Below are 71,042 nucleotides of genomic sequence, written 5' to 3' on the forward strand. Positions count from 1 at the left end.
CAAGTCTCATTTTTGCTATTTCAAATATCTGCTTGGCTCAGCTGGTAGCTCTTTTTCCTTTGCATCAAAACATTGTGGGTTCAAATGACCGTGGAGCACACCATTTTCCACTTGCAGTTTGTGCAAGGAAAATTCTATGTTATCTAAAGTTCCACCCTTTGGATGTATTTCAAATACATTTGCTTCTTGAGGTGGGATTAAAGATCAGCCACCATCATTTTCTTAAGCAATGTCATTAAAAAAGTATGAAGTAAATTTACTCACTTGGTTTGACAAAAATATTTTTTATTTTTAGCAGAACTAACAACTGTTATGTGAGAGCAGATAGGAGCTGGGATGTGTGCATCTATGAAAATAATCACTTAATTATTCTGTGTTTTCAACAACCAAATAATGAGCTAATGATTGTTTCTTTATCTCTAGAAGAATAGATAATCAAAATGTTTTGGCTCTGAACTCAGAATCACTTGTGAGGAGATAATTTGAAATCACATGAAGCCAACCAATTAGTACCAATCATTTTAAAATCCCTAAAAAGAAATACAAATAGTAACCTTTATCCTAATACTTAGGAGAGGTAATTCAGGAATCCTCCATTTCCCAGACTTCTGGTCTCACCCCCCACCCTGAACCAAAGAGAACAGAAATAGTTACTCTAGTCCTCACCTTTCACCCTCTGCATCCAGTACATCATCCTTCGTCACTTCATTTCTGCCAGATGTAACTGGATCCCATCGCTAGTCACATCTTCCCCTCCACACCCCTTTCCACAGGGACCACTCTCTCCATGAGTCCCTCGTCACCATCCCCACCCACCCCTCCCTGACCCCTGGCACTTTCCCCTGCAACCGTAGGAGGTAGATGCAACACTTGTTCCTAGGCCGTCTCCCTCACCACCTTCCAGGAACCTAAACAATCCTTCCAGACGAGGGAAAGATTCAAATGCACCTCCTCAACCTCATCTACTGCATTTGGTGCCCGTGATGTGGCCTCCTCTGGATTGGCAAGACCAGTGCAGACTAGGCAACCGATGTGGAGACCACCTGCACCCTGTCTGCATTGACCATCCCGAGCTCCCGGTTGCTACCCATTTCAATTCCTCTTCCCATTCCCACACCAACACCAACTTTTCCGTCCTCAGCCTTCTCTACTGTCAGGATGGGGCAAAAACAAACTAGAAAAACAACACCCCATATCACACCCCTCCCTTCTCTCCTTTTTATACCAGCTATCTTTCCTCTCCACTCTCAGTACTGATGCAGGGACTTGATAAGAGACCTCGACTATTCTACCCCCCACTCCCTCCCCAACAGATGCTGCTCGATCTGCTGAGTTCCTCTAGCAGTTTCATCATTACCATATAATGCAAAATATGAGCAAGTTACATGAAGAACAAATTAAATCACAACAAAGGACAACATATGAACATAAGAACCAGAGGCAGCAGCATTCTCTTGCGTCTTCTCCACCTTTCAAACAAGGTCATAACTAACCCCCTGTCCTCAGGCCACATTCCTATCTGATCCCAAATCCTTTTCCTTAGTATCCTAAAAATTATTGATCTCAATTTTGAATATACAGAATAACTTTTCATCTCAGTCCTAAATAGTTGACCCTTTATCCTGAAAATATTTCAAGACTCTCTGGACAGACAAATAAACAATTTAGCAACTACCCTCTCATTCCCTTCAATGTGATGTCTTCTCTTACTATTCTAAACTCCAGTGAGTACTGGCCAGACATGCATGTTCTCATCTCAATCACAGAAATCAGTCTAGCGAACCTACTCTGCATCACCAAGGCAAGGAAATCACTTTTCAGATTATGGATATCCAAAACTGCATACAGTGCTCCAAGAGAGGACTCACAATGACAGGTACAATTACAGCAAGGTTTTGTTTTTCTTGTACACTGATGAAGGTCTGTGTACCATACACCTTCCTGATTGCTTGCTCTAGGTACATTAACTTTCTTGATCAAAATTCCAGTGCACTCTACACAGTGCAAGAGAGTGGCATTAATGCAGTGCAACACTGATAATTTTGGCCATATAATGGAAAAATTCAATTGCAAATTGATGCTGAAATACCCGACACTCTTCTCCAGAGGCCAGATTTGGGAGGTTAGCCACTGGCCTGGTTGCGGATGGTAAGACAGGATAGGGGCACTGGGGCCACGCTGTTGTTTGGTTATTTAGGGATCAGGCAGGCCATGGAGACCAGGAGATTAGAGGTCAGCCATGGGGAGTGTGTGCGTGTGCTTGGATAGAGCCAGTCACAGCGATTGTGGGGGGGGGGGGGGGGGGAAGGGGGCGTGGAGGATGGAGCAAGAAAAACTGACCATGAGAAAGGAGACCGGCCATGGCGATGGGGAAGGGGATCATGAGGTTTCTGAGGAACTTCACTAATAACCTGGAATGTGCATTAAACTTTGTTTGGAGTATTTGGATGCTCAATAGTCACTCTGCCTATGTTTGCAAACATTTCTGTCCTTTCCTGGGAATCAACACACCAGTGCCAATTTTAAATTGGGGCTGGATCCACGCTTGCAGTAGTTGATGTGGAAAGGGAACTTCCCCAATATTGCCCAATAGATCTGAACTTCTGGACCAGGTATAATATAATGAAGGATACTGAGTGAGCACATAGAAAGCAACTGAGCCCATTCATGGAGAGGCCAAGAATTAGGGGACACTGAATGAGGTGATTGTGAAAGTGCCATGAGGAAATATTTGTCTTGCATTGCAAGTGCTTAGAGTCTGGAATGCACTGCCCAGGTAGTTATGGAGGAAGAATCAACTTTGGCATTCATATAGGAACTGGATAAATTGGGCAATGGGGAGACAACAGAGGATTTACCAGACTGCTGTTGCACAAGGCCAGCACAGACTTAATGGACTGAATAGCCTGATTTTGTGATCTCCTGCCTGAATCTTCTCAGCAAGCATTGGATACTGGGGATGGGACAAGGTGACAAAGGCTGGCATTGTCCAACTTCAGAAGTCTTCTCATGGGGAGACTGCAGTGCCTCACTGTTTTGAGAGACACCTGAGACTGGAGAGAAGTAGGGTTTCATTACCACACAAAGAAACCAATAAAAAGAAATTGCTTAAGATTTTTGGCGCCTCTTATCGCACGATGGCCTGGAAAAGAAGCCACGACCAGTTTTCTGCAAAGGGTTTCAGTTAAAATAGTCACTAGCTCCTGCACACAATTTAATCCTAATCTGCATATTCAAAGAAGGCCATCGAATAATTAGACAATGACAAAAAGATAATGACAAAAAAGGCAACATGGTAAGCAGAACCTGCGTGAGCACCACGTAGCTGAAGAGAGTCAGTTACCTTTAACTTTATTTGCTAGTTGACTTTGTACTTGTCTTCAGATTTATATGGTGCCTTTCACAATCTCCAAATATTCCAGTGTTCATTACAGACAATATTTCTGAAGTGTAGTCATTGTTATAATGTACAGTGATGCTCTCCCACTTTCCTCATTATCTAATTTATTTCATAGAATAGTACAATTTATTCACTCTGTGATGTAACAAGGAGAGAGTTCAATGAGATGACTAAAAGTCGCCTCCCAGTCTGAAAAGAATGAAAGGTGACGGTGTCAGTAAATGACAATCATTTGAAACATTCATTTTGAATGTTCCTTAAATATGAAACTGAGTTTGGTATTTTTGATTTGGTAACCTGCCACATGCATTAGTAGTGATGTGGCATGTTACCTGTAGTCAGTTTCAAGCCTCGTTACTTCTAACTGCTAAGCTACAAGTATCCACATGGGCGCATTACAACGAATGCTCCCACATTCCATAAGACTAAAAGAAGCCAACCAAATTGCAGGAAGTGGGAATGTAACCAGGAAGAGAGAGGAAGCATTACTAGATGGGGTCTACTGTAGGTCAGATGTTTGTATGACTTTCTAAATCTTTTTAAAAAGCAATATTCTCACCGTTTGACACCAGTTTACCTTTCAGTGGGGGATTAAAGTTTGGGAAACAGTGTTATGTTTCACTTACATCTTGAAATTTGCAATTGGGGTTCAACAAGAGGCCTTGGACTCTGTTCTGCATACCTAAATAGCCTGCTATTAGTGTCCATTTAAAGACCTGCTTTCTCAGGTGATCAACTAAGGTGGTCACCAAGCTTTCAACTGTTGATTGCCTGTTTTTCAAGCAAGAGTTCAATGTCACTCTAGTCTTTTTAAAATTATATATTATTCCTGCATTTTGTTGGGATTTTCTCCTGCATAAACATACCTCATCAGGCAAGGTAGCACAAAGAGAAAGGGATATTCAAATATTTTGGTCATTACAGTGAATATTTTATTATCACACATTAACGAAGCACCTTGTACCGGAAACTTAATTGTGTTGACTGACAAATGGAATTTTTAAAAAACTGGAGGTTACAGATTAAAAAATATAATCCACAAGTGGTTTGAATAATGGACAATTAATGTAATTTAGAAGCATTCCTTCAACACCAGCTCATACTATATTAAAGTTAAATAAAAATGAGAATCAAGTCTGTAGGATGCAGTACACACAAGCGAATGAAAATTCTTGTATACATTTGCAAACCTTAATAAGTATATCTCTCTCAGTAGACATGCAGTTATATGAAACCTGCAACAGGTTCAAGCTCACCTCAGTGCAATTGCCATTTGTATGAGACTCTTGGTTAAATTAATAATGAACTTTGTAAAATTGAGACTCAGTAATAAATTGTTCACATGAAAAATTCAAAACTTAAATACAAGAAAAAAACAAAATAACAGTTTATTTTTTATGTATCTAATCATCTGTAAGTAACTTATTATTCTCTTATTCCAGTGACTTTAAGCGTTCGGTATTTCAGTTTTTCTAGCTTGGATGACAGACATAAAAAATTAACATTACTTTCACAAAATAATTCAGTAACTTCTCCCTCTCCTGTATTACTTAAATTACCAATGGGGCAGGTGCCAAGGTTTGATTGGGCATCCTTCAGCTTCAGGTATGCTTTTGATATTGAATCTTAAGCCCTTGAATGCTCTCATACAAAGGTCATCAACCTCACAAAGCCGCGAACGAAAAACCACAAGTGACCATCAAGAGCCAAGTGCACTAAAGACATTGGGTGAAGCAGGTGAACTCATTCATTATATAGTTGCACTTCACTGTTGCTTTCACTGTACGTTTTGAATCACAGGATAGCTTCTCTTCAAAACTTCCACAATGCTTAATGCAAATACTCTGAAAGTCGCAGTCCGTGTAAGGCCCTTCAATCAGGTAAGATCATCCCTTTCAGTTTTAATTGCTAGTTTCCTACTGTGAAAATGGTCCGTGGGATACTTTTTTTTGCAGGATTAAAATAAACGATTTCACAGACGTTAAAAAGTAATGTTATTTTAAAAGATTTGGCAGCCACATGGCATTTTGAGTAAATAATACCCATGATTTTACCCACACCTCGCCTCACAACCCGGGTAACGATGGAGCTCTGGAGTACTCACCTGCCGCGGTAGTTGGTGCACTTCAGGCAGCGGGTGGACCCCTCTCCCCGGCGGGCAACACGTGAGGAGCCCCCCTCTCCCCGGCGGGCAGCAGGTGACCACCCCCCGGGCGGGCAGCACGTGAGGAGCACTCCTCTCGGTGGGCAACACGTGACCCCCCTCCCCCCGGCGGGCAGCAGGTGACACCCCCCTCCTCTCTTCCCCCCCCCCCCCCCCCCCCCCCCCCCCCCTGGCGGCAGCAGGTGACACCCTCCCCCCAGACAAACAGATTCAAAATCAGCATCCGGGCGTAGCCTCACACGGAAAATCGGGCGCTGAGCAGAGCTGGCCTGGAAAGTTGGTTGTTTTCATTTTAGAATGTCTCCTTGGGTCCCATTAGATGGAGAAAGGGGTTTCGTCTAATCTTGCAGCTTGGTAGGGAGAAAAACTCATCGAGTTTCAGAACAGGATAGAGCTGAACTTTTGCCCTGATGTGTACAGGAGATCAATTGCCAACTATTGCCATTAAAGATGAAGTGATGTCTGGTTTAAATGCAATGTTTAAAGCAAATGTCTTTTGGTAAATTTAATTGGTAAATGACCTCCTTCAACATGCTACATATTTAGAATTGGCATGAAAGATAAGTACTTTACATTTGCACAATACCTAATCAGGTCTTTCAGAAATATCTCCAGGAGCTTCGTGTTACTACGAATGATTTTGAAGTTCAGTAAGTCTTATTACGGAAACAAATGTAGCTGTGTTTTTGCACGTAGCAAGGTCCCATAGACTGAAATGAGGTGAATAGCCAGTCATTTCTTTTTTGATTGAGATTGTTGATCCAACCTGATACTTGCAACGACAGGGGTCATTTTCCAATTTTATGCCTCCTGCAGGGAGCCCTGTCTGGAGGAAATTCCAGAGCATTCCATATCAGGGCTAATGGTTAAAAATTGTGTGTAATGCACTGAATTATTTGACAAGAGTTGCCAATTGCTGAGGTTCCCCACTGACAACACTAAGGTAGAAATTGATTCCTAATGTCTGTGGACTCAGTGAGAGTCTGAAAAGAGAAATCATACAACCATGCATACAAATACATCATAAACAACTTGGTGAAGATGGTACCTCTGTTCAAAATGTAAAATATTACCTCAATATTATCCGCAACCAGGATCTAAAGAGTATATAATGAGAGGCGTGCAGAGTTCAGATGTTTTATTTTTAATGTTCCATTTGAAATTTTAAACCAGAATGGAACATTGAGCTTCATGAGCATAAACAATTGTACATGAAAATGTTTGCTCTTTAAGTGTTTGTCACTGTATTTGTTTGTATTAACAAATGATAATTATTTTAACACCCCAAAGAACCATAAGGAGGTGGCCCTCTACACCTTCTGGAGCTTTTCAGTTTTTGTTGGGAGTGGATTCTCCTCATAACTCTTTAAAGAAAAATGTCAAGGATAGAATACTATTGTAAGGAATTGGGGGATAGAGTGGATTGATTCCCTGGAACTAGATTTGGTGTTAAAATGGCATTGCTTCCTGTGTCCTGGAGTTGGGAGGCTGGAGCGGAATTGGTTCTCTCATTGCACAACACGATCACCTCCACCTCATTTGGGATTGGAGACTGATCAGCTAAGTAATCTGAGTTGTGTTGGCATCAAGGTGGATGGTTCTCACAGACTTGTTAGGGGGGTTGATGCAAGATTGGATGAGGTTGGGAGCAGGTGGAGGGAATTTGGAAACTTTCACAAAAATCAAGTGTTAGAACACCCTGGATAATATAGAATATATAGAAAGTAGAGGCTATACTTTTTTTTAATTCATAGTCTGCTCTGTGTTTAAGATGGCTGCCGATCTTAAGATGACCGCTGGGCCTCCTCCTTCTTCAGCTCGAGTGTGGGAAACTCTTAGTGCGGGAAACATATAGCTAATTAAAGAAATAGCCCATTCCTAGGGAGACACTTTTGATTTACTGTAGCTCATTAAACAGATAGTTATCCCATTCCTAGGAAGACACTGTTGATCTACTGTGTAACTAATGGTTGTTGTGGCTATTGCGACTAATGATTTTGTAGCAGTTCTGTAGCTGATAGTTTTCATAACTGATAAGCCAGGTGCTAGCGAGTCTTAGAACTCATAAGTAATAGAGACACATTGTAATGTTTTATAACTGTTAGCCTTGTAGCGAATAAGCCTAGTATTGTTTTATAACTGATAGTTCTGTAGACTGGTACCAGTACTCCCAATGCCCATAAATAATTGGGGCACCCTGTGATTGAGTCAGGAAATGACTGTGGCAAAAGACAAATGGTTGTGAGCCAGGAGACAACTGTGAAAGGAGGCAAATAGTGAAGGATGAAACTGTGAAGAGAGAACACGATGGATTGTAACAATGTAATTGAGCTATGAAGAAAGGTATAAAAAAAGGCCCGCGAGCTCTGCTCGGGGGCAGTCAGAGAGGTCAGTAGTCAGAGGGTGACTAGTAACTGACTGTCTGACTGTCACAACTTTTCTTTGCAAATAAAAGTTTAACTTCTTGAGGAATCTTCTGCTTCTCCTGGTCATCTATTTATTGCGGGTAACCACGACAATAAGCATGGGTAGTAGCAGTTGGACCCACTGACTCTGCAAACTCTGGTTGAATCAGCATTGCTTAGGGCAGCAGTGATTTTACTCCTGATGTGATCCTGTACATCCTGATCCTGTTCATCCTGATCCTGTTCAGAGTCAATGTCTTTAAATGAATGAATGGCTGTTCTTTCCCCATGTATGATTTTGTAAGAGAGAAAAGTCAATGAGAAGAAAATGCATCGTCTCTATGGTTGGCAACAGTACCACCATTGTCAATCCCAAAGATCTCAGCAACAAAAGAACATTTAACTTTGATTATTGTTATTGGTCGATGGATGGATACATTGAGGACGACCAGGGAGTCTTTCTGCCTGATGGGCCCCACAGCAGATACATCGATCAGGTCAGTTAGATAAACATCTGTTAAAACTAAGAAACTGGACTGCAAACATTTGTTGGCTTTTGAATGTAGCTGATAAAATACAATACAAATCCTGAAGTATACTGGTTAAGTTAATGGACTAGCAGCCAGAGTCCTGGATATCCCTCACCACAGCAGATGGGAATTGAAATGAAATTAATCTGGAATTTAAACATAAAAGATAGTCTCAGGAATACTAGTGTATTGTTGTAAAATAAAATCTAGTTCACTAATGTCCTTCAAGGGAAGGCAATCTGTCATCCTAACCCATTTAGACCATTGAGTAACTCCCGAACCCACCAAGATGTTTGGATCTTACTGGGGCAATTAGGGATACATAATAAATGCTGGATTGATACATAATTGCCAGTAATACCCACAAATAAATAATTAAAAAATGATGACCAAACACTAACAAATGTCATTTTAAAGTATGAATAGTTTATCTTGATCTGCAGAATAACTTAGAATATCATGATTTTAAATTACTGGAAATTCATTTTCTGTCAATTATTGAAAGGAAAGAATCTTTAATGACCTTGGGAGAGCTGTGCTGGAGAATGCCTGGAAGGGGTACAATACAACGCTCTTTTCCTATGGACAGACAGGATCAGGGAAGAGCCACTCAATGACGGGATTTGGAAGAAACAAGGGTCTCGTTCCCATGATTTGTGAAGAACTCTTCAAGGAAATTAAATTGCAGCAAAACAAGGACATAGAGTTTTATGTAAGGAGCACCAGCATTTTCATAGTAATTCTAAGTTTGTTCTAAAAATGGTTTAACATCTTAATCTGCCACTTTATTGGATATCAATTGTCTTTTGTAGGTTTATTTTAGCATGTTTGAGATCTACAATGAACAGGTATGTATTAATATTGCATTACTTAGTATCAAAATGGTAGTTGCACACCTAGACGTAATGACGTTTTCTATCTTTTGTGGAAAAAATAAACACAACGCTAAAGAAAAGAATACCACTTTAGACATGCATCCACCTTTTGAAGTTGGAGGAAAACATAAGCCATAGATTCTAACTGAATAAGTGTAAATTTAAGATGGAGATACAAGAGACTGCAAATGCTGGAATCTGGAGCAAAAACAAACTGCTGGAAGAACTCAGCAGGTCAAGCAACATCTGTGGAGGCAAGGGGATAGTTGGTAGTTTGGGTCGATACCTTACATCAGGTGTAACTCGAAGTATGGTTCATGTTATTATGTAACAATTGGATATAATGGTGATGCAGCAGTTAAATTACCACACTAGTAACCCAGACTAATAATCCTGAACTAACAGTCTATCTTAAATTCCTGGCAGCTGTGGAATTTAAATTCAGTTCTTTAAATTCTGGAATTTTAAAAAGTGCCATTGTATAACCAATCTGGTTCACTTATTCCCTTTAAGGGAGGAAATCTGCCTTCCTTAGTGGCCCAACTGTGGTTCCAGATTCTCACTCATGGTTGACTCTGATATCAAAAATTCTATCGATCTCCATTTTGAATGCAGTCAATGATTGGGCCTCCACTCCTCTGGGGTACAGAATTCCATAGATTCACCATCCTCCGGGTGCAGAAACTTCCTGTCATTTCTGTCATGAATGTCCTATTCCTTATTTTTCCCCCAAGTTCCACCCTCCTTGGACAAAGAAAACATCCTCTCCTCATCTTCCCTGTTAAGTCCTTCAAGAATTTTGTATGTTTCCTTGAGGTCGCCTTTCATACTTCTAAACTCTAAATAATAGTCTTGCCTACACAATCTCTCCTCACATGACAGATCTGCCATCCTAGGAATTATTTAGGGGAATCTTCAGTGCATTCTCTCTTTAGCATATTTATCTTTTTTGCAGTAGTGTGGTGAAGAAGTTGATTGAGCTTGCTGTTCCTGCCAGAAGTCTTTGCGGAAATCCAGTGAGTTTATGCTCTGCTATTGGATTCCAACAATGCAGCCAGGAAATTGCTAGTGTAACTCGGCCAGCAAGTTCAGTGCTTCTACGTTTGCTTAGGAGACCCATACTTGCAGGATTTACAGGAGACGGGGCAAATGCCAGCAGCTGAGCGATGATCTGGCAGCATTTCCCAGCAAATTCTGGCCACTTATTTTCTTAATTAACATATGAAGCTTTAGTCAAGATGTTAATAAGTTATTAGAAATATATTGTTACAATATGAGAATACATCTTTTGGCTCAAACTATTTCCCCTCAGATTGGTTGAGATTGGAACTAGAGGTTATAGGTTTAGGGTGAAAGGTGAAATATTTGAGGGGTACCTGAGGGTGGTGTGAGTGTGGAACAAGCTGCCAGTGGAAGTGGTAGATTTGGGTTCAATTGTAACATTTAAGAGAAGTTTGGACAGGTGTAGTGGGAGGGGTTTAGAGGGATATGGTCTGGGTGCAGGTAGATGGGACTAGGCAGAAGATCAGGTCGGCATGGACTGGATGGGCTGAAGGGCCTGTTTCTGTGCTGTAGTACTCTATGACTCTATTCAGTTGGGATCTCACAGATAATGGGCTTGCCTTCTTTATGGGCCAGTGCTCGCAGTAAGTTGCACATTTTGCTCTTGCATCCTGTCAACCATTCCCCTCAACAATTTAGTCACTGATCAAAAATGTTAGCATAGTTTCTGTCTCGATCACTAACCCTGGAAAATTCCTCCATGTAGTAGTGCATCTGCATTTTATGTTTCATTAATTTAATCTTGCACCCATAGCATCTTGCTCCTAACTACTCAGCCATAGGAAATTATCCATCCTGTGTCATTGTTTTATATTTTTGAGCACTTCTAATCCATTGTCAAGTAACATGCTTAGGAAACAAAGAATCCAGAACAGAAGTATTGCCTCAACTAACTGGAACATCAGTAACAGCAGATCCCACATGGTGATCATAAATATAAACAAAAAATGATGGAAATGCTGATCCAGTCTTGATGAAGGGTCGCGACTCGAAACGTCGACTATTTATTTCCCTCCATAGATGCTGCCTGACCTGCTGACTTCCTCCAGCATTTTGTGTGTATTGCTCCAGATTCCAGCATCTGCAGAATCTCTTGTGTCATTGGTTGGAAATGCTCAGCAAATTAGGCCGCATCTGTGGGAAGAGAAACAGGCCTGGCCTGCTGAGTATTGCCATCATTTTCTGTTTTTATTTCAGATTTCCAGTATCTGCAGGTTTTTTGATTTTCACTTACTGGGGGATAAGAATCCACTTTTGACAGGTACTAGGTGTAAGACCACTAAGGGAGCTCACAAGGAATGTTGAAGTTTCCCAACATCAAGTTTGTTGGAACCAATGAACATAATGTGATATCTGATAGAGCAAAAACAATAATATTGGAACAATTATATGAAGCAGTGGACAAAATACATTTTTTGTAGTATTTTAAAATAACATGTCTAATATTCATAATTTTATTTTGCCTATACCAATAACTCTAGTGAATTTGCAGTAGATTAATTAAAATGATCTGACACTGGTTGCCAGCTATTGTTCAGAGACTTGTATTATCTGTTGTGGTTACTTATTTTGGTTTTGAAGGCTAAGGACCTCCTCTCAAAGATTCGAAACCCTAATGGTCTGCGGATCCGGGAAGGCAAAAATGGATTTTATGTTGAGTGCCTTAAGTCAGTACTGTGTAGCAGTTTTGGTCAGCTTGAGGCTTTCCTGAAGCAAGGAATCCGGAACAGAAGCGTTGCTTCAACTAATTGGAACACCAATAGCAGCAGATCCCACATGGTCATCAGAATCCACTTTCAGCAGGTATTGGATATAAGACCACTAAGGAAGCTCATGAGGAATGTGGAATCTTTCCAACATCCAGGCTGTTGGAAATGCTCCCAATAAAAAGACAACATCATTTGATAAAACAAAAAACATGAAGCAGTGAGCAAAATAAATTTTCAATAGCATTGCTAATTCATATATAAATGTGATTCCATTGTAATTAAGCATTATAAGAGGTGGTTTAACAAGCTAATTATTTGATCCTGCTTCTTAATTAAGGTTGAACGGGAGAACCTTGTATGGTTAAATAATACTTCAGACAAAATTTTTATTCCTGCGATAATTAAAGAGTTAATTATATTCTACTGAGTGCAAATGAGAAAGGAATAAAAGCAAAATTGGAAATAAAAATGAGAAACAATCAATTCAGAGAAGGTATGACTATGAAAAGTTACAAAAATATTGAAAACTAGAGCCCACCTAATTTGAAAATAGTTTCCTACATTACTCTTTAGTGAAATTTATTTGCTGACATTTTTGCATTATTTTTGCTCTACGAAAAGGGTAGTAGTGTTACTTCAAGAGCCTTGCTTTTACTGTACAATTGCAAGTTTGGTCACAAACTTTAGAACCTGGAATTTGAACTCTGCTGAAAAGAATGGTTAAAAAAAATAAAGGAGGTGCATAACTTAAAGCTATAAATCACAATGGGTGCATGAATAGGCCCTTCAGTAAAAGAAAATCACTATACATTGTGCTTTCATTTTTCGTACAGTTGCTGATTAACATTATAGACAGAAAGTCATGGGTAAAATTCCATCACCATTTTGAACTTTGTTTTACTTTTTTTGTTACCTCTATTATTTAATGTGCTCAAAGATGAAAATTTCTAAAATGAATTTCAGAACAAACAGTGAGAAGAGAATTGTCAGTTCCCATACCACATGACATATGTGGCTCAAAACTCCAGTATTTTGATGCTTCCTATAGTTATTACATGTTATTACACTTTAAACCTGTTTAACTAAAAGATAATGCACGTCATTAAAGGCTGATGTTATTTTGGGAACATGAGAAATTCAATCTGCAGTGCTGTCAATCAGCCAAATGTTTGATGAGCTTAGTTTCAAATCCTTCAACCCAAAAGTAATATTTTTCATCAAAAGGATGACTGAACTTGTACAGTTATATTTTTAAATTCCCGGCCCCTATACCTGTGAAGGAATACCCACTACATCTTCACTCCATTTCCCGAAGGCATAATCCCATCTAGGAGACAATTGACCCTCTAGTTCTTCGCCCAAGTCATTATTTTTGTTTTTATTTGTAGACTATTAAACTGTTGAATGCATCAAAGTTGAATATAGAAATTCATCTTTGGTTGGTAGCACTAAACATGCCCTAAGGTAGCAGTTATGTGTTTTTCTTGGTTCCAAAAGTTTTTAAGTAGAGTGAAAGATGCTACTATATAGTCCATTTAGCACTTTCACCTGACGATAAACTTCTAGGCATACACACTCTGAGAATAAATTTCTACTCAGAAGTGTTTTATATTCATTTGACAATAGTTAAAAATCTTTATTGGATATTCTATCATTATTTATTGGATTTTCTATTAAACAGCATCTCCCGAGTAAGTTTATGTGAGCCTTTAATTTAAACATAATCAATTTCTATTAATTCAGCAAATAACACATTATTTTATCTGGGCTGGTAAGGACTACGCAATGAAATATGGGGAAACAGTTTTTATTACAGAACTCTTGGTAACTGTTAATTATAATGGAAAAAAAGGCTGTGAATGTTTTCCAACTGTTTTTAATCATTGGACTGCTAAAATTCCAAGTGTTAATATCTGTGAAAAGCCTTTTCTTATCATTTTACACCTCTCACTAAATCCACTCTCGTCACATGGCATTAAAGCTGCTCAACTGCTGAGAATAAATTCTATAACATTAATCCCACACAGTCTTGGGCCTCCTTTGCTTTAGGATTCCTAATCTCACTTTCTATTAGACAGATCTTCGTAGAACTCCAATACACTAGTCAAACATGAGTTTCCTTTCCTTTCAAAAATACATGCTGACTCAGCTCAATACAATTTCTTTTCATAATGTTCTGTTACCACATGCTTCATTATAAATTCCAACATTTCCCTACCACTGACAATAGGCTAACAGATCAGTAGTTCGTTGTTTACTGTCTCCTCTTTTAAATAGTGGTGTAATATTTGCTACCCTCTAATTCAAAGGAAGGGTTCCAGAATCTATAAAAATTTGGAAGATGATAACCAAAATAATCACTATCTTTTTCAAAGCTCTGGGATGCAGATCTTTGGAATTCATCAGGTTTTAGCATCCCCTACTTTTCTAGTTTTTTTAACTAATTTCCTTCAGTTCCATCTCATTTGGACTTCTGTTTTCCGGTATTTCTGGCAGGTTTTTATGTTTTCTATGAAGACAGATATATGAAGTAATTGTTTAATTCCTCTGCCATTTCCCTGTTCCTCATTTAGCCCAGCGCATCACAGACACCATCCTCCCCTCCTTGGACTCTGTCTTTACCTCTCATTGTCTTGGTGTAGCAGCCAGCATAATCAAAGACCCCACCCACCTGGGACATTCTCTCTTCTCTCCTCTTCCATTGGGTAGAAGATACAGGTGCCTGAGGGCACGTACCACCAGACTTAAGGACAGCTTCTATCCCACTGTGATAAGACTATTGAACGGTTCCTTTATATAATGAGATGGACTATGACCTCACGATCAACCTTGTTGTGACCTTGCACCTTATTGCACTGCACTTTCTCTGTAGCTGTGACACTTTACTCTGTACTGTTACAGTTTTTACCTGTATTACGTCAATGCACTCTGTACTAACTTGAAGTAACTGCACTGTGTAATGAATTGACCTGTACAATCAGTTTGTAAGAGAAGCTTTTCATTGTACCTCAGTACAAGTGACAATAATAAACCAATACCAATACCAATTATAAATTCTCCCATCTCTGTAAAGGATCTGCATTTGTTCTCATTAATTTTTTTCCTTTTGAGGTACTTATAAAAGCTCTTATTGTCCATTTTTATGTTGCTTGCTAGTTTACTCCTTTCTTATTCTTTATCAATTTTCTGGTCCCTTCTTGCTGAATTCTATAATATTCCCAATCCTCAGGGCTACTGCTATTTTGGACAACTTTACAAGTCCCTTGTTATAATTTAATACCAACTTTAATTTCTCCTGGTAGCCATGAGAAATTGTGACCTGCAGGTAAAGGTGCTAGACCTTTCCATTGTCATTGCTGCTTCAGAGAAGCCAGTCACTCCCCAAGCTGAGTAACAACACAAGAGTGCAAATCGAGCTTGTGGATCACATTTGCTTCATTTTCATATCTGTTACAAGGATTGCATATATATATTTTTTCATTTCAAATGTCCTTTGCAATTATCCCTTGGGTTCCAGGGAGTCACAGGAGAGGAATAGTCAATGGTGTGATAAAAAGGCAGCCAATAGAATGAGGGACGGTCCAGGAAACATTAAGATCAAACCCAGAAAAAGTCAGTGGGGAACAGCTGAGAAAAAGTTTGTGTCAATAGATTAAGCGAGAGTGTTTTGTGGCATCACTTGTTTTATTGATGCCATAAATTACCAACTCAGCGAGATCCTTTTAAGATGCCAATGATGTGGTGCTATGCTTTCTGCTTATAGAAGGATTGTCTAAATTGGTAATTGGTTTATTACTGTCACATGTACCAAGATACACGTAAGTATATCAAGATAATAGAAAAGGAAAAAAAAATGCAGAATATGGTGTTACAGTTACAGAGAAAGTGTAGTGCAGGCAGACAAATAATGTGTAAGTGTTATGACAAGGTAGATTGATAAATTTTAATATCAATTAAAAAGAAATAGTATTACAAGGATGAGTAATGTTTGTATTTAGTAAGAGTATTTTCCAAAGACTGTTACCAATATAGTTCAAGGTTAATATTGAATTGGATCATGCTTATTTTTTTTACCAGCCTTTTCTTAGGGAACTGTCGGCTATCTCCTGTTGGAGTGAGCACTGAAGTGCTGAGTTGAGGGGCCAGATGCATTTCACATCTGGTCCTTCAGTTTATATGGCAGTGTAAGATGGCACAGGAACCATGATCCCATTCATTTGAATGGGATTGTGCCTGTTTGAAGATCGGGTTAAATGAGGGAAAAGAGATTATTTATTTTACATATTTTTTTTTAAAAATTGCTATTATTTCAAGTTATTTTTAATTAAATAATTTTACGAGACTTTTTGAAATTATTTACACCTTTTTGAATATCTCTGAATATCAGAGATATTTTGAAACAGTTCTGGTTGTAATCTTTGTGATTGAACAGCAATGAGCCATGATAGGGTATCCAGGGTATTCTGGCAGGTGGCTTTCAGGATATGACATCTGAAGCCTGTTTGAAGTATGGAGTATTCTTTGCCTCGTGAAACGCCTCTCAGACATGGTCAGCTCGTGGGTGGGCACTGCAGGTGGTGTGTTCAGATACCATGATGATCCAATTCACTTTGAATGCATTTATGGTGATCCTGCAGCTCACATAATTTATCCAACAGAAATGCAATAAGTCTTAACCATGGAAGTTGATTGCATCTCTTGTTCTATGGGAGGAAATCTAAATATATTCACCTCAACACTGTCCTCCGTGTATTCCAATTGAAAGTTGTCCCTCAAATATGGGGCGTGAGCAGTGGTATTGCCAAAGCACATCAATAGTTAATAGCATTGATTTATACCTCTGTCTTGGTTGTCCATCAGATTAGTGGCCTTACCTGTCTAGAGCTAAGACATTATTGTCCTGTGCCACAAAGCAAATGAATTATCCACTATTGACTCCATTATTTATACCTAGTGGTATTGACTGTCAACTGCAAGGATTTTTCCTGTTCATAATTTATTCCACATGTGCATTCAATTAGAACCATGTCATTCAATGCTGGGGTATTATTGAAAAGTAATATATTTTTCAGGATCAATGAATAACGGAGGCACAGTACCATTAACACAGCTCTGATGTTGCAGGTGAATGCACTGCTTGTTGCTTGTTCTAATTCCTTCAGTTTTTCAAAATTCTTCAAAATAATCTACATGAATGAAATTGAATTGGTGGTTAGTTTCATAACACCTCACTTGTTGAGGGATTGCTTGGTCATAGAGTCCATCAGTATGGAAACAGGCTCCTCATCCCACCAAGTCCATGCTGACCATCAAAATATTTGTCTAAACTTTTTTTAACTAAAGGAGCCAAATGTACTCTACTTTCAAGGACACGCTAAATATTGCAACTAGTTGCTCACCACCATGTCCATGTTTTCATGTTTTATATCAAGCATTTCATTTTTCATCACTTCTTATGTCCTCATTTCTTAACATGACCATTACATTTCACTCAGTTCAGTAGGTACTCTGATCATAGTTTGATAGGCAATTAAATAACTACTTCATATTCATAGCAGGTGTTCGCAGACCAACATAGTGTGAAGCATTCGGAGATTGACCTGGTGGATTTGGCTGGCAGTGAAAGGCAGCGAAGTGCAGGAGTCACTTCTGACAGATTCAATGAAGCACGAGCAATCAATCTCAGTCTAACAACTCTTGGAAATGTTATTAGGTGAGCTTAACCCAACCTGACCTTTCTTCAAAAAGTAAATGAAACCGATATTGCATCTGGAGTCCAGCTTGCAGTTTTAATATTTATGTCTAATCCCTGCACTGGCAATTCTTTATACTGTGCACAGTAAACAAAATCAGTGTGACCAAGCCTTGATGTCTTTATATACCTGTTGTTAAAATGAGAAACTGCAAACTATTCATTGTACATTGTACAGTTCCCTATCGGACAAGGCTGTGGGCAAGAGAGTTCAGTACATTCCTTATCGGAACTCTGTGCTTACCAGATTACTCAGCTCGGCCCTGGGAGGGAACAGCAAGACGTTTATGGTGAGTTTTTCATGATATTTAGAAATATCCATTAATTTTTCTCTTTCAAGGATGTTTTTCAAAATTATCTGTAACTACACCAGTAGGAATGTAATTGGCTCAAACAGGTAAATTTTCACCCTCTCTGCAGGTCAGTGATAAATGCATCTCGGCAACCTAACTGCTGCTATCTGTCCATTAAAGGAAAATTCTATCAATTTCTCACCTAATCATAAATGTTATAGATTAAAATATCTATCCATTTATGAACATATCTCATTTACAACCTGTTCTAGTGCTTTATGTCCATATATTTTGTCCATTCAGAATCTATTTGAGGAGCAATAAGCTAGCAAGTGAAGAAGACCTCATGCCCAAACTTAAGTGCTTAGGAAAGTAAAACCCATTGGTCATCACATCGTGTCTGGATTCTGCAAGTTCACAAATCTGAAAACAATGCGATGCAGGCCACCGAAACAGGAATAAAGCTACTGAAAGCTCACCAATGACTGACTGACTGACTGATTTTTAATGCACTGGGCTCCAACCTCGTGTAGCAGGTCTGTGTCGCAGCAGTATTGACAAGTGCTCGATTTCTACAGTGTCCCCTAGATTAGGGATTGGGAAACAACTTGAGTTCCCAGTTCTGATTGCTATATAAAGTTAGTGTCTAATTAAAGCTAGCATGTATGGCTTTGGGATTGGCAAGAACGATCACCCATAGATGCTGGCTGTCGGTCTCCAACAACCTTCCAACAACCTGGTCCTGAAATTGTGCAGGATTGCCCCAAACCCCTGCTATGGGAAATCATTTGAGAATGTGCAAGAAGACATAATTAACATTTATTTGAACTTTACAGAGTTTGCCAGTCTCCCACCTCCCAAAGTTACCAGGGGAGACCAGGAAAACTCCAGGGTTTTCTGGTCTGGTTCTTTAGATTTGCTTATTAAGAATGCTACATGTGGTAATACCGGAGGACTAGTAGCATCTGGAAAACTGTACCACAGGGTGAGTCACTAAGCACAGGAAAGATGGAGAACATCTAAAAGTACAGGATAGTTGCAAATGATATGCTTCCAGCATATTTCTGCAAATGTTTAAATAAGTGAAATGTCTCATAATTCATTATAGGGTGGAAGGAGGGCCGTCATTCTACATATAAATGACAATGGACTGAGATTTTAATTTCAAAAACTTATGGCCCTGAAATTGGAACATAGATTAATAGGTATGAACATTTAATGCTTTCATTTCAAATTTATTTTATAGGAATTTTGGCATCATAAAATAAATCGATTAACAATAGGAGGAAAGGAATTTCAACTTCATATTATATACACTGTAATTTCAAGGACTATGATTTTAAATGGGATACAGTTTCACATAGCTGATCTTATTGGTTCTTATTCCTATTTGTAGTCATGCAATTGGTTTCCATTTTAATATCCTTTAAATATTTACTTTTTTCATGAAAAGTGACTGACAAGCCTTTCAAAACATGCTGGGCCAAATCCTGCCTGCTGAAGCCCGTAGTCCTGAGGGGAGCCATTGGTCTTCAGCTGCTCCCAGACAAGTGAGGCCTGGTCTTATGCAAGCCAGGCATACGTCTGGGACATACTGAGTGCCATCTGCTGGCTGTCTGGTCCCATGCCTGTCAGACCTGGTGTCGGATTGGAAAACCTATTCATTTCAGTAAGGATTCCTGGTGTAGAGATTGGGAGGAAAAGATAGAAGTGATTTTTTTTTAACTTTAATACTTCTAATTCTTTCTTGGAATTTTGTTATCATTTTATTAAAATGTAATATTTGTTTTTTTTTATTTGCTATGTTGTTAATAGTTTTTAAATGTCTCTGAATATCAGAGGCCTCCTAAAAACTTTTCATTTACAGGCCTGGCTTTAATAGCAGGCAAAGCTTCACCCTCAGCTTTGCTTCCTATCAAAGGCTGTCAGGGTGTTCTGGGAGCAGGGTCCATGGACAATAATGCCTACTCATCACTGAAGCTGCTCCATGTCGTAGAACATAGAACATAGAACAATTACAGCACAATTCAGGCCTTTTGGCCCACAAAGCTGTGCCGAACATGTCCCTACCCTAGAAATTACTAGGCTTACCCATAGCCCTCTATTTTACTCAGGTCCATATACCTATCTAACAGTCTCTTGGAAGACCCTATCATATCAGCCTCCACCACTATTTCCGGCAGCCCATTCCACGCACTCACCACCGACAGATGCTTCCAGAAATAGTCCAGGCAAGTTCAAGTGGGTGGGAATCCAGGTAGGGGGCTGGGTCCAGCCAGAGCCAGTACATACTGCAGAGATGTAATTCTCGTAGAGGCCATGATGCATGCATGAGCATACTTTATTCCATTTCAAACCAGCAAAATTCTTGGTACCATCTCAAGCCCCATCTTGAATTTTTCTCTTTTGCCTTTTTAATTCTATCTGTTAAAGACAGAGCTCAAGGTTTTCTACTGTGCACTCACCAGCCTGGGATTTTCTTGAAAAATAATACCAGGCTGGTGAGGGACCCCAACAACCAATCTTTATTCACAATCTTTTTTCTATAGTATCAATGTTTATTTATTTCCAACTTCTTGAAGTACAAAATACTTCAGTCCACTTCAACTGAACCTCAGCAAACCGTGCAGGAAAAATTAGGAAAACGTATTCAGGCTTTATCAGTTTGCCAGTCCTGAAATAACTGAGATTATGGAGATTTCCATTAATTTTGCTCTTGGGTTTGATTACTACTTGGAGGTTCTGGAGAGAGTGTCTTGGGACAAGACAAAATGACCAATCTTCATTCTTAATGACACCTCACTTTTTGCTTTTAGAATATGCATATTATGGCTGATGCTTGAACTAAATGGGGCTCTTTAACATTTTAAAGTGTAAACAAGATATTTGCCAAGTACTTCTTGTTTATATTTCAAAATATGCAATAAAAGATGATTGTTTAATTGTAACTCCTTGCCTTGCTATACTGATCATTTGCTATAAAAAAAATTACTTCCAGGTTGCAACGATAAGCCCTGCAGACATCTGTTATGATGAGACGATGTCAACATTGCGATTTGCAGAAAGGTAAAGATGGATGCTTTTTGTGACTAAATTAGTGATGAAATCCAAATGGAATGGTGTCTGTGTCATGTTACCTTCCCAATCCAAGCTTCATTATCGACATTGGTTAAAGATTCTGCTGGGACCTAATCATAACTGGAGTCAGCATGAGTTAGTGTGAGGGGATTTTCTCTTCACCATCTTTACCAATCCACTGGATAAAGTAAGTGGGAGAAATGTACACATCTGCAAATCAAATAGAGCAATTTATGGAGTTGAAGATTATATGGAAAAAAAAAGACTTTGAACAAATTTGAAACATATAAGACCCTGAGGGGTCTTGACAGTGTAGATGTAGACTGGATTTTTCTCAGGTTCACTGCTTAACCTTAAGCGAGTGACTATCTAAAACTGAGGTGAGGTGGTGTTTTTTCTCTAGTATGATTGTGTGCCTTTGGAGCTCTTAAGTGCAGAGCAGAAAAGTCTTTTGAAGTTTTTAAGGCAGAAGTTGATAGATACTTAACAAGGGTTTGAAACGTAGCTGTGGGTGGACAGGAATGTGGAATTCAGTTATAATCAAATCACTTATGATCTTATTCAAAGGTGAGCAGGCTTAAGGGGCAAAATATTCTCCTCCTTCTCCTAATTTATATGTTCGTATGTACTGGAAAGATGCAACGGGAAAATTGGCTAAAGTCTGGTTTATTCTCAAATGGAGCCTGATGCATTTGGGGAAAAGCAAATCCAAGCATCTGTGCAACAAGCAGAGCTGTGTACTCAAGGTTACTGAGTAGAAGTACATGATGAACTGAAGTTCCACAGCCAGTTAGAAAATAATTGTGGGAGTTAACAGAGACAATAAAACATGAAAGCAGAAGTAGTGTCCTTTCTTTGTGTGAAATATTTCTGACCTGCAATATAACATCCAATTTTGGTCTTTTTGCACAGTGGACTATTTCAAAGGTCTGGAAAAGTTTTGGAGGAGGGCACTTGATTGAGATTTAAGATCAAAAGTTGCAGCATAGTTGAAACATTGTTGTCAGCTTCTTGGAGCAAGTTGTTGGGCTTGCACAGTGACAACTGATTTGTTTGTCTACATATGCCCCATTTTGTATACAGCTATGTTCTTGTGTATAATTGTGTCACAAAAGTCTTTAGCAGGTAGATTGGTGCCTTCATTATGGGAATTATTACATTGTTCGTCCTGTTATTTTAGGATCCATTGGCTCTTTTTGTTCTGCTATATAGTAAGGCAAGTATGAAGGAAAGGGCTACTAAACAAATATGATTTATTGATGGTAGTTCCTAGTGCAACAGTGTATCAAAGGTCATACCACATGTTGTTCTTAAAGATATTCTTACATTAATGTATACTATTATCTGTGTACAGGCGACCCCTCATATTACAAGGAGGTTACGTTCCCAGAAAACTGTCCATATCATGTTTTTCCATAACGTGAAGCTGCATCATCTGCACATAAGTCAAGAACTGCGAGTTGAAAAAAAATTATATTTATTTACTCTTTTCGCATAAGATCCGTGAAAGCGAATTTTATTCCATATTTCATATTTTTGGGTAGTGATTTGTGAATTCTGTAAGGGTGAATTTCTGTAACCCAAACGGCCATAACAGAGGGGTCACCTGTAGTTGTACTTCATAGCCAGGGCAAAAGTGACGTAGTGTTCTATTATGGCAATTAATGCACAGCTGTTCTCCGTTTTCTCCTTCCTGCTCTTTTGTTCATTTCTGTAGAACAAATTGTTAGCTCCCAGCTTTCAGTTCTAATTTAAGATCTGCATTAGAAACAAAGCTATTTTTAAAATCTTTTTTTAATACCAGCACTTTAATTGCAGCACTGGGGCTGAGTAGTTAAAACTCAAGTACCTCAGAGGATAACCACTTTAATCTGGTGACCACAACTGTTCTTCAGTGCTGCGGTGGGATGTTGAAAAAGTCATGTTCATGTTAATGTGGAGGCTGTTTCCCACTAGCTCGCACATTAACCCATTAGACAAAACCAGGGAGAATAGTGTGAAGGCAACCAATTACAAAAGTTGATGAAGAGATCTATGTAAGGAAAAGCTAAAATATATTTGACTCAAAGTTAATAACAAGTTATTACTTACTAAAAGGACAAGGATTATCAACCCACAAATGTCATCCTCCATATTGAGTTTCCAAAGAGATTAGTACATGCAATGCCACGGAATCATTTTCTGATACCCACCTTCAATATGACAATATTACTTGCTAAATAAGGACACTGAAAAAACCTGATGTGTTGATAAGTTTTAAAGTTGTGCATTAAAACGATACATGAAAATGTAAAACAGCTTATGCGGCGGCCGGTAGCGTAGCGGTTAGCGCGACACTATTACAGCGCCAGCGATCGGGGTTCGATTCCCGTCACTGTCTGTAAGGAGTTTGTACGTTCTCCCGTGTCTGCGTGGGTTTCCTCCGGGTGCTCCGGTTTCCTCCCACATTGCAAGGACGTACAGATAGGTTAATTTGGGTTTAAAATGGGTGGCGCGGACTCGTTGGGCTGTAAGGGCCTGTTACCACGCTGTAAATAAAATTAAATTAAAATTAGCTTACTCATTTGCATATTTCTTGTCTTTAAAGAGCTAAGAGTATCCAGAACAGAGCAATGATTAATGAAAGTATAACTGAACAATTTTTCATGGATCTGAAAGCAGATAATACTAGATTGCAAGCAAGAATTGTTGATTTGGAGAAGGCTGGTGATATCCACATTGATGAGCGAGGTTGGTTTATTCCTTTGGCACTGACCTTGGAAACATTTTAGTTTGTTAACAATGGGATCAGTAGTGCCAGGTATGTGGGTGAAATAGTAAGTGGAGGAATTTAAGTAATTGCCTTTACATCTTTGATATCAAGAAAGATTTTACATATTTTATTCATTTGTTGCACTAAATTGCTGCATTTTTTCTCATTACGTTTAATGTTCACATTTTGCCAAGAATTCAAATCTAAACTTATCTGCATTCAGGACTTCAGTTGGGAATATTTTACCACTTCTGAGTAATGCTTACATGTTATTATTAACAAGCTGAATTATTTCAATGCTTTCGAACAAGCTGAATTATTTCAATGCATCCATACTTCTAGGTCTATTTATTTCTTGGGCGTTGGTTGATGTTGGCAAGGTCAGCATTTAATGCCCATCTCTAATATCCCTTGACAAGGTTGCAGTGAGTCATTGTCTTGAATGATTGCATTCATTATGACGAAGGAATTTCCAAAATGCTATTTGGTAGTGAGTTCTAGGATTTTGACGCAGCTATGGTTAAAGACTGTCAACACCCTCTTTCCCACCCAACCCCACCGCCCCACCCCCACTTAGTAATGGTAAACAGGTAGTGGAAAGAGTGTGGTTGGACTGCAGGGCTTTGATCAGATCTGTTGCTTGTAGGATTGCATGGTTCTGTCCATTGCATTCTGATTCTTAATGTGTCGTAAGTTGTATGTGATATGTGAATGGGGTAGCACAGTGGCATAGCTAAAAGCGGCCTGGCTTCAATCCTGACCTCCAGCACTGTTTGTATGGTTCTTGCATGTTCTGCATCATTTTTTGTTCTACATCCTAAAGACATGCAAGATGGTAAATTGCCCTTAGTGTGATAGAATCTGGAGGAATTGATGGCAATCTGGGGAGAATAAAAACAGGATAAGTGTAGGTACTCGGTGGATGAAGGACCTATTTCCTTGCTGTATGACTTCATAACTTCAGTTCCTAGTTATACTGCTTGGCATAAGATGCATATATTATTTTGGGGCATTGAATGAGAATGTTTGTTATTTTTTCAACAATCCAGAGATGCTTAAACAACGAATTTTAGAAAATGAAAGACAAGTGAAAGAAATACAGAAATCATGGCAACAGAAACTAGAAGAGGCAAGGAAAGAATGGGAACAACAATGTAGCATTATTACAAAGGTAATGATTTAAATATTTAATAACCTATCTGTCTTACAGAAGCAATCAAATATAGTGGACAATTTACTACAGCATTGTTACAACTAGATTCCAAAACTAAGACTAATATCATTCCATCCAGCTGCACTGTTCCATCATTGCCAACTTCATATTCAATCCTTCATTTCTGTATTATCTTCAAAAGAACATATCTGTAAGGATTCCTGAACTGCAAAATGATATTGAATTGGTTTATTTAAAGATCCTTTAGGTTCAAAGTAGCTTTGAAGCAAACTAAACCAAATATTTTCATAGAGTGAATCAAAACATAAACAATTATTATGCTTTTTGTGGAAAGGCCATTAAGCTAAGCATTAAACTGTTTTGCATCTCTGAATATTCATTTCAAATAGACCTCTATTTAAACAACAATTAAATTTGCTTTTTAATACAGAACAATTTAAAGCATAGAACTGTAAACAACCATTTTTATTTTCAGGAAGAGATGATGATGGCAGTGTTTCCCTATTTGTTGAACGTTAATGAAGATCCCCAATTGTCCGGGGTGATTCGGCACTTTATTCATAATGGTAGGTGAAGCTTTGAGAAAGACTCCATTATGTAAAACTAATGGTGCAAGAGTAACACTAATCAGTTTTCAAGGCTTTTAATCTTATGCATTTATATTGTATTGTTGCTGTGGCAGTAAAACAAGCTTGTTACAGTTTGGAAAAAACCCAGTCTGTTTCATTTGACTACTGAAGTATTTAAACATTTTCAAACACTTGCAATTGTTTCATGCTTCAAAGTGTTAAAGCAAAGAGAACAGAACTGCATCCATTTTAACCTGACATGGTACTTAATATTCATAAGGAATTCTGCCTGTATTCCCTAAGGCCGACTTCACAGGATGAAACCCAAACTCTTATTTGCAAATGAATAAGCTGATTTCTTACTGTGTACTAAGCAGAAACCCAGAATGAGTTAGTGTTCTATAATTACAACTACAGAATGGTGAAGCCAGAAATTTCTTTTTATGCTTTAGGCACCTCTGCAATAGGACGCACTGTTGGTTTGGAGCATGACATTGTTTTGAAAGGACCTGGGTAAGTGAAGAGTACATATTGAATTATCTTCCACTGTTTGATTCTCATTGTAACAGGTAAGGTTTAGAACAGTTCAGAAGATTACAGAAAGAATCAGATGGTTAGATTTTAACTTGCAGAGTGTAGACTGGCTGCCTGTTTTACAGTGAAGAGGTGGCCAACAGTTTGAAGCTTGGGTCTAATTTGACAGACAAACTGTGAATGCCAAATGGAAGCTCCAAAGTAGCTTGCATGTTTATGAACATACAACATGTATTCCAGCATACAGTAATGTTAACCAGCTGGGCTACCAGTGACAACTGCAGGTGGGTTACTGGAGGATGAGTCAAGCAGGTCGATCTGGGCCAGATGTAACCTGCAGAATTTTTTTTAGAGCCAGGAGAAGTGTAAAATGTGTGGCCATTTTCTGCATGTCCAACAGCAGTCCCTTTAAGGTCCACCCAATGTCATATTGCATGGGCAGAGCAGATTTCTCACACAAGACTGCAGCCAGGGTCCTAATTACATCATAGAATATTTCATTTGTATGGATCAGGAGTCACCTGCCTGGTTCATGCAGGCCCTTCTTGATCACCATAGTAGATGGATAGAAAGACAGACACAGGTAGATAAGTGGAAAGCTTGGTTTATAATGGATCATTTTCTTCACGATTTGCTTATTAAACCTGCTCCCCAGTATGAGCACAAGTCTCCAAAATACACCCATTTTCATTGCAAAGATTCCTGGCCACACAGGCTTGCTTCAGAGCATGACCAATAACATTCTGTTCCAATATGTATGGAAATGTGTAAGTGCGGCAAAGGGTGACTTATCACCACGTAGAAGGGGGGAAGTATTTGGAGGTAAGGCTAAAGTATAAGCCTTTGAAGGTACCAGGCATGTGATTGAATGGAAAACTGGGAACTAATCTACCAATATGGTAAATTGCATTAAAATTGGACATTAAAAGTGTGCTGAACTCAGAGTGTGTTTGCCTTCTTAGGATTCTAGACAAGCATGCAGTGATAACCGTTTTTGAGCACAAAGTGATAATTGAGCCTGTAAACCAAGCCAGGGTTAGAGTCAATGGAGGAACCCTTTTCACTAAACATCAGCTGAAACATCTGGTAAGCATACAAACATATGTCTGCTTCTGTGGGGTGCATCATATATGTCTCCATTTGTAATATGTTTGCATATATAAACATATGAATTAACAGCAGGAAAAGGCTGCTCTGTTATTCAATAAAAATCATTGTTGATCTGACTGTAAACTCAACTCCGCATTCCCAGTCTTCTCTGGTAACCTTCACCCTCCTTCTTATCGAGAACGTATCTACCTCTGCATGAAGAACATACAAATACTTTATTTTTGGAGAGAGTTCCAAAGACTCTTAGTCCTCTGCAAGAAAATATTTCAGCTCAGCTCTATCTCAAATTGGCCATTATTTTAAAACAGTGACCCTGTAGTACTAGATTCTCCCACAAAACAAAACATCCTTCCACATTCACACTATCAAGACACCTTCACAACTTCACTATAGAATGAAGTTGAGATGAAGTGTTTCTGGGATGGAATCTGAGCTCAAGGACTTCTGACTTGAAGACAAGAGTGATGGCCACTAAGCCACAGCTAACCAGGTGGCTTGGATACATAGCATGTATAAACTTGGACAATTCAACACCAGGCTAGAAAATTTCACTGATGACTGTGATTGAAAGAATTCTAACTGTTAACTGTAACTTGGTCAATTCAAAGCTCAAGATAAATGGAACTATTATTCATCAACAAACGTCACTATTAATTTTAGTTTAAATCTTCATTGATATTACTTTATGATGTGCCAGATCTTAGAGTTATTGTAAAAAAAAGGTTAAACATGCCCAAGGGTTTAACAGCTAGCAAAGCTGCAGATGGAGTTTTTAATGGATCTTTGAGTTTTCAAATACATTAAATTATGTATCATGTTTGCATTTAAAATCATATTACACAATAAATTGAATGCTTTTTCATTCATATCACAAAAATCTCCACTTTGTTTCTCCTTTGGCAGGACAGAATTATAATTGGATCCAGTTCGTTCTTCCTATATGTGGGCTTTCCACATGAACAAAGTGATAGAGATAAAATACACAAATACAATTATGATTTTTTTACTTCCGAACTGGCGTCTGTTGAAGGATTTGGACAGGTGAAACTAGGTATGATCTATTTTAAGTCTAACAATGAATTAATATCTTCTTTTTCCGTAGAAATGTTTTGCCAGATCTTTGGGTCAGAAGTCAAAATTGTGGTTACGTCTTTACTCTTCGACATTTTGGTGGAAAACATAGAAACAAATAATAACTAGTTATTTACAATCTGCCTGTGTATATTTTTCAATAATCTTGGTTCCTTCTCATTTTCATTATTTTGTGACATAAGATCTCTCAAAATCAATTAGCATCCACTTATCCATGGACTGGGTCTCTGACAGCTGCAGATAAGAGACTGAAATTATGGTCTCTGAGAGAAAGCAGGTGCTGAGGTGCAGATGCCACTCTGAATTCCTGAAAGAGAACAAGTGTCCACATCACAGCTCTGTGGCTACAGGTGATAACACTAGTGATGACTGACACTTGAATCTTCCGACCAGGGAAAATTGCTCTCACACCACTGCTTGGCCCTTTTTCTCAGCAGCTTACTTTTGTCAGATGAATCACGGAACAGACTGGTATCAGCTGTCTGGAAAATTCCGTGGCACATACACTTGACTTCTCAGCTGTAACATATATTCACAGAGGTGAGCAGCTTGTCAGAGCTAGATTAAGAAAAGGAAAAGAAGGTGGGGGGGGGGGGTGTGGGGAGGGGGAGCTATGACTGGGTACAAGGCAACTTCCCAATGATCTTTCCTTTCCCTTGGAGTCTGCCATTAATGAGCAATCATGGAGAGAATGTCACTGCTTTCATTTAGACCTTAGGCAACTTGTGGAAATACTGAGAATGTTGAGAACCTTGTGCAAAAAATGTCATTGTGTGGGAGCCCTACCCATAAATTAGCTGGAATCAACTAAGCCATGCCCCAGGCTTAAATTATTGTCAACTCTCAAGAACTTTGAGCACTGCTAAATGTTCCAAAGATTCAGGAACATTCAAAAGCAATTTAAAATTGTGCATGAAAAATCATTAAAACAATTTTTAAAACTATTAATTCATTTGAGAAAAGGAAATAAAACAGTAAAATTCTTTTAAACAAACACATTTAAATAAATTCAATAAATTAAAAGTAAGTAAAAATCAAACTTACCCTTGTCCTTTCTACCGTTTCCGTTGAAATGAATGGGCTAAGTCTAATTTGATGGAGATTCAATTGCAACATGTTTGAACTCCAGACCTATGAAGAACGGCTGACTTTTGCATTCATGTAAGAGTCCTGATCCTCCTGAAACTTGCAGGGGGAAATTGCTGCAATTTAGTGCAGAGCTGCCATCATTTTCATGGCAAATTGAGGCCTTTCATTTGCAAAGATATATATTTGGTGGTCTGTTGTTAAGTTAACTCAGTATGGGTGGTATAGGGAAAATTGAGTTAAATAAAGAAAAAATGAATGAATGATTTGTTCATAAATGCTTTGTTATTAACACTTGGTTACAAGAATTAGTATAATCTCACCAGGACCCTATTTTCTGCCTTTTTATATTTCATTTAGATACTGAACAATTGCTTTTACCATTGACATTTAATTTGTGTCTTATATTTGTTTTAGGACCAGATGGAAAACAAGAAGAAAATATGGATCCTAACTTGACTCGAATTTTCCATGACTTCATAGCTATCATGCCTATGGTAGCTCAAGTGAACCAAATCAGTGAAGAACTTAACAGGGTATATTTGCTCTTTTCCTTTGAGAAGTCAAAAAAAAGCACCCCTGTGACCACAGTACTGACTTGCTTTTTTTAATTTTGCCTCAACAATGACACCTGCTGTGGAGCCCCATGGAGCTGAAACAAATAATTTTTTTTACTGTATAAAATGGTACAGTACAACTTGTGTATAATGTTATTAAGCATACAACTGTTACTTGTATCAGCATTTATTTTTCTGATCAAGTATCCAAATGCTTTGGTAAAAGTACTTTCAGACATTAAAATGTAATATTGCTGTCTGAGTTAGTGTAATCTATACTATAAAATAGAGACAAGGATATTTGTTCCTCTACAGGTGGTGGTCTGTCTGTGCAATTTAGCTGATAGACTTGCTTCAGTGCTAATAGTCCTGCCTCCTGGGTCAGAAACTTGAGAACTTAAGTTGCACTTCAGACATCTGAGCACATACTCAGGCAGAAATAGTGAGCATTGTACGGCCATTGATGCCATCTTTCAGATTTGTACCTGGAAATTAATTCCTGGTCATTAACATTTGAATGTGGTATTTAAACCTGTCAGTGTGTTGTATGCTGCCTCTAGACTGCATTCCACTAGTTTCAATGAAATGAATATTGGAGGCAGAATATAATGCTAGTATGAAAGCAAAAACTCTGGAAACACGCAGAAGTTCTGGCAGCACTTGTGAAAAGAGAAATGTATCATTTCAGGTTGAAGACCTTCATCAGAACTTCGAAGGAGAGTAAAACCTCTCCTTTCCAGTTCCGATGAGGGGTCTTTGAACTCTAATGTTTTCACAAATGCTGCCTGGCCTGCTGAGGATTTACAGCATTTTCTGGTTTTATCTAATATTTCCAACAGTGCAGTTTTATTTGGTTTTCATACAATGTGAATATATATAATACTTCAGGAAATTCTGACTGGAGATGAATCTCTAGACAAATATTTTGCACTTCATGGGGCAAAATGAGTTTAATATATCTTAAAGCACTACTTGAAGAGCAGGGGGGATTTCCTAGTGACCTGCCCATTAGTATTCTCAAATAAAATAAAACAAAGCCTGGCTCTACTAATGTGTATAGGACCCAACATGGGCAAATTGGCTACTGTATTATGCATTACAACATCACCCACATAACATTGGGAGGCTCTGAGGTTGCAGTAGCTACTAAATAAATGAAGAGATTTCCCATCAGGGGAAAACCAGTTGCCAGAAGGAAGTAAGGTAAGATCATTAGGAAATTCAATCAATGCCACCTTGCTTGGCTGTCGGTTAATTACAGTGAAATTTTATAGAGACATAGAAGCTTCCCAGTTTGCATTCTTGGGACAACAAACGAACAATCTTTGGGATGCTGCGTTGCACCCAGTACATGAAATGTTCAGAGAAATACCAGTTTTTTTTAATGCAGTAGCAAATTAATGGCACATATTTTTCTGTCCATAGGCTGTTATCTTTGAGCTTCAGGTGAAGAATTTGGCATCAACAGATGCCAAGGGAGAAGAGTTAGAAAAAGAAATTTCAATAAAGGTAACAAACAAGATAGACAAACAGGTAAGTCATGTCAGTAGCAATATTGTTATATTCTGTTCATATGGGATTTCCTTTCCATTTACTTACTTGTCACAACCCAGAAGGAGGTTGTGTGGCCCATTAAGTCCTAGCAGCTCCCAGTAGAACAAACACATCAGACCTGTGCCGCCCTCTGCATGTTTCCCTCTTGCCCTGCAACTTATCCTTTCTCACATGCCCGTCAACCATTACAGGGTTAATGGCAGGATTCTTAGCAGTGTGGAGTAACAGAGGGATCCCTCAAAGTTGCTGTGCAAGTTGATAGGGTGGTTAAGGAGGCATATAGTGTGCTGGCCTTCATTAGTCGGGGGATTGAGTTCAAGAGCTGCGAGGTAATGTTAGACCACACTTGGAGTATTGTGTTCAGTTCTGGTCACCTCATTATAGGAAGGATGTGGAAGCTTTAGAGAGGGTGCAGAGGAGATTTACCAGGATGCTGCCTGGATTAGAGAACATGTCTTATGAGGAAAGGTTGAGTGACCTTGGGCTTTTCTCTTTGGAGTGGGATGAGAGGTGACTTAATAGAGCTGTATAAGATTGAAGGGCATAGTGAGAGTGGACAGTCAGCACCTTCTCACCAGGGCGGCAATGGCTAGTACCAGAGGACATCAGTTGAAGGTCAGAGGAGGAAAGTTTAGGGGAAATGTCAGAGGTTGGTTTTTTACACAGAGTGGTGGGTGCCTGGAACGCACTGCCAGGGGTGGTGGTAGAGGCTGATACTACAGGGGAATTTAAAAGACTCTTAGATAGGCAAATGGATCTAAGAAAAATGCAGGGTATGGGATATGTAGGAGGGAAGGGTTAGATTGATCATGGAGTAGGTGTTTATATAGGTCGGCACAACATCGTGGGCCGAAGGACCCGTAGTGTGCTGTAGTGTTCTATGTTCTAACTCCCCTTCGATTCTTTTGCCCATTACCTCTACCAAGAGAGACTTTACAGTCACCGATTAACCTGCCAGCATGTCTTTGGGATGTGGGAATAAACTGGAGCACCCAGTAATGGGGAAAACATGCTAACTCCACACAGACAGCACCCAAGTTGAGGATTGTACTAACTGCTGCACTTATCATGCAGCCCTCAGTTAAGCTAATACAAATTTATTCTCTATTCTACTAATATATTTTCCAGCTGAATGACTTCAGCATTACCAAATAAAGACACTTCTTTTCTAAAAAAGTATCCTTCATGAAATATTGTGTAATAGACTACCTTAAATAATTGGGTATGTTGGTAGAGGATACGGTCTGTGTTTCACACACTTCTAGCCACATACAATATGCAGCAGCTTGAATGGCTAATACCTAATTTTCAGATAAATTAAAGATGGGTAATATTTGCAGTCCTTCCTGCGCTGTGATTAAGTAATTTTTTTAAAAACAGATTTTTGAAAGGACATGATTTTAATAAAAACATTGAATTAATGTTAACTTAAATCATTTAAATTAAAAAAGGACCTCAAAGTCATGGATCATTGACCCTGGGTCGTCTTCTAATTCTAACAAGGGACACTGGTAGGAAAACCTGTCTGTAATCCGTAATATGTAATCTTATGGGATGTGGCACTATCAAGCAAGCTGCTGCACTGCTCAGGAGTGGCTGGCCTGAGTAATGAGGAAAAGTGATTTTGCCAAAATCATCCATATTGTGTATATTTTACATCTCCTTGCTCCTGCTTTCAATAATACTGGTGAATAATTAACTGTGTTGTATTCACCACAGGGATCAATAGGGATTCCATCTATTTAAGACGTGTTGTTTTTTATTTCTCTGGACTGAATTAAATTCATTATCTGGTAGATGAGAACTCTGTCTATTCCATCTGTAAGTAGATAACACATAAGATATAATGACTGAACAGAGAACATAGAAAATAACAGCACAGTACAGGCCCTTCCACCCATAATGTTGTGCCAACCTTTTAGCCTACTCTAAGATTAATCTAACTATTCCCTCCCACATGCCCTTCCATTTTTCTATCATCCATGTGCCTATCTAAGAGGCTCTTAGATGTCCTGAATGTATCTGCCTCTGCCAGCATTCCTGGCAACGTGTTCCACGCACCCACCACTCTCTGTGCAAAAAAACATTTACCTCTGACATCCCCCCGTACCTTCCTCCAATCACCTTAAAATTATGCCCTTTCGTGTTAGCTATTTACACCCTAGGAAAATGTCTCTGGCTGTCCACTCGATCTATGCCTCTTATCATCTTGTACTCCTCTATCAGGTCACTTCTCGTCCTCCTTCGCTCCAAAGAGAAAAGCCCCAGCTCGCTCAACCTATCCTCATAAAACATGCTCTCCAATCCAGGTAGCATCCTGGTAAATCTCCTCTGCATCCTTTCTAAAGATTCCACATCCTTCCTATAATGAGGCAACCAGAACTGAACACAATGTGGTCAGTGTGGTCTCACCAGGGTTTTATAGAGCCGCAACATTACTTCGCGGCTCTTGAACTCAGTCCTCCGACTAATGAAGGCCAACACGCCATACACCTTCTTAACAACCCTATCAACTTGCACAGCAACCTTGAGGGATCTATGGACTTAGACCCCAAGATCCCTCTGTTCCTCCACACTGCTAAGAATCCTGCCATTAACCCTGTATTCTGCCTTCAAATTTGACCTTCCATAGTGAATCACTTCACACTTTGCTGGGTTGAACTCCATCTGCCACTTCTTAGCCCAGCTTTGCATCCTTATCATTGTAACCCTGACAAACTTCTACGCTATCCACAACACCACAAACTTCATGTCATCTGCAAACTTACTAACCCACCCTTCCACTGCCTCATCCAAGTCATTTATAAAAATCACAAAGAGCCGGGATCCCAGAGCAGATCCCTGTGGAACACCACTGGACACTGACCTCTAGGCAGAATACGTTCCATCTACAACCATCCTCTGCCTTCTATGAGCAAGCCAATTCCAAATCCACACACCCAAATTTCCCTGGATCACATGCCTCCTGACCACCTGAATGAGCCTATCATAGGGAACCTTATCAAACACCTTACTAAAGTCCATATACACCACATCCACTGCTCTACCCTCATCAATGTATTTTGTCATATCCTCAAAGAATTCAATCAGGCTCATGATGCATGACTTGCCCTTCACAATGCCATGCCGACTATCCCTAATCAGACTATGCTTCTCCAAATGCTCATAAATCCTGTCCCTAAGAATCTTTTCCAATAATTTGCCCACCACTGAAGTAAGACTCACTGGTCTATAATTCCCAGGGTTGTCCCTACTCCCTTTCTTGAACAAAGGAATAACATTTGCCACCCTCCAGTCATCTGGTACTACTCCTGTGGCCAGTGAGGATGCAAAGATCATCGCTGAGGGCTCAGAAATCTCTTCCCTTGCTTCCGGTAGTATCCTGGGATATGTCCCTTCTGACCCTGAGGACTTATGTATCCTAATGTATTTCAAAAGTTCCAGCACATTCTCCTTCTTCACTCTATTCATCCTTCTGTTCTTCACATACGAGTAGAACACCTTGGGGTTTTCTTTAATCCTACTTGCCAAGGCTTTCTCATGCCCCCTTCTAGCTCTCCTAAGTCCATTCTTAAGCTCCTTCCTAGCTACCTTGTAATTCTCTAGAGCCCTGTCTGATCCTTGCTTCCTGAACCTTAAGTAAACTTCTTTCTTCCTCTTCACTAGATAGTCCACATCTCTTGTTAACCATGGTTCGTTTACTCTACCATACTTTTCTTGCCTCAATGGGACAAACCTATCCAGAACCCCCTGCAAGTGATCTCTAAACAACCTCCATATTTCCATTGTGTATTTCCCCGAGTACATCTGCTCCCAATTTACACTCCCAAGTTCCTGCCTAATAGCATCATAATTCCCCCTCCCCCAATTGTACTTTCCCATACCATCTGCTCCTATCACACTCCGAGGCAAGGGTAAAATTCAGGGAGATGTGGTCACTGTCTCTGAAATGCTCATCCACCAAGAGATCTGACACATGACCAAGTTCATTGCCTAGTACCAGATCCAGAATAGCCTCTCCTCTAGTCAGCCTGTCTACATATTGTGTCAGGAATCCTTACTGGACACACCTAACAAATTCCGCCCCATCCAAACCTTTTGCACTAAGGAGTTGCCAATCAATATTAGGGAAATTGAAATCACCCACGACAACAACCCTGTTATTTTTGCACCTTTCCAAAATCTGCCTCCGATCTGTTCTTCAGCGTCTCTGTTGCTATTGGAGGGGGTGTATAGAGTACTCCCAATAGAGTGATTGCCACGCGAAGTTTGTCTCTTGATGAAGAACAAACATAACAGGTCAGGCAGTATCTGTGGGTTGAGAAATGGATTTTAACATTTCAGATCCATAATCTTTTCATCCGAATCAGAACCTTAGTATTTCCAATATTTTCTGTTTTACTTTTAAGGTTTCCTGCTATTTTGTTTTGCATTTCCATACTTTTGTTCTTCATTCCCTTTGCAATAAAGAGAAACATTGAATTTGCCTTTATAATTACTGCTGTAACTATCTGCAAACTTTCTGTGCATCATGTACAAGGACACTCAGAACCCTCTGTATTGTAGCATTCTGCATTCTTTCTTCATTAAAGGATATTCTTGGTTTTGTTTTTGTTGTTTCCACCAAGGTGAATAATCTCAGAATTCCCAACATTATATTCCATTTTACCTACAGAGCAACTTGCCTAAAAGCCTTTGCATTTTCTTTCTGTTCATTTCATAACTTGCTTTCCTATTCATGTTTGCCTCATCAGAAAATATGTCTATGTTACAAATGCTAGTTAAAAAGTTCACGTCACTCATTCATTGAACTTTCCTCCATCCTTGCACCAATGCATCTTGCCTTTGCAGCCCAGCACTTCTGAGGCTGGGTCAGGAGTTTGCCATGTATGGATTAGGGGCATGATCTCACACTCTTACCAGGTAGTGCTTACGTGTGTGAATTTGGATACTGATTGAGATACTGGATTTACTATCCAGAAATTGTAATGTCACATTCCTCAATACAAAATCAATGAATTTGATCATTTGTGGCTGACATAGAAAATCATGACATCTCAGTGCTGCTGATTCATTAATGTCCTTCAGAGAAGGGGACTTGATACTTGGATTTGAACCTACTTGGTTTCCTGGACTTGTACCAGCTTGTTCATCTTTCACATGCTGGACTTGATCAACCCGACAACTTGTCTAGGCAATTTATTTGTGTATTGAGAGCAAGCGACTGTAAAACAATGGCTTTTGGTTTATTTCAAGGTTGCCATATGGACACAAGACAAGTTCACTGATCGAAAGCTTCTAATTGAAGACATTTACCAGGATTTTCTAGAAAATGGAACAGTGCATAACAAGATGAAACAAGATCCATTTTGGGATCCTGTTGAGACCTTGCATCTTGGGAGGTGAAATTCAAAGATTATTTACTGTGGAGTGTTTTTATTAACTTTATTATTGATTATTGCCCATGTACCATTTTGAGGTGATTTTTATTTTGCCTCAAAGCAATATTGGCTTATTTTGTACTATGATGTTGCTATAATGTAAGGCTCAAAAGAACCTAACATTATAAGATATATGTAGAATATCTATGCTGTTACTTGGAATGTATTTTTCAGAAGGCCAACAACAACTTGCACTTATGCAGATTTTAATGTAGACTTCCCCAAAAGGAAAGGGTCACAGAGGTTTAGGGAGGAGGTTTCAAAGTGTAGTGCCTAGGTAGTTAATGGCTCAGCTGCCAATGGTAAAGCAACTTGAAATTGGGGAATTGCATCATCTTGGAAGTGGGTTTCTTTGTGCACCAGGTAATGAATAAATGGTGACATTTGAGAGATGTATGAAACTTCAGTGCCCAAGTGGTCTTCATTTAGAGTCATGGAGTCAGACAGCACAGAAACAGGCCCTTCGGCTCAATTCGTCCATGCTGACCAAGGTGCCTAACTGAGCTATTCCCATTTACCTGCGTTTGGCCCATATCCCTCATAACCTTGTCTATCCATGTACCTGTCTCAATGTCTCTTAAAGGTTGTAACTATGCTCACCCCTATTTAAATAGCTAATTGAGGGTAAAAACATTTGCCAGAGCTCTCACATCAAGAGGATGGCTTCTCCTTGAAGGTGGTAGTTTGATTGGCAACTCTACAATCAATTCTCAGCACATGGAGCAAGGATAAGGGTCAGAGGTCAGCTTTATCTGTACATCTCTCCAAAGGCAAATTGGTCTGGAAAAGTGAGTGCAGGGAAATCTAAAGTTGGTACCAGTTATAGTAGAATAGCTAACTTTTAAGTTTTTACCCAAAATGGCAAGATGTGGTGCACAGTCCCTTGTTTTGATATTATGTAAAATTTGAGAAATGGATCCGTTTTATTGAAAGATACCATTGTAGCGGTTGCTACCGCGGAATAAAACAAGACTCACTCGGAGGATTGCCAAACAGAACTGGTTTATTTTCCCGCCTTGCGCGAGCCCTTTAAGGGAGAAAACTCCCGCCCAAAAAAACCGGCAATGACGTAAGTCCTACGTCATCAGGACTTTCCTGCGCGCGGGTTCTCCCCGTCGCTCGGAAAGACGAGACCCGCCGCCATCTTGGGCCTCGTTGCTCCGACACCGCGCGACCCGACTGCCGAGCCGGTTCGCCCGACTAGACGGTGAGTCGCCACACAACCCCCCCCAGAACTGGCGAGACAGTCCCCAAGGTCCGTGGGCTGTGCCAGCTGCCGCTTAGGGGGGGCGGCCTCTGCGTCGCGGCGTGGCAACCTCGACAGGCTGTTGCAGATCCAAATGGGCCGGTTTGAGGCGGTCCGCCGTGAAAACCTGTTCCCTGCCTCCAATGTCCAAAATAAAAGTGGATCCGTTATTCCGTATGACTCGGAACGGTCCCTCATATGGTCGTTGCAATGGGGCCCGAGGTGTGCCCCTGCGAACGAAAACAAACTTACAGTCCCGTAGTTCCTTGGGCTGGCAGGATGGGGCTTGACCGTGCCATGAGGTGGGAATCGGGGCCAAGGCGCCAAGCTTCTCGCGCAGTCTTTGTAGGACTGCTGGGGGTTGTTCCCCTTGGTCCCGAAGGGCAGGTATGAAATCCCCGGGGACAACTAGTGGCGCCCCGTGTACAAGCTCAGCTGACGAAGTGCGGAGGTCTTCTTTGGGGGCAGTGCGTATGCCGAGCAGGACCCAAGGCAGCTCGTCAACCCAGTTAGGACCCTTCAGGCGGGCCATCAAGGCCGATTTTAGATGGCGGTGAAAACGTTCCACCAACCCGTTTGATTGAGGATGGTAGGCCGTGGTGGTGTGCAGCTGCGTCCCTAGCAGGTTCGCTAATGCAGCCCAGAGACTGGAAGTGAATTGGGTGCCTCTGTCTGAAGTGATGTGGGCCGGAACGCCAAAACGTGAGACCCAAGTTGTGAGCAGCGCTCGGGCGCAGGAATCAGTTGTGATGTCAGTCAGGGGGGTTGCCTCAGGCCACCTCGTGAACCGGTCCACGATAGTAAGGAGGTACCGGGCTCCTCTTGAAACCGGCAGAGGGCCCACGAGGTCGACGTGTATGTGGTCGAATCTCCTACGGGTAGGCTCGAACTGCTGTGGTGGGACCTTGGTGTGTCGCTGGATTTTTGACGTCTGGCAGTGCGGACAAGTCCTGGCCCACTCACTGACCTGTTTGCGCAGGCCATGCCAGACAAACCTGCTGGCGACCAGTCGGACAGTAGATCTGATGGACGGGTGCGCCAACCCATGTACCGAGTCAAAAACGCGTCTCCGCCAGGCTGCAGGGACTATAGGGCGGGGCTGACCAGTCGCAACGTCACAAAGTAGGGTCCGCTGACCTGGACCAACCAAGAAATCTCGGAGCTGTAGACCCGAGACTGCAGTTCTGTAGCTGGGCAGTTCGTCGTCGGCTTGCTGTGCGTCAGCCAGGGCCGTGTAGTCGACACCCAAGGATAGGTTGTGGATGGTTGGTCTGGAAAGTGCATCAGCAACAACATTATCCTTTCCGGAGACATGTTGGATGTCAGTTGTGAACTCGGAAATGTAGGATAATTGTCTCTGCTGACGAGCTGACCAGGGATCGGAGACTTTGGAGAAGGCAAAGGACAGAGGCTTATGATCGGTGAAAGCGGTGAAAGGCCTGCCTTCTAGAAAGTATCGGAAATGCCGGACCGCCAGATACAGCGCTAGAAGTTCCCGATCAAAAGCGCTGTACTTCAGTTCGGGCGGTCTAAGGTGTTTGCTGAAAAATGCCAAGGGTTGCCAGCGGCCTTCGAGTAGCTGTTCCAGTACCCCACCCACCGCGGTGTTGGACGCGTCTACCGTGAGGGCAGTCGGGACATCAGTCCTGGGGTGTACCAGCATCGTGGCGTCTGCCAGGGCGTCTTTGGCCTTAACGAAAGCAGCCGCAGCCTCGTCAGTCCAGATGATGTCCTTGCCCTTACCAGCCAGCAGCGAGAACAGAGGGCGCATGATACGGGCTGCTGCAGGGATGAAACGATGGTAAAAGTTGACCATCCCAAGGAATTCCTGTAGGCCTTTGACTGTGTCGGGGCGGGCAAAATGGCGGATAGCATCCACCTTGGCGGGTAGGGATGTTGCCCCGTCGCTGGTGATTTTGTGGCCGAGGAAATCGATAGAGTCAAGTCCGAATTGGCACTTGGACGGGTTAATCGTGAGGCCGAAATCGCGGAGGCGGGAATACAGCTGGCGGAGGTGGGAAAGGTGTTCCTGGCGGTTACGGCTGGCGATCAGTATGTCGTCCAAGTAAATGAACACGAAGTCCAGGTCTCAGCCTACCGTGTCCATCAGCCGCTGGAAGGTCTGCGCGGCGTTCTTAAGGCCGAACGGCATCCGAAGGAATTCGAACAGGCCGAATGGGGTGATAATCGCAGTTTTGGGGACGTCATCCGGATGGACCGGGATTTGGTGGTATCCCCTAACGAGGTCCACTTTGGAAAAGATGCCGGGCCCCGTGTAAGTTTGCTGCGAAGTCCTGGATGTGAGGGATGGGATAGCGGTCCGGGGTGGTGGTGTCATTCAGCCTGCGGTAGTCGCCGCAGGGCCTCCACCCTCCGGTGGCTTTGGGGACCATGTGCAGGGGGGAGGCCCAGGGGCTGTCTGACCTGCGAACAATCCCCAGCTCCTCCATGTGACGGAACTCTTCCTTTGCCAGGCGGAGCTTGTCTGGAGGTAATCGCCGTGCTCGGGCATGAAGGGGTGGCCCTGTGGTAATGATGTGGTGTCGTACCCCATGTGTGGGCCTAGAATTTGTAAACGAAGGTGCCAAAATCGATGGGAATTCGGCTAGGAGCTTGGCGAAATCGTCGCCAGAAAGGGAAATGGAGTCCAGGCGCAGGGCTGGTGGGCTGATTTCTCCCAGGGGATAGGTCTGGAGAGTGCTAGAGTGAACTAACCGCTTCCTTCGCAGGTCGACTAACAGGTTGTGGGCCCGAAGGAAATCGGCTCCTAGGAGTGGTCGGGCGACGGTGGCAAGGGTAAAGGTCCAGGTAAAACGGCTGCCGCCAAAGTGTAATTGAAGGGTACGGGTGCCGAAAGACCGTATCGTTGTACCGTTGGCGGCATTGAGTAGAGGACCTGGTGGCCTGTCACGAGTGTCGCGGCCTGTCGGGGGCAAAATACTGACCTCCGCTCCAGTATCAACGAGGAAACGCCGTCCAGATTTCTTGTCCTGAATGAAGAGGAGGCTCTGTCGGCGGCCAGCCGCCGTAGCCATCAGCGGCGGCTGGCCCTGGCATTTCCCTGAAACTTGCAGGGTGGGCGGCATCGACGGGCCTCCGCACCCCACCTCTGATGGTAGAAGCACAGCTGGTCACCTGTGTCGTCGTCTGCGTTCCTGGGGCGTGGCTGCTCGGTTGCTGGGGCCGGGCGAGGCGGGCGTTGGGCTCGCGGCCTGATGATTTGACTGACGGACGAACCGCTCTTGCGCTTGGCCCTCCACAGGACATCTGCCCGGGCGGCCACCTCACGGGGGTTGCTGAAGTCGGCGTCAGCTAACAACAAGTGGATGTCATCGGGGAGCTGTTCGAGGAAGGCCTGTTCGAACATCAGGCATGGCTTGTGACCCTCGGCCAATGCCAGCATCTCATTCATTAGGGCGGATGGGGATCTGTCCCCCAGGCCATCCAGATGAAGCAGGCGGGCGGCGCACTCACGACGGGAGAGGCCGAAGGTCCGGATCAAAAGGTCTTTGAAAGCCGGGTACTTATCTTCCTCCGGAGGCGACTGGATGAAGTCTCCAACCTGGGCGGCTGTCTCCTGGTCCAGAGAGCTAACCACATGGTAGTACTTCGTGGAGTCGGAGGTGATCTGCCGAAGGTGGAATTGCGCTTCGGCCTGGTCAAACCAGACGCTGGGCCGAAGTGTCCAAAAGGTGGGCAGCTTGAGGGCCACTGCGTTGGCTGCTGCGCTGTCGTCCATTTCGCGGGTCCAAAAGCCGTTTGGACCGTCGGGGTCACCAATGTAGCGGTTGCTACCGCGGAATAAAACAAGACTCACTCGGAGGATTGCCAAACAGAACTGATTTATTTTCCCGCCTTGCGCGGGCCCTTTAAGGGAGAAAACTCCCGCCCAAAAAAACCGGCAATGACGTAAGTCCTACGTCATCAGGACTTTCCCACGCGCGGGTTCTCCCCGTCGCTCGGAAAGACGAGGCCCGCCGCCATCTTGGGCCTTGTCGCTCCGACACCGCGCGACCCGACTGCCAAGCCGGTTCGCCCGACTAGACGGTGAGTTGCCACACCATCCTATTTTTTTTTATATTTCACAAAAAATAGATTGGTTTACTGATTTCACAATCAGCATTACCATATCTCTTTATAATCTATGGCTAAGAAATTAAATTTCATCCTTGTTGTGCTGCACTAACCCAGGTAATCCTGCATTGGGAGCTGTTTGAAAAACCAGTGCTGCCGTGCCTTTGCCACTGATCACTGAGAATAAGGTACCATCCCCTCGACAGCCACAGAACAGCTGCATAAAGGCTGCTGTGGAGATGAGAGAAAGCACAGGAGACTGGGGACATCATGACTTTGTGTCTCTGGGCATCCCCCACACAATGGTCTGCCAGACTGTCCTGTGTGTGAGTGGCCTCATTCCGCTGTGAGTGAGGCAGGGGCTGATCAAGGAAAAGATGATGGCAGCCTATGGATTAGATGTGATTTGAATGAAAAAGCTGTGAACGACGAAGGGAGCACCACTGATGCAGGTTCCATTATCCTGACCATTGATAACTCAGGTAGGCAGATGCTGTGAACAAGACACTGATGTGGCAGTGAGGGCTCATTAATCGTTGCTTCATTGCTGATCCCTGGCTCCTGGCTTTTTTTTTGTGAGTGATCAGCAAAGGTCATGAGTCCCGCCTCACACCTGAAAGCTCCAATTTGCATTGATAAGGGAGAAAATATGGTGTGCAACTCGTGACATAATTCAATACATGACTGATGCCAGGGAAATATCAGCCACACTAGGGTGAATTATGCATGGAAGAGCCAGGCCAATTTCCCAATGGGTGCAATCTTTCTTAAAGTGGACTGCCTGTGCTATCTAACCCAGGTAATATCACTCCTGTAATTTCACTTGAAAAATGGGAGCAAATGGATACAGTTTCCAGGCTTATTGCACACATAATTTACATGACATCATAGAATTTGGAACAGACAACAAGCTGCCTTACTATTACAATCTCAAGATCATCCATTTGATTAACGGAGGCAAAAGATAATCTAGAGCTAATGGAAAATGTATGAGATTGAATTGCAAAGCACTCCAAAGCTGACTGAGGGAACATAATGATTAACCTGTGCTTAGCCAATCTAATATAGGTAATGCATCGCATCTATAGTCCCTGCTTGTTTCAGTGACTGTGGCACACAGCCAGTCCTAACTGCACTGCTCACTGGTGCATTGCACTAGCATGGGGGACCAACTTCAGTGATAAAGGGGAGATCCATTGTTGCTGTTAACAAGTATTCTGGGAGACATTTGATAATTGCATAAGAGAGAGTGTGTTCTCTAGTTTTCCTGCACTGCAGTTGATACCATGACACAGGATGTGGGAAGGAGGGAAGATGTCCTCCTTCTGCATTGAACTAAGAGGCCTTCAGAGATACACAAGGCAAGTAGGAAGGGATAAGTTTTCTTTGTGACACATGCAGAAGTTAGTACTGCAGCGGGAGCTCAAATTTCCGCTGAAACAACTTCAGATGCCTGTTTTTAAAGATGTTTACAGGGTGTCACAGCACTGCATCAATAGGGCTGCTGAGACACCACCATGGATGAATGACAGTGGTTCCATGAAACACAAATCTGTTGTCACCATTCGTAAACAGATATCCTGAATAAACTATGGCCATTTCACCAGGGCTCTTGTTCCAGCAGGTCAGTCACTTTGGATTGCTGGCAACCATGCCAAAATGTGCAGGATTGCCTAGGCCTAGAGTGTGGGTTTGGAACAAGGGTTGGCTGCCAGGGTTTAGTGGGAGTGTGTGTGTGATTGGTTGGGAGAGAGATTTGTAGTTGAAATGGGCAGGGGACAGAAATGGCAGATTGTTTGCTGATGCTTACTACCACTGGGGAATTGGGGTGGGGAAGGGAAATGCAGGTAGGTAATTTATTTAAAGGGAGCATACCTTGGGTTCACAACACCCGCCCAAGATCTGCTCAGCAGAAAAACAAACAGAGAATGCTGATAACATCCAGCGGCTCTGACAGCATCTGTGGAAAGAGAGAGTTAACGTTTCAGATTGAAAAATCTTCATCAGAACCCTCGTCTCAGACCTGAAATGTTAACTTTGTTTCTCTTTCCACAGATGCTGCCTAACCTGCTGGGTGTTTGCACCATTTACTGCTTTTGTATCCGATTTCCAGCGTATGTAGTAATTTTTTATTTTCATCTGGTCATGCAGGACCACTTTAAGTAAGGATGAAACAGGCTTCACTGACGCAGTGAGGGCCTGCTTTTCAATGAATGACCTGAGTACAGTGCAGCACATGTCTGTAATTCTCCCTGTATTAGCTAGGCAAACAAGTAGATGATCTAGAGGAAAAATTGTGGACTTTGTCATCTAAATAGCAAACCCTTGAGTTTGAATCACTTTTTACTCTTGCATAGTGATTGAATCCAGAAATGCATAAAAATGTGAGGCATTCAGATTTTAGGTGTTTGTGTTTAAAGATGGCAAAGCAGTTCATCAGTAAAATGGCTAATTGTGCCATTTTCTTACCAAGTGTAATTTTTTTTGCAGTGCCCATGTGTGGTTGGAGACATTGGCATATTGCATAGCCTATGAAGACCAGGTGGATGTCAATAACCATCATGGAAAAGAAGAAGCAGTTGTACAGGTTAGACTGCTTCCCTGCACGCCAAGAGGAGAGTAAGTTCAAAACTAGACTTCAAAATGCTAACATTATTAGCGTGAGTTAAGTAAGTAATATTTTCAGTTTTTAAAAAAAGTTACTGAAATTCTAAAAGTAGCTTGGATGAGACTTTACAAAAACCAAGAAATGATAGAAACACTCAGCAGGTCTGTCAGGATCTGTGGAGAGAGAAACAGTTAACATTTCAGGTTAATGACCTTCAACAGGATGTTATCTGCTGTTATCCCTTTGGAGGGAATGACATAGTTAGTGGGTTGAGGGGGAGAGCAAAATTATAAGTATGAGTAGTTTTTATTCAGTGTTTATAATTAGAGTGGATTTTGCAAGTAGCTTAGAAATGAAAGAAAAACCTCTAAAATGGTTGGGAACATTTGAGCTAAGTGGTTACGTAACTTTGGCTGTGTTCTTCCAATAACACCAGGGCTGGTATATACACCAAATCATTCTGTTTACATAGCACCTTTAATGTAGCAAGAGCCTGAGACTTGGCCACCTGAAGTCATAAGGGGCTCAAAAGTAGAATAGTCCAGATTTCTTGGATTGATATGGAGCTGGAGGAAGTTATAGAGACGGGGAGAAAGAGACCATAAAGAGATTTGAAAACAAGGAAGAGAGTTTTAAAATCAAGACATGCAGCTCAGTAAGCACTGATTAATAATGAAAAGAAAGCAAAACACGTTGGAGATCTGAAATAAAACAGAAAATGCTGGAAATACACAGCAGGTCAGATAGCATCTGCGAAGAAAAAAAGTCAAAGTTTATGATTCGGCTCGATGTCCTTTAAAGGTCGTTGATTGAAATCTTAATTTTTCCTCACTCCACAGGTGGTGACTAACCAGCTGAGTCCAGCATTTTCTGTTTTTATTAATAATGAAGAAGCCTTATGACACAGGTAGCAGTGTTCAGGATGACTTCAAGTTAATGGATACCTGGGGAAAATAGAGATTTGATCTATTGGAGGGAAAAATCATAATTTTAAACATTCAATTGTGAGATGGTAACTTTCACTGGAATGACAGGACTAAAATGTATTCTGTGCTGCAGGGATAAAATGGATACATGTTTATGTTGCATTGTAAGTCATTGGGCATGAGCCTCTTCCCCTCTAATTAGACCATCAGACACAAGTCTTCCTTTTCACCTCCTTCATTGGACAACCTTGTATCTGCACCTTTCAGTGCAAAAAATATGTGCATATAAAAAGGTTTGAGCTTGAATTTATTTGCATGAAGACAACGCACAGTTGCTTAACAGATAATGAAAGCTAAAACAATCACTTTTCAAGTCATTGGTACCTGATACTAGCCATGTTAAAAGACAGAATAGAATTGTGCACATAACAAATTATGTTATGTCCCTTCAAGTATCTACTACCAAATTAGTTTCTAAAAAGCTGGATCATCTGAACTAAAGCCACATACAATCGGTCTGAATTTTGTCAAGCTCTGACTTGTTTTCCCAATAATCATAAGAGCCTGAATTTGGTCTGGTCCTGACAGCCCTTTTCAAAATTAGCTGGAGAATAGGATTGGCTAAGATCAATATTAATACATATGTTTATTACTGTAACTGTGTCAGGCATGATGGATAACATGGTCATGCTACCAAGGCAGTAAAATTGTACTCCCTGTAAAATAACCAATCACTTGATGAAAACCTGTAGCCATTAAAGTTTTCACAAATGTGCACAAGCACTGTATTATAACTGGGAGATTAATTTTACTTTTGAACTTACCTGCTTGATCTCATGCTCTTATGCTTACTTTCAGTAATTGTGTTTTGATATTGAACTATGAAATAATTCATCAAAAATGACTTGAGAATTTAATTTAGTTATTTCTATTCAATAATATGCTATAAATTTGCTCTGATAGACTGTATTGAGGATAATGAGTAGCCCTCAGTAACCTAATAAAGTGAAGCTTTGGCAGTGTGTATTTGTTACCTTGGCTCTGAAATGAGATTAGTGATTAAAATGAACCAAAAACCTACTTGTTATTTGATACAGGTGATAAATGATACCAGGGCCCATTGGTACCAGCAGGACCTGAGCACACAGTGTTCAGGCTGCCTGTATGCAAGGCTACAGAAGCATCAGAGGTTTGCATAATTTACCCAGACTACTGTCCCAGGTTTCTCCAGCATTCTCAGTTTCATTTCAGATTTCTGACATCTGCGGTGCTTAGCTGATCCAGTTTGTTTCTCGCAATTCCAAAACCTTATCTTTCTCTTTTTCCCTTTTCTCCTGTTTTTGTTCCCTACTATTTACTTCATCTTCAGGCATTCTCTCTCAGCCAGCACACCACCATTTATGTCATTCAATTTCTTTTGGTCTCCATCCTATCACAAACATTCACTTTGTTCTCTGCACCCATCTCCATTCTGTGCAAATTAAAACGTGTTTCTCAGTTCTGATGATAGGCCATTGACCTGAAATGTTAACTGTTTCTCTCTGTTAATGCTGCCTGACCTGCTGATAATTTCTAGCATTTTCTATTTTTACTTTACCCAGCCTTGTGTCTTGGCAAGGACATAGGTCAGCAGCAAAATTAGAGACTATTGAATACAATGAGTAATATGAAGAGAGTCATTACACAAGAGTTACAGGTGAAAGAAACCAATACAAGGCATCAAGAAATGTAATAATAAATTTAGTGGGGGAATGCTAAGAGGAGTAGAGCATAAAGGACAGCATAGACGTGTTGGGCCGCAGGCTTATATCACTGTAAATTGTATGTAGTTCCTTATATTCTATTGCTGAATCTCTTTTTGTTGTATTAGTCTCTCACAATTTGGAACACTTTTTATTTTGGGTGTAAAATTGACATTTGTACTTGGAAATATTCATCCCTACATTAAATGTAAATTCCCTTGAATTTTCTTTAAGGATATAGTCTTCATTAAAATTCTCCTACAGCCAAGATTTTAATGCAGAATTTGTAACAGAAACACATGGATAGGAACAAAACCCTTGCTAGTCACCCTATTCATTTCTTTTGGAGGCACTTGAAAAGTGAGCACTTGGGAGAAGCTGACTTTTCAGAAGAAAATGCAACTAATTTGATGTGTATGCTTTATGCTTAGTCCGCTGGGAGAGGAATCTGTCGTCGTCAATCCGGATAATCTGCTGGGAAAGCGCATGGACTTTCAAATGGAGATTAGTTTGTGTTTAGGAGTGAAATGGATCCGAGAAAACAGCAACAGAGGAGTTCAAATAGGGTGAGAAATCCCAGTTTTCATCTACATACACAAAGGGTGCATGAGGGGATCAAACACCTGAGGTTTCAATCCAATTAATAGCTGAAAATGTTTCCTCTTTGTAAGTTTTCCCTTGGTTTCTTGAAAACAGTAATAAAATTATAAAAATCTGACAGGATGTTCCCACTTTTATGAAACCCAGTCATTGTTTCCATCTGTTTCTGTGTAAAAAAAAGATTAAAATCTGCACATGAATAGACATAGTAAGCACCAAATAGAATGACTACAATCACCTGGGTTAATGAATACCACAGATAGCTTAATTATCCTTTATATTTTCAATGACTTTGTTAGTTTTATCCCCTTACAGTTTACTACTTGTGTTATTTACAAGTAGCAATGTACAAGACGTGATCAGATCATAACTACATGCATTTTAATTTTAAATCTAAAATTTGCTGGATTATTTCTATGCTTTATCATTTTAGTTAATGTTTTGTTTGACGTCTTTCAATTGGTTAAGTCAAAGTATTTCCACTTTGGACACCATTTTCTTGACTTTTGAGTTTACTGATACAACAATGGCAATCTAATTTTAAAAACCTCCCCAAATCTCATGGTAGAATTGGTTACCAGGTAGTAGTTGAAGGAATTCTGATGGATCACTTACTTTTGTTTTTTGTACACCAGAGAACACAAAACAGGTACATGTAGTATACTAAGTGTAAATGTTACCATTTTAAGAACTTGTGCACCACATCATAGAATTTATCTAATTAGTGTCTAAATGGAGAGAGATTGAAGCTCTGAGGGATCTAGTGAATGAATCACAAAATGTTCGCAGGCAGCTTCAAAAGGTAGTAAAGAAGGTAAATGGCATGTTGGCTTTTATTTCAAAGGGATTGGAGTTTAATAGGTAGGTTTTGTTACAGTTGTATGGGATGTTGGTGAGACCACACCTGGAATACTGTGCACAGTTTTGGTCCCCTTACCTAAAAAAGGATTGGAGGTATTTCAAAGATTCACCAGGCTAATTGCTGGGATAAGAGGGTTGTCCTCTCAAGAGAGGTTAGAGAGTTTGGATCTGTATTCCTTGGAATTTAGAAGAATGAGGAGTGATATTATTGAGACACACAGGATCTTAAGGGGGCTTGACAGGGTAGATGTTGAGATGTTTTCACTAGTGGGAGAGTCACAAACCGTGGAAATGGCACAAAATAAGGGGCTTGTCATTTAAAACTGAGGCTTGAGTATGGTGAATCTCTGGAATTCTCTGTGTCCGAGAGTGCTGGATATGTTTAAGGTGGAAATAGATAAATATTTGAAAGATTGAGAAATTTGAGAGTTGTGGGGAACTGGCACAGAAGAGGAGTTGAGGCCAGCACAAATCAGCCATGATCATATTGAATGGTGCGGCAGGCTTGAGGAGCTTGTGGCCTACTCCTACTTCTATTTTCTTATGTTCTTGTTTTGATACGTTGTTGTATAACATGATAGAACTTTTGGTACATTGTTTTATGGTCTTTGATACATGATCACCACATTCAATAGAGGGGGTTCTGTTGACAGGTTCCCTCTGTCAGTTGTCTTTGTAAGCAGCAAAACCAAAGAACCTGCAGATATTACATTTGCAACAGGCTTGAGATGTTGTTGTTGCTTGAGAGTGAAACAGGACACTGGTTCAATGTGATGGAAATAGAGAAGGGTATTCTCTAGGTTGAGCAATGATGGTAGCAGATGTATTGGTAAACTTGAGATTCAAGCAGTCTCTTGGGCGAGAATTAAAAGGCAAATGGAACAGCTGAGATAGTGTGGGGAGGGGGGCAATGAGTTAAGTGTGTGGGTAGTAGGTGGATGGAAGCAGGAGGGAGAGGAAAGTGAGTGAAGGGGGGTTGGGGTATGGGAAAGGGGACAAAAATAAGGGGACTGGAGGAGGATCGAAAGGAGAGGTCCATCTGCCCTTCATCTCTCCCATAATGGTTCCCATTATCACCTTCCTTCCTTCCTTATCAGATTCCAGTGTTTGTAGCCTTTGTTTCTGCCTATCATCCTCCAGCAGCTGTGTCCACTTCCCCCCACCCCCCTTCCTGGCTCCATCTTCGTCTCATTTTTGTCTGCCTTCATCTATCATCTCCTGATTCCATCCCTCCCCCTCCCCTACTTGGTTCGATCAACCCATCATCCTTCACCCACCTCCTCAGTCCACCAATCACCTCTGGCCCCTGTTGCACCACTGCCCCTCTCTTTATATTGGCCATCTCCCCTCTTGTTCAGGTCAAAACCTGAAAGGACCATCAACAATTCCTTTTTTCCCCACAGATGCTGCTCAACCTGCTGAGTTCCTCCAGCAGATTGTTTGTTGCTCCATATAGCAGCACCTGCAGTCTCTTGTGTCTCCACAATACATCCATTGTGTGCCACTGGTAGAGGGAATGAATATTTAGGTGGCGGAAAGGGTAGCTGTCGAGTGAGCTTTATAACTTCCTACTTTTGTATGAAATTTCCCTAGCAATAAACAACAATATTTTGCTAGCTTTCCTAATTACTTGCTGTACCTTTGTGCTAGACTTTTGCAATTATGCACCAGGATATCAGACCCTCCTGCATCTCAGAGCTCTGTAATCTCTCAACAGTACATCCACTGATCTCCCCTTTATCCACAACACATGTTACTTATTCAAAGAATGCCAATAAATTTTTCAAACATAATTTCCCTCTCACAAACCACATTGACTATACTTGATTACCTTGAAATTATCTAAGGTTGGCTTAGTCTGTTAAGGTGGGGTTTGGAGCCAAGTAAACCTGGTGAAGTCTAAATTGGGTAACAGTGAGGAACAGTTATTAATGAATAAGTGCCACTTGATAGAGCAGTTGATGGCATTTCTCATCACATTGTGGATCATTAAGAATAGACTGATTTGGCTGTAGTTAGCTGGACTGGATATATTCTGCTTTTTGTGGACAGGACCTACCAGGGCAAGCTTTCACATTGTCGGTTAGATGCCAATGTTGTGACTGTGCTGGAACAGGCTGGCTGGAGGTGCAGCTACTGCTGGAATACTGGTCTTCAGAACTAGAGTTGGAATGTTATTGGGTCCCTTAGCTTTTCCTATCTTTTTCTAAACAGTCCCTTGGATCGTGGATGACTTGCTTCAACTCTGGTTCTGTGGATTCTGAAGTGACTGATGAGACCGATCTGGGAACAGCAGACTTGTCCACAGATGGGGTAGGTGCCATAAGGGGTGGGCATGTCAGTAGTCTGTAAGGTGGTGTGCTCCTTCCACCATTAAAACTGGGCTTCAGTGTGCCCCCAAGATGCTTGGTGCCATCCCGAATGTTCCGCCTTCACTTTGAGTGGTCATGGGCCAGGGATTCTCGGGACTCAGTGTGGATCTTCTTTTCAAAGACACTTTGGGGATGCCCTTGAATCTTTCTGTCCACCAGGTAATCCCTTCCTGTGACTGAGCTCGGAATAGAGTCTGTTTCCGGAGACTCTATTCCTTGCAAACGATGTGCCCTGTCCAATGGAGCCAACTGAAAGTAATGAAGGCAGTAATAATGGGAATGTGGGTCTGGGAGAGACGGCTGAAATTAGTTTATTTATCTTCCCAGTGGATTTTTGAGGATTTTGTAGAGACACCTTTGTTGTGTCTCAAGTCTTTGAGGTGTTGGCTGAAGCTAGTCCAAGTCTCAGCAACATATGGGAGGGAAGAGATCACTGACATCTGGTAGACCATGAATTTGCACAAGGTTGGAGGTCTTTATCTCCCTGCACATCTTTCTTCAGTCAAAAGCTGTGCTGGCAGACAGAATGCGATGATGAATTTTTTATTATGAATTTATGATGAATTAGAAAAAACCTTTCCTATTTCCCGTGCTCTTGGCCATTTCTTGATATCATATGAAGTGAATCAAATTGGCTGAACACTGGCTTCTGCAATGGTGAAGATCTCAAAAAGAAGACAAGATGGATCATTCACTTGGCATTCCTGACTGAAAATGACAGTTTCAGCCTTAGCTCCAAATCTCATCATAGCCTTGGTCTAACAGGGACCAGAGGGCTTAATTTCAGAGGTGAGATGAGAGTGACTGCCTTTGATGTCAGTGCCATATTGTTGAGGATGTTCATGGAGGCTCATCCTTCTCTTGTTGGCTGTTTACTTGTTCACCACCATTCATAAACAGATTGTGACAGGACCGCAGAGCTTTTGATGCATTGATTGCGAAATTGCATAGCTCTATCAGTTACATGCTGTATTTCCTGTTTAACACACTTTTAGTCCTATGTTACAGTTTCACCAAGTTGTCATCTCATCTTCAGGTATGCTGCTCCCAGCATACCCTTCTACTTTCATTGAACCAGAGTTGATCCCCCATGCCTGATAATAGTAGATTGAGACATGTCCCCCAATCATAAGGTTACTGATTGTGGTGGTCTATATCTTTGCTCTTGCTGATGGTCAGGCATGCCCGGTTTTGAGCTTTTGGATCTGGTGTAGGTCTATCCCATTGAGCATGGTTGTGATGCTGCACAACAAGATTGAGGGTACCCTCAGTGTAAAGATTGGATGTTCCAGAATGTCCCTCACTTTGAGTGCAGTAGTGCTTTCATGGACAGAAGCATCTGCCAAAGGTAGATTGGTGAGGACAAAGTCAAGTAATGCCACATGTTGGTTCACTCACTACCTGCCACAGGCCCATTGGTCAGATGTAAATCAGGACTCTCATTCATTCATTAGCAGTGCTCCTTTGCCACTCTTAATCATAGACATTAAAGTCCCCCTCCCAGATTGCACTCTGTACTTCTTCCAAGTGTTGTTCAGTGTCAGGGAGCACTGATTGCTCAGTTGAGGGAGGATGGTAAGTGATAAACAGGAGGAGGTTTCCTTTCTCATGTTTGAAGTTGATGTTGAGGGCTACTCCCTCTGAACACCATGGTATTGCCACCTCTGGTTAGTGTGTACATAGGGATTGTGATGGAGGAGTCTGGCACATTATCTGTAAAGTATGATTTTGTGAGTACATGTGTTGGGCTGTGTTTACTAGTTAGTGGGACAGCTCCCTTGGTTTAAACACCAATCTCCAGATGCTTGTAAGTAGAACTTTGCAAGGTCAATTGGGCTGGAAGCAATTATGCCATATTCTAACTCAATCCCTAGGTCAATGCAGGTATTTCATTCAGCTTTATTATTTCTGTTTCAACATTGTTGTTATGGCACAGCTGAGATGCTTGCAAGACTGCTTAAGAGTTGGTGGGTCTGGAGTTATAATATAGACCAGCTACAGATGGCAGATTTCCTCTTCTGAAATCTATTAGTGAAGCAGATAGTTTATGTGCCACTCCAGTGGTTTTGTGGCCAGTACAGCTCATGACCTGTTTGTCTTTCTCTAAACTGGGTGTAAGTTCTACACTTGCCATGGTGGGACTTGAACCCAAATCTCTGGATTTTTAGTGCAGGAATCTTGATCACTAGCCCAGTAACTTAACCACTATCACCACCACATTGAGATGGCACTTAAAAATGTGAGGCAATTTTGTTCAGGGCATGATTGCAAGGCACAAACAGTAAGCCCTCAGTAATGGCAATGGTGGCTTGGTTGTCTTATTTGTAGCCAAGTCACAGAGATGCTTCAAGTGTGTCCAATAGGAAACCAGTAAGTCATCTGAGCGCAAAAGGTGGGAAGCCTTGCCGTGGATGTTATAGAAACCTGGTGGTACAATTGTCACAGGACAGGGCGTATTTCATGGGTGCAAGTCCCTGAAGAATGACGGCAAGGGTTGAGCATATATCTGTGTGCTAGTTGGTAAGTAATGCAGGGATGATGTTAGTAAGTAATGCAGGAATTGCATCATGATGGGAGTGAGATAGTAGGGCTGAAGGTATTGATTACAGAAGCGCCTACAGAGGCCATGAGGTTGAGAATTGCACCTAGAACGCAAAGCAACAAGCTGGGCAGAGAATCGGAGCAGGGTGAAGTGTCTTGGTGAAAGGATGTCTGTTGTGATTAGCAAAATTCAAGGGTATCACTTAGAATTGTAAGGTACTGTCAAAGGGCAATGACACTATTCATAAACTTCAATGACAAGCAGATGAGAGGAGGAGACTGAGACTGTAATCTGTACTACATGAAGAAGCCAATTCACAGAAGTTTCATGACCGGGATTGTGCTTACAAGAATCTACAATGTAAGAGGCAAAAAATTTAGCAGGGGTGATGTGATGAGATAGTATCAATTGAATCCAGAATACTCTTGGAGAAGATGAGTCTGGAGCAGAGCTCAATGTCTCAAGACCTGCATTATTTACAGTCATGTTGAATGTCCTGCATTAAGGGCAGATTTTGTTGGATGAATTCAGAGATAACTGTACTGCAATGTGCTGGCAGTTCAAAAGCTCTGAAGATGCTGTGCAGGATGTCACAGCTGAAGACTGTAGACTTGACTCAGGACTGGAGAAAAGTCTACACTTTAAAAGTAGGTTGTGAAAGAAGTTGATGACAATGGTTTTGATCACCCTATTATAGGAAAGATGTTATCAAACTCAAAAGAGTACAGAAAATATTTACCAGGATGTTGCCTGGACTTGGGGGCCTGAGTTATAAGGAGAGGTTGCGTATACTGGGAGTTTATTCCCTGGAACGTAGGAGATTGAGGGGTGACCTGATAGAGGTATATAAGATCAAGAGGTGCATATGCAGGGTGAAAGCACAGTCTTTTTTCCAGGGAGGGGGGTGCTAAAAACAAGAGGGCATAGGTTTAAGATCAGGGGTGAGAGATTTAAAAGGGACATCAGGGGCAGCTTCTTCTCGCAAAGGGTGGTGAGTATATGGAACGAGCTGCCAGAAATAGTGGTTGAGGTGGGCACATTAGCAACCTTTAAAAGCCATCCAGGTAAGTACATGGATAGAAGGGGTTGAGAAGACTAGGGGCCAAATGCAGGCAGAGCTCGTTAGGCAACACAGTCGACATGGATGAGTTGAGCCGAAGGGCCTGTCTCCATGCTGTTTGACTCTATGACTCTAATAGCTGGTGCAAACAAGAAGAGAAAGTGAAGGAAGTTTACAAAGAATATGGACAATGGCCTAGTAATTTCATCCCAATTTGGGCAATAGACTGCCAAGCCCCCTGGCAGCCAATGGATCATGGGTCCTCTCACGGTACTATAACTTCAGCACAGCAGGACTATAGAGGGAGCATTGTGGTGGACGCAGAGCCCTTAAATTTGAAAGCAGTGGATTGATTCATAGCAAAGGCTGAAAAAAAGTTACAAAGAGAGGGGGTTTAGGAATGAGAAGAGAAGTAGGAAGGATAGAATGTAAAACAGGATGAGAACAAGACAAGATGAAGAAGCACTAGAAGGCAACCAATGCAGAGACTATTACCATTGAGTTAATTATATTCAGTAATGTGCTGGATACAATGTATAATTATATTTGTGCAGTTATTAATTAGAGTTAATAGATGTTTGTGTTAAGGTTTTTGTAAATTGTGTTTTCAAAGTTACAGAGATAATTATGTTAATGCAACAATTATGCTGAAGCATGCCAGTCCAAATGTGTATGAGGCCTACTTGAGGTGATTTACTGAAATCACTAATGCATGAAGTAGACACTTCAGAGAGACAAAGTACAGTTTGTAACAAAGAGTTTTGTAGATAAGCAGATTAAGGAACTAAATTAATTTATCTTTGGTTACATTTATAAATGCATCTTTTTCTGTTGATAATTAATTGTAAATAGTTATCTGATGGTTTAGTTTAATGTATGTAGATAGTTGATGGCTTGCATTTAGTACATTTTAAAGGAGAAGCAGTGTAATGTATTTGAATGTGAATGTGCCTTAACTGAGTGTACAATGTGGTATAACCTTATTATTGTGCTACACTGTGTTGTTTAATTTGAGAATGGCTGCCTCATTAAAGGATGTTTTGCTATTAGCTCTGTCTAGTCTAAATGATAGTAGTTGCAGAAACATGAAAGAACCTCTAAGACCCTACAAGCATGATGCCTCCTATTGGTTCCTTCCTCTTTGGGTTTTTCCTTGCTGAGACCCACAACTTAGTTTCTACTGGTGTTGAAAGTATTGTTCAGTGTTGCATTGAACCATTTTGAAAATCTTAAATCTTGATTCTTTTAACAGGCTCCCACTGTGCTTTTTATCTGCCTATTTGGTTGGTACTTAAAAGACTGCATAGATTCTAATGAAGTTTAGCATTAAATTACAAAGAGAAAACAAAAAAGAAAAATTCTGATGTGAATCAGATTTACACAACATGGTATCTCAAGAATCTCTCCACTAACAGTAGACATGTGAAACAGAAACGTTGATCAGACTAGAAAGAATATTTGAATAAATTATTAAAATCAGCTTTGCTGTTTCTCCACATCCAAATATGTTTAACATTCACTGGAGTCAATAAAACCTCCGTATCATGAGTTTACATTAAAGGAGGGATAATACTAAATATTAATTCACAACAATATTATGAAACTATCAAACTCACAGCACATTACATTTATTGATATTTGGCATAAATTTCAAATTTTATTATTCCATATTGTCGTTCATCAAAAATGTAAATAAAAAGCTTCTTGTTTGTTGCAGATTTATGATGTACAGTCTCCCTACAACATTCTATACCCCTGCAGTCTGGAATAATACTAATCCTCTCCTGGATTACTCAGTGTGCTTCACAATTCAACACGTTACTCCAGATTTCCTTAGCTATCTGAAGACACACGCAGTGGTCCTGGAGCTATGGGGTCTGCAAGGTGTGTGAAATGAAGTTCTGACAGTGAATATTCCAGTTCAACTTTTTTAATCTACCAGGTCACCAACCAATATCAAGCTTTAGAAATAGAATATATTTTGCAGTGAATAATATCCATTAGTATTTTACTGTATTTGAAACTAGCCTGTAGTTGTAAACCTGTTTATTTTTTCCTTAAATGTTAGTCTATCCCCATCACCTCTGTTTTACTCCACCATTGCCACCATCTGTGGCTCTGCCATTCTTGACTTTTAAGAATTCTCTTGAAAGATTATCTTCTCATTCTTGGAGTTGGGTAAGTCTTTGCACAGCACTTAATATATGGGAATAGCTGGTGCAACTCCTACCACACAGTACCATTGTACGCTAAATCACTGAACACCACCATTGTGCCACACTCCAGTTTCTGGTCTAATTCTGTTTTGTGTAAAACAAAAAATACTTCCATTGCCAAAGTTACACAATCCTGATTCAACTATGCCATTTTCAATAAGATATATCAAATATTATCTTTATTTATTGCTCTCTCTAGTAATTCCCCAAACATTCACCAATCCACCACATTTGCCAATTCCCATCCAGATTTGATTTTTTTTTGTAGTGCAACCAGTCTCAAGTCTGTTGTCATTTATGTCAGGCAATTGCATCAAGGGTATGCTAGGATAACAGGTAGTAACAGTTACATACTGGCAATATTCAAATTACTGTCAACTTGCATTATTTTAAATGTTGTTTCTAAGAAGTAAATTGAATAGTAATGAGCTTTCTTCAGAAAATGAAACACCGTAATTTCTGAAGTTAAAAAATTGTAACATCATAGTATGTATTATTTGTAATTAGAACATAGAACACTATAGCACAGTAGAGGCCTTCCAGCCCACAATATTGTGCTGGCATTTTATCCTGCTCTCAGATCTATCTAACCCTTCCCTCCCACATAGCCCCCTATTTTTCTATCATTCATTACTAAGGGAACTGTATTTAATGTTTCTAAGTAGCGAGTTTTAATCCTGGCATCAGCCAGAGACTTCTATTTATAAACTATCTTTTAGGACAAGGTGTCAAGCACAGGGTAGATGCTTTACTTCAAGGTGGTAGGAAGAAACTAAACAATGATTTTTCCCAAATCACCATTATGGGCCAGTTAAAGAGCAGGTTTTCTAGTAATCAGGAAGCAAGATGTGTGGCTGACCAGCAGGTAGCAGAACTGAGCTCAGAGTCAAAAGCAACTATAATATTTCAAAATTTGGAATGGGCAGTAGTATTTTAGAATCATAGAAACGTACAGCACAGGAATGGTTCCTTCTGCGTTCGTCCTGACCATGATACCTACCTACGTGCCCACAAAAGGCCCATATCCGTCTACGCTTTTCCTATTGAAGTATCTGATCAAACACCTTTTAAATATTGTAATTGTATCTGCCTCCACTACCACCTCTGGCAACTTGTTCCATGTATTCACCTCCTGAGATCTCCTTTAAATTTTTCCCCTCTCTCCTAAAACCTGTGCCCTCTGGTTCTAGAACCCCCTGCCCTTGGATAAAGATTCTATTGATCCTATCTCTGCCCCTCATAATTTTATAAATCTCTATAAGGCTATCTAATTTTTCCTCATAAGTACAGCCCTCCATTCCAGGCAACATCCTTATGAACCTCTTCTGCATTCTCTCTATTGTTGTATTGTGGCTGTACACCGTACACAATCTCAAGTGTGGTCTCATCAATGTTTTGTATAACAGCAACATGAAATCCCACCTCTTCTACTCAATGCCTCATCCTATGAAGGCAAGCATACCAAATGCCTTTTTCACTACCCCTTTCGACCTGTGTCACCACTTACAGGGAGCTATGGACTTGTATCTCATTGTCTCTCTGTACATCAACCCTCCTAAGGTCCCAGCCATTTTTACTCTATATTTCCTACCAGAATTTGACCTCCCAAAGAGCATTATATCTTACTTGTCTGGATTAAATTCTATCTTCCTCCATTCTGCCCCAATTTACTTACTAATCATACCCCTTACATTCTCATCCATGCAAGTCCATGTAAGTCGCATCTGCTACTCTGTCTTCATCAGTTTTCTTGGTTACCTCCTCAAAACACTCCATCAGATTTGCGAGACATGATATCCCCTTCACAAGACCATGCTGACTTGCTCTTTATCAGTCCCTGCTTTCCAAGTGAACTTAAATCCTGTCCTTCAGAATTTTCTCCAACAACTTTCCTACCATCGATGTAAGGCTCTTTGGTCTGTAATTTCCATTCTTTCTCTACTGCCCTTTTAGAACCAGGGGACGACATGAGCTATCCTCCAGTCTTCTGGTACTTCACCTGTGGCAAACGAAGAAGCAAAATTCTCCATTAGAATTCCAGCAATCTCCTCCCTAGCTTCCCATAGCATCCTGAGATAGATGCTGTCCAGCCTTGGGGAGTTATTCACCCTCAAGTGCTCCAATATTTCCAGCATTTCGTCCTCCTTGATACAGATGTGCTCCAGAATATCAGTGTACCCCTCCCTTACCTGCTACAGCCTCCATAGCCTTCTCCCGGTGAATACCAGTGAGGAGTATTCATTTACCTAAACTTGATTTGGAAATTCTGATGATTAGGTTTTGTTCATGGAAAAGCCATATTAAAGCAGGAAAAGTGGGCCCAGGGTACCAATTGCATTTAAAGGTTATACTCTAAATGATTAGTTTCTGTTTTATATCTATTGTTGGAGTACAAGTCTGTAGATCCTTGAAGGTGGCAGTATGAGTAAATAATGTGGTTAGTAAGGCATATGGGATACCGGCCTTCAGTTGGGGCATCGAATACAAAAGTGGGGAGGTTATGCTCCAAGTTTGTAAAACCTTGTTCAGATCTCAGCTGGAGTACTACGTGCAGTTCTGATCACCATGCTGTTGGAAGGATTTGAAAGCACTGGGGAGGTTGCAAAGGAGATTCACCAGGATGTCTTTACCTAGAGAGTGCTATGTACTTGGAATGCATGGCCTGAGAGAGTGGTTGAAGCTGGGTCACTGAGAGCACTTAAGAAGTGTCTAGATGAACAGTTGAATCACCTAGGCAGAGAGGGCTATGGACCAGGTGCTGGGAGATGAGATTAATACAGAAAGATGCGCACTGGTTGATGTGGATGTATTGAGCCGAATGGTCTGTTTCCATGTTGCATGATTCTATGACTCTGACTTTATCCCAATAACATAAGCTGAAACAACTGTGTCTGGTGTACTGACCACAACCACTATGACTGTTCCTCAAAACTTGTCTTATATAGGTTCATTGATGGCTGACATAAACAATATTAGAGAACAATGCAGCACAGAACAAGGCTATTCAGCCCATCATTCCAATGCCAGCTAACCAATTAATCCTAATCTCCTCCATTCTCCTATTGATCTTTTTTCTCCAAGTGTTTATCCAAATCTCATTTGAATGTTACTTTTGAAATTGCTTCCACTACCCTTTCAGACAGCAGATTACCAGTCATAAAGCTCACTGTTTTTAAAATAAAATTAAATACTGCTTCTTCGCCTCTTTTTAATCTATCACTTTAAATCCATATACTTTGGTTATGAATCTCTGTCACTGGGAGCTGTTTCCATTTATTTACTGTCAGGACTATTCACAATTTTAAATCCCTATCGGAGCCCCATAAAGCCTCTCTACTCTGAGGAGACAGCTCCTAGGTTCTCCATACAAACAAGACCCTTGTCCCTGTCACCATTCTGATAAATCTCCTTTCCACATACACCAAGATCTTGTCATTCTTCCAAAATGATGGTGGCCACAGTTCAACAGAATACCTGCTGCAGGCACCTAAAATTCTGCAAAAGCAAATGTCGTGCATATTCTGATACCAAGTCATTGTTGCGTGCAAGTTTCTTCAACATCTTTCCTAAACTCAATCACTGGCCTTTCTCCATCTTGTGGCTTCTCCTGGGAGGTAACTTGCAGATCTCTCAGGCTGCAGCCTCCAATTTGCATGTGTGCAGCCCCCAGTGGTGATTGCCTAAGGGAAGCCCCAGAACAATGCATGTGCCTGAAAGGTCCAAATTCCGCATGCATGCATGTGCAGGCTGTGTTTGGGCATTGGGGGACTGGGATGCACGTACAGTCCTGAATTAGAGGGTGCATACACATCCCCGAGTACAGGGATGCATGATCTATGTTCGACGGTGCATGAGTTTGGAGATGACCTGAAGTTCGCAACGCATTCCCAGAGACCTGATTCTTTCCATAAATTAGCTGAGACTCTTATCAAACCCAAAGAATTCCCATGTGTAATCTTGCCCACCCCACTAAATTGAACCTTGTTGAGATGTTTATGTATCCCTTCAGAATATCAATTTATTAGGCCCTCACCCCAAACATCATTTTCACTATGACATGAACAGCATTTTGTACATTGCTTTTTCCCCAACAGAAGCAACATTTTAATGAGTGAGTAGCTTCTCCACTGAGTATCTAATCGGTGGGTGTCACGCCCTTTCTCCTGCTGCGTTGCATTCGGCAATGGGAGCAATAGACAAAGTGGACAGGAAGGTATATGAAATATTTTATAAACCAAGACAAAAAATACAAGGGCAGGGTCACTGCAGGAGAGCTGGACAAAACACTAGTTAGGGCTCAGCCAGAGTACTCCATTCATTTCTGGTCAGCACATTACAGAGAGGATGCAGGGTTTTGGCCCAAAATGTCAGCAATTATTTTCCCACCACAGATGCTGTTCAGCCCACTGAGTTCTTCCAGCAGATTGTTTGTTGCTCCAGATTCCAGCATCTGCAGTCGCCACAGAAAGTACGTGACTGCTGTAGAGGAGGATCATGCAGTTATTTCAAGGACAGGAGACCTTCAGCCGTGGGGAAAGACAGGAGAAGCCAGTATCGTTCTCCCTGCAACGGATGTGATAAAGGAGAGATCTGGTTGGGGAGTATAAAACTATAAAGCACCCCGACAGAGTAGAAAGGAGAGAATTGACTCCCTTGGCAGACAGACCAGTAATTGGAAGACATAGAGTTAAAGTACTTGGTAGAAAAATTAGAGATGAGTGTAGGAGTTTTGTTTGCCTAAGGGGTGGAGGGTATTTGGAGCTTGCTGCCTGAAAGGGACTGCAGCACATTTAAATTCCCACTCTTCAGGTTTTGCTTTTCCACGTTCTCTTGGACCACCTCCCCCATTCCTCTGCTGCCCATTCCTCTCCCTCTCCTTGCCCTCTTGTTCCATCCTCTCAATGTCCCTTCATCCCCATTCCCGTCTCTCTCACTCACTCTTTCTCAACCACTCCCTTCGCTCACCCTTGCCCTCTTCCTCTCCTTTTTCCTTGCCTTATGCCAAATTACTCTATTGACCCTGCTTGGCCACAAAAATGTTCTTCAATCTGTTCATCCCAAAATGAAATAGAATATGCAAAATTTTCAAAGCAGACAATAGTTTTCAATAACAAAAGCAGAAATTGCTAGAAATACACAGCAGGTCAGGCAGCAACTTTGGGGAGAGAAACTTGTTGTTTCAGGCTGATGACCTTTTACCAGATCTACTAGTGCTGCCTGATCCATTGAGTATTTCCAGTGTTTTCTGTATTGATCCAGATTTTCAGTATCTGCAGGTCTTTTGCTTTTTGATAAATGTTTGATGTTGGTGTTATATGTTAAAAGGAAATCTATGTGAATACTCAAAATTGAGGGAGAAATAAGCTTGTCTAGAAGTGGAACATAACCATTATTTCAAACTGTGTTCTGTCAGAAGGTTGCCAAGAAATGGAAACGGTGCTTGCTAGTATCCCACTGTCAAGTGATGGTAGCGTGCTGTTAGATCTGAGCTATAGAAATCAATGGACATCTGTGCTACTGGTATGATAAATCTGTTCTTTATAAGATTATCTGGAATTAGAAAGGTTCAAGCTTGCAGTTAATTCATGTTTGCTTACTTTAATTTTCCACCACAGACTACAGGTACTTGTGCTCTGCTTAGCAGTAAGAGCCATTAATATTTTCATCTGTTCTGCAAGTTTTAATCTGATAAACAGAGGGAAAAAAATTTCAGCAACGTTCTATATTTAACATACTTTGATATGTGATCGTGCAGGATGATGAAGAGCATAAATTCAAACTATCTCAGCAACTGAGAATGATGGAACAAGAAACAAAAAATCTTCGAGAAGCAAACCAAGCCTTAAGAAGTGAAAATAGCAAACTGCAAAAGAAGGCACAAAAGATGAAAATTTTTTCTTCAAAGCATGGTAACACCCATGATTATCAGCCACACTTGTGCTTTGCTGAATTCTGATCATTTCCCATCATATTTTAACTCTCAACCTTCCACTTGTCTGTTTGCAGATGGAGTTTCAGTGAAATTCACTGATGATCAATCCCATCAAAGGTCACCCAGTGTGGATGCTGAGTTTGCAAAAGCGCTCAAGACATTTTACTTCAGCATGATTGGAGTGAGAGGAAGACTGATCCGCTTGAAACAGGTCAGGCCACTGGTAAGAGAAGAGTTATCTTTGTATATGCTTTATACTGACATTGACTAATGCAGCAGTGGAATGTTTGAAGACTCCAAGTAAAGCATAAAGGGCGTTGACCCCTTTTAACTTTCAACAGAAATAAAATATAATTGGAAAGCACAATTTTAGAGTGACACATAATGTGTTTGCCAGTGGTTAGCATTCAGTAAGTGATGCATAACACTACATTGTATCACATAACACTGTTAATGTTTGAGTTCTTAGAAAATTTGTTCCCTAGCCACCAACTCCATCCTTTTCCCAGGCTACTGTCTGCAATTGCACCAGATTGTTCACAACCTTGGTGTCCTGTTTGACCCCATGAGCTTCAAACCTCTTACCAGGCCATTTCTAAGACCACCTTGCCTTTAAATTGGATCAGTTAGCACACATCAAACAGGTCTTTGTTGTTGTATGTGCCACAACCCAGCAATATGGGGGGAAAAAAGTAGTTGGAGCAAGAGGAAGAACTGCAGTAAGACTTGGAGCCTAAGACCTGAGAGATCTGGGGTGCAGGATGAAGAGCAGCAGGGACGAGAGGAGCAGGGGAATGTCTCAGCAGAAAACCAGCAAAGTGGAGGAGGAAAGCATTGACCGTGGGCAATAAGGATCTCCCAGATGGAGAGAGATTTTTCATAAAGTGTCTGCTAAATTATAGTACCCAGTCCAGACAAAATGACCTCTGCACACTCCAATCCATAGCATCAGTGTGGAACAGCATTAATTGGCCATGAGAGCCCAGGTGACACCATATCATTCTTTGCAGGACCACCTGCAACACTAAAACGTGAATGAATGTGCTATTAACACATGAATGTGCTACTGAAATGGCTCTCTTACAACTGTTGTCAGTGATATGTAACTCACTCTGCCACCATATCTCATGAGGACGTGATTTTTTTTTAATGTATTGATTAAATACTCCTGCTAGGTTCTTCCTATAGTAAGTCTCCTGTGAGTCTCTCACCTCCCTTCACCAACACCCTCCACCTCTGGCACAACAAGACTTCCCTCTTGGTATTTGTCTTGCATATGAGAATGTAGAGTCTCTTTCAATATGTCTAGAAGGTCCCTCTCTGTTCCTCGCAGCCAAGTAGTCCTACTTTGCAGTCATGGTATGTTGCTGGTGTCATACTGCCATAGGGAGTGTGATTTTGAGGGCTGAAGATAATCTCAGAAAGTTGTGTAGCAAAGTGTCTGGAAATGTACAAAATTGAATGGCTCTAATGGGAACCATGCAGGTTCCATTTTAATGCATGATTCTGGCTATAAGACACCCAGAATCCAGATGATGTTTCATCTAATGTACTCTCAACCCATTTCACCATTTTTTTGCAAGGGATCTGCTTGGGTGCTAGTCATTTATAGAGTACATATTCAAAGCACCAAGAAAGGAGAAAATCCTATTTCCAGCTCTAGTGTTGCTTGAAGCTGCCCCACCTCAGGTTAATGGCTGCTGAAACTCTTAGCCATGTCTTTCGTTTCCTCTAGACTTGACTATTCCCATACACTCTGACCAGTCCTCATCATTCTACTCTGCATAAATTTGAGGCCCACCTTATACCTTTCTGCCCATGTCCTATTATGCACCAAAAAGCAGTTTAGTTGCCAAAGCTCTGTCTTGCCTTCATTAAAACCAGACATGGCTGAAGGCACATTCAGAATGGGTTTGAACTTTTAGAGTCTAAATTATTCACCTGAGTTCAACAGATTTATTTTGAGCAGTTAAAAGTGAACTGGTTAAACTCTGTTTCTGACTTCACAGTTGCTGCTTAACTTTCTGAGTACCTCTAGCATTTACTATTTTAATTTCAGATTCCAGCTTCAATAAGATAATATATCTTTATTAGTCACATGTACATCAAAACACACAGTGAAATACAACTTTTGCGTAGAGTGTTCTGGGGGCAGCCTGCAAGTGTTGCCATGCTTCTGGTGTCAACATAGCATGCCCACAACTTCCTAACCCGTACGTCTTTGGAATGTGGGAGGAAACCGGAGCACCCGGAGGAAACCCACACAGACACGGCGAGAATGTACAAACTCCTTACAGACTGTGGTCGGAATTGAACCCAGGTCTCTGGCGCTGTAAAGCGTTATGCTAACCACTACATATTTTGGTTGTGTTTTGTTATTAGTGCAATCTTGTTTGATGAAAAAAAACATGTATGTGCCAGCACAATGGGGCAGAATTCTCACTAGTTGTGCAAGTTTAAACAGTGCTCTGTAATGCTGGTTTAATGATTGTTATGATCAAAGCCAATCCCATCCAGGAGAAGTGGCCTTGCCTTCAATATTATGGTGGTTAAACTGCCAGACTAGTAACCTAGAGGCTGGGACAAGAAATCCAGAGTTCAAATCCACCATCCCAGCTGTGAAATTGAAGTACAAAACTCTACAATACCAAAAAGAAAACTAGTATTTATAATAGTGACCATAAAACTACTGGATTAATGTATCAAGCAACTTGATTCATTAATGTCCTCTAGGTAAGAAATCTACCACCCTTACTGAGTCTGGCCAATATGTGAGTCTAAAACCAAGCAATATGGTTGACTCTTAATTGCCCTCTGGAATGGCGCAGCAAGCCATTTGGTGGTATTGTAGCTGCTATGTTGGAGTTGGAGCTTAGTAATGTAAGAAGGTGTTTCATCAACCCCTTAAGGGCGATGGGCAATAAATGCTGGCCTTGCATCCTGCAAAATGCATAATAAAAAAAAATCAGATCTTACTGATGAGAACTTACTCCCATTATGTGTATTTAAATGTTATGTGTTGACAGATGTGCAGACATTTTCCATGCTGTTTTATGTTGTTTTTATATGGTACAAGAACATAAGTCATTGAAACTGAGTATAATGATGTCAACTGAAATGGAGGCTGGACAGTTATAGGAGGGCTGGCGCCAGGAAGGCTAATTCCATCACACTTTCTACAACTGTTGATAATTTATGGTGATGCCAGCTCCACATACTATAAAATTAAAATAAATGAACCAAGTTGTAAATGTTTTGTTTATTCTGACTCGATCTGCATTGTAGTTAATCAGAACAGAAAACTGAAATAGCTATTTTTTTCCCCATTAGATTGGTTCCCATTTGCTACTATAAAATGGTTATTGGATACAGAGTGCCCAGTCCCAATGAAATGTGAACACCAGAAAGAAAATGTACTTTTTAAAGCACTGTTAATATTTTCTGCATTAACTCTGCCTGCATACTCTCCGAAGGAGAGACAAATCACCGTAGTGCCAATTAGAACTGAATTATGGCAAGTTTTCTGCTTGAATATGAGAAGTAGAACTAAATCAACCTCAAATTTGATTAGCTTATAACTGAGAGAAATTGAAGTAGATTTAGAAGTAAGATCCCAGTTGTAAGTGGATCTTTGATTGATACTGTATTCTACATTGGTTGAACATAATATGGGTATTCCAGAAAGTGCAGAATTTTATTTATTAACTATAGCCTTATTGTCAAATGTGGCATTTATTTGTGAAATACTTAAAAAAAAACATATGAATGTGTACATATTGAAATGCAATTATTAACTTGTAATCTACTAAACACTGATGTAGTAGTCAGCCAGAGGAAAATAAGTAATGGAATTACAAAACTCCCCTGTGTGAAAAATATGAAAAATGTATAGTTTTGAAAATTGCTTTAAAAGGGATTTTAAAATTTGTTTCAGAAAGTACTATATCAGCCCATACACATCCTCACAAAACTGACCTGAGAAGAGCAGGAAATGATTAAATATGCTTCTACTTATGGGGATATGACTACACATATATAAGGATTTTCCCAGACTCATAAAATAAAGCATATTATGTCAGGATGTTGTAATTATTCAGTGTTCACTTCAGGGTTGTTAACTAATTATACATCATATACATTATTTATTTTTAGGCTATCTAAAAGTGACTAACTTGGAATATTCAGTGAAACTTGGAATATGTATTTAAGGATGTACACAGCTTAAATGAAAGGTTTCCATTTATAACATGTAAATGCTGCAAAACCTAGTCGATAAGTAGTTTAGTAAGGAGATTAAAAGGAATCTAAGAAAAGGAACAAGCAGAAATACTTCAAGAAAATATTAGCAGAGAATTGGAATATCAAATCACACAACACATTTTACAGAGGACCAGAATGTAGGGGAAATAAAACAAATGCTAGAAAATTTCAAGAAAGTGGTTCAATGAACACATTACAATATGTGCAAATTCATGTTTCATAAAATATATTTGTAAATGTTCAGCAGAGGAATTGGGAGAGAGAAACAGAATTGTCCGTACTTTTTCTTTTGAGTTAGATTTCAAACATCTGCAGTATTTTGCTTTAGTAAGACTATAGCTGATACATTGAATAGATGCTTTAAAAAAATGTGCAGAGAGTAACGGGCAAGTTCAGATTATAACAACAATAGCAAATTGTATTTATGTACTGGTGACCCCTGCATTACAGGGGGGTTGTGTTCCTCAAAAATAGTCCGTATTGCGATTCTCCATAAGGCAAAGCCACATCATTTGCACATGTGTCAACAAACGTAAGTTGAAAAAAATAAATATTGTTTATTTATTTACTTTTTTAAAACACACAAAATCCGCAAGAGGGACTTCTATTCCATATCTTAAATTGGTGATTTATGAATTCTGTAAGAGCAAATTTCTGTTATCCAAATAGCTGTAACGTGGGGATCACCTGTACCACATTTAAGATGCAAAACATTACCAGGTGTTTCACAGGAGCATAATAAGATGCAAATTAACACTGAGCCAATAAGATGCAAATTGACACTGAGTTGAAATGAGGACAGATGACTGAAAGGTTGGGAATAAAGGTAAGTTTTAAGTAGTAGCTTAATGGAGAGTGGAACAGAGGCTGACAGGTGTAGGAACAGAATTACAGAGCTTGGGGTCTAGACAGCTGAGGTTACAGCCTGAATGGCAGGACAAAGAAACTGTGTAATACGCAAGAGCGGAAGGCAGAGTTCTCATATGACTGTAGGGCTGGAGAGGTAGGACGAGGAAAGGCCCCAAAGGGATTGAAACATGAGAGCCTAGAGTTGCTTTACTGCATTTTTATGGCATTTAAACAGCTTTGTGCTTCATCCTAATTATGTTTCCAAAAGCCCCATAAACATTGGGACCTTCAGTAACTGGGCTCAAGAACAGCATTGTCAGGACCTCCACACATAGCACCATGCTGTGCGAGTTTCAACACATGTCATTCCTTTGGAAGATCTCACAGTTGCTAGTCTTGCACTTGTGACCTTGGCAGACGGTCCTTAAAAAGGCATACATTCAATATGTGCAGTGCTCTTCCAGTTAAAGGAAAGTGAAACTGCTTTATGAATGATGGATACTGAAGTGAAATGAAAGAATGGATACTGAAGTGATGGAACAGGGTAGAAATGTGTTCCCAGGGATCAGAGTGACCTGGAGAAGCTGGTAAAGAACAGTATCCACAGGAGGCATGTTCTTTGTTCAAGGGAGCCACAGAAACTCCTCGGGGCAAGAGCGAGGTGATCCTGATAAGGGATTGCCGCAGAGCTCCCTATAATGAGTATGAGTGCAGTCTATGACTGTCTGCATTTTGGGAATCCTGCAATGATAGCAGATATGCATCCTGCTCTGCTAGATGAAGATTGAGTGATCTTCCTGATACATCAGTGAGCAGCAAACTGAGATGTAGCAGAGATCAGCAACAACAGTCTGGAATGATCCTGAAGCCAGGACCCTGGGAATGACTGAAAGCAGTCCAGGCACTATTGTGACTCTGTATTTGAAGGCGAAGGAGGTCACAGATCTCTGAGGACAAAGAATGCAGTTTGAGTGTTGGCCAATTTAAATAGCCCTGTTTAATGGGAAAAAAGACTAATAAAAGTTGGCTGTTCCATGAATAAATAGGAACTGCCTTTTTTCAGACCAGACAGGTTGAAGTTCACACAGGAGTGATTTTTGGGTTTTGTTCTATTGGTATTGGTTTATTATTGTTACTTGTACCGAGGTACAGTGAAAAACTTGTCTTGCATACTGATTGTACAGGTCAATTCATTACACAGTGCAGTTGCATTGAGTTAGTACAGAGTGCGTTGAGGTAGTACAGGTAAAAACAATAACAGTACAGAGTAAAGTGTCACAGCTACAGAGAAAGTGCAGTGCAATAAGGTGCAAGGTCACAACAAGGTAGATCGTGAGGTCATAGCCCATCTCATCGTATAAGGGAACCGTTCAATAGTCATCACAGTGGGGTAGAAGCTGTCCTTAAGTCTGGTGGTATGTGCCCTCTGGCTCCTGTATCTTCTACCTAATGGAAGGAGAGAGAAGAGAGAATGTCCCAGGTGGGTGGGGTCTTTGATTATGCTGGCTGCTTCACCAAGACAACAAGAGGTAAAGAGTCCAAGGAGGGGAGGCTGGTGTCCATGACGCGCTGGGCTGTGTCCACATCTCTCTGCAGTTTCTTGCAGTCTTGGGCACAGCAGTTGCCGTACCAAGCCATGATGCATCCAGATAGGATGCTTTCTGTGGTGCATTGATAAAAGTTAGTGAGTGTCAAAGGGGACATACTGGGTTTCTTTAGCCTCCTGAGGAATTAGAGGCGCTAGTGAGCTTTCTTGGCCGTGGTATCTACGTGATTTGACCAGGACAGGCTATTGATGATGTTCACTCCTAGGAACTTGAAGCTCTCAACCCCCTCGACCTCAGCACCGTTGATGTAGACAGATGCATGTACACCGCCCCCTTTCCTGAAGTCAATGACCAGCTCTTTTGTTTTGTTGACATTGAGGGAAAGGTTGTCATGACACCATGCCACTGAGCTCTCTATCTCCTTCCTGTACTCCGACTCATCGTTGTTTGAAATCATTTGGGGGAATTTTACACCAGAAAAATGTTTCAAGTACAACTGAAAATTCCTCTGGAAATTTAAGTGTGGAATTTCCAATTGGATATTAAGAGGCTCATAAGTGGACAAGATTTGTGTCTTAGTGGATACTCAAATATTTTCAATTGCACAGCACAATAGTTTGCAGTTGTGCAAAGGAACTACTAGACCAAGGATGAAAATTTTAAATAAACCATAATATATATTACAAACATGCAACGAGATTTTTTATTGAAGAAAATGGAAGGATTAAATATTTACAAAGCTTTTGTGATAAATTATATTGTAGAATCCTCAAAAAATCATGGGTAGAAATTGTCTTTATAGTTTCCATAATTTCAGAAATATTGTAATATCTGAGATTAGGAGTGTGGGAATTATTCACTACAAGACTAAGACTGCTATTTTCAAACTGGCTTGTTTATCATCTGCTTGAGGTCAGGATATTGGAATCTCCCCTACTCCCCTACCTCTTCTCCCCTGGTCGGAATAGGAATCCATTGTTCACTGCTCTCAATGAGCAGAATTTTGGGGCTCCAGTATGAACCATGGAGAATTAAAAGATTTCCTCCATTTCATATTGCAAGTCAACTGT

The 71,042-nt window shown here is 40.8% G+C and overlaps 2 protein-coding genes across 2 annotated transcripts in view; both read left to right on the plus strand.

The window, feature by feature from the left end:
• The first annotated feature begins 5,226 nt into the window (after positions 1-5,226).
• On the plus strand, positions 5,227-59,417 carry LOC127571070 (kinesin-like protein KIF28). The gene is made up of 21 exons (XM_052017143.1): positions 5,227-5,280; positions 8,275-8,466; positions 9,005-9,211; positions 9,312-9,347; positions 12,018-12,239; positions 17,704-17,858; positions 18,076-18,187; positions 21,189-21,256; positions 23,856-23,998; positions 25,070-25,191; positions 25,670-25,760; positions 26,141-26,276; positions 27,260-27,383; positions 28,311-28,458; positions 30,003-30,121; positions 31,568-31,675; positions 36,953-37,098; positions 44,948-45,076; positions 48,165-48,299; positions 56,886-57,052; positions 59,338-59,417. The coding sequence occupies exons 1-21, from the start codon at positions 5,227-5,229 to the stop codon at positions 59,415-59,417; spliced, it is 2,694 nt and encodes an 897-aa protein (XP_051873103.1).
• Positions 59,418-61,567: 2,150 nt separating this feature from the next.
• The window catches only part of LOC127571138 (kinesin-like protein KIF28P), an 18,246-nt gene continuing 8,771 nt past the window's right edge, over positions 61,568-71,042 (plus strand). The window contains exons 1-5 of the mRNA XM_052017264.1: positions 61,568-61,597; positions 63,140-63,293; positions 63,391-63,527; positions 65,376-65,386; positions 66,145-66,196. Coding sequence (XP_051873224.1) covers positions 61,568-61,597; positions 63,140-63,293; positions 63,391-63,527; positions 65,376-65,386; positions 66,145-66,196 — 384 coding nt within the window. The remainder of the gene's footprint in view (positions 61,598-63,139; positions 63,294-63,390; positions 63,528-65,375; positions 65,387-66,144; positions 66,197-71,042) is intronic.

This window comes from Pristis pectinata, chromosome 1 (assembly GCF_009764475.1).
Source record: "Pristis pectinata isolate sPriPec2 chromosome 1, sPriPec2.1.pri, whole genome shotgun sequence".
Lineage (NCBI taxonomy): Eukaryota > Metazoa > Chordata > Chondrichthyes > Rhinopristiformes > Pristidae > Pristis > Pristis pectinata.

Bases quoted from the DNA above. Each gene is read 5' to 3' on its own strand.
- LOC127571070 (XM_052017143.1), top strand. From the start codon at position 5,227: ATGCTTAATGCAAATACTCTGAAAGTCGCAGTCCGTGTAAGGCCCTTC. The intron at 8,467-9,004 runs GTCAGTTAGATA...AATTATTGAAAG, and splicing joins ACAGCAGATACATCGATCAG to GAAAGAATCTTTAATGACCT. The intron at 25,192-25,669 runs GTAATGATTTAA...TTTTATTTTCAG, and splicing joins AATGTAGCATTATTACAAAG to GAAGAGATGATGATGGCAGT.